The following is a 72,089-nucleotide window of genomic DNA, read 5'->3' on the forward strand; positions in this document are numbered from 1 at the left end:
ATCAATGACTTAATACTTGAGATGCACTTGCCATGACTGTGAATAAATGAAGGGGTTTCCAAAAGACAATGATTTCGCCATCACAGATCTTTTCCTCTGTAGTTTCACCGTAGAGACAAAGGTTCCATCATTTTGAAGACGAACACATAACCGGTGAAAAAATTGTTTAAAAAAAAAGGAAAAATGAATTTACCTTTGGAAAAAAAGTCGAATTGAGATCAACATTTTGTTGTTACTATAGTCTAGCTGCTTGGCTGTCGGGCTTTCTTTTGATATTATGCAACCGAAGGTGCACATAGAGGGCGCAGTGCGCCAGCTCTGAGGCACTGACGTTCATCCTTAACGTTTGTTCTGCAACCTTCCGAGCGCAGATCCGAGGTCTTACTACAGGATTAGTTGTTACATACAATGTTCGATACTTTCATAAGTAGAGTTGAGTCGAAAGGTTTTCATTCTTGATACACATATTGTGTTTCCATGGCGTGATTACAAAATCTCGTCCCATGTCACAGTTGAAATAATCCTATTTTATATTTAAATTTTACAGGAGGAATCGAATGTCGAAGAGAGAAAAGAGGTAGGTTTCACCGTCTTCAAAATAAAAACATGTATATGCTATAAGTAATGCTTCCTTGCAACTGAACTTCATGTATTTGTCGTTTTGGCGCCCTTTCAACAGCGCCAGATTGTAGGTACTATCGTTTTCACAGCGTCCCTTTAAAATGGCGCCTTAAACGACAAATTTTCCAGCACAACTTTTTATTCGTTTTGTCGTTTAAAAATACTTTTGATACCTTAATAAGAAATAAGGCAAACCACACGATTTTTTGAAATTTGAAAAGAAAGTAAAGAATTTGGGAAAAATGACTAACTTTGTCTTTCTACTTTTATGAGAAAGTAGTTTACTCTATTATGAATTGCTCTATGTTGAGCTCTTGAGATATAAATAGCAAAGTTCTCGTTCATATTCAATTTGTCCCCGTTCTTCCCTATTTGACTAGCATATTAACACTACCATTGCTATTCTAACGCAGCTTCGAGAGTCCGTTATAGAAGACATTAAAGATATATCAGAAACTGTGGAAACAGTAGACGAAGTCTCCCAAATGGCGAGTGCGCTTGTTGCTATGACGTCAGTACCGGAAGAGCTAACAGCAACTAGCCAGGTAAAGATGAGTGGATGTCAATTTGTGTTGCTCGAATTCGAAGTTGATCATTGTTCGTATGAATTCCAACCTTTACGTCAGTTTTGGGGAATAAATCTTGAAACCTTTGTTTTTTTTAGGTTGACACTGCTACAGCTGTTGAGCAATTATCAAATACTTTAGCCAGTTTGAAGAACGAATCGGAAGGTGACATCATAGCATCAGCAAATGGTAAGGGCAGTTACATTATGTAACACGATTTTTATTATTAAAAAAACCATCTGTTTTGCAAAATTTGTATACATAGTTTGCGCCACTGTGAAGAGTTAAACTTCCCGGCCAAAGGGTATTTGTTAGTCCTCAAAAAAGACCCACCTAGTCTGACTTCCTTAATATAAAAATGATTTACGAGTACATGACGTTTTTTTTTTTACTTCAGCGATTACCAAGGGTGTCAGCAATGTATTATCTGTTTCTATGGATTCTGAAGACGGGGAAGGCGTTGTAACAAAGACTCAGGTAATATCTTAAATTCCGTTGTATGTGTGTGCATGTCTGTGATTGTAAATGTTAGCAAGGCAGTTGTAGCTTTTGTTTTTGTGTCACGAGTAAATATAACATGAATCAATAATCGAAGTCTCATGCGATATATCGATGTCTTTCAGAAGGACCATGACAATAATATATGGGGGGGGGGGGTGACGACACATGTTTGCTAGGGCCATGGTTGTAATGAACTCGGACATTACAAATGTAAGTTTTGGCAAATCAAAAGACATTTCACTCACTTTCTCAGTGACATGTAAAAAAGGGTTTTGGTGTGGACATCATCTTATTAAATTTACTGAATGTTTGGCAATTAAATTGACTAATATGATAAACGAATCTTTACTCTTTCCAGAGTGCTGCTATAACAAAAAGTGTGGTACGAGCTGTCGAATCGATATCAGATGCAGTCCTGAGCAAGAGAGTTCCAGGACAACCGCCCGTCATATTTAATACGTCATCATTATCTGTGCAACTACAACGAGATGCACCTACAGACATTGCTGGATCATCGTTGGTTTCAGATGCAGGCACATTCCGTTTACCGTCCACATCTGGATTGTTCGGAGACAACGCCAATAACAGTTATGTAGATACCAAGGTATGTTTGAACGATTTCAAATGTTGATAGCTATGTTCCACACCTCATTGATTTATAATTATAATATCTTATTCTGATTTGCTACTCGTCTGAATCGTAAGTTTTATAATTGTGACGTGTAAAAGTGTATAATCTTCGTTTTTTCTCCCCGCCCTATTTTGCGACGGAGTTCACTGGTTGAAAGTAGCGTGGCGTCAATGTCTTTGGTGTAATGTTATGCATTTCATAATGTTTAGTTATGGGCGATACTTGGTCAGACTTCTCAGAACACTCCATCCAACCTTGATGGCGCACTACTTAGCTATCGAAGCAACTGAGTACTATACTAGTCGTGAAAATACAAGCATTAACGTCATAATACACATATGTAGAGTGCAGAAATTTTGGTTGTCCGGACGAAATGTGTTTCGTTCAAAGTTTTTAAACCGTTGAATCTTAATTTATTTTTGTGCTTGTAGTTTCTAGCATTTAGCGGGAACCCCTTTGATTGGGTCAATTCGTCAACCTACATCAGTTCGGATGTCATTTCTCTCTCATTCACATCCCAAGATGGGCAAGAAATCAACGGTAGGTGGATATGAAGGATAAACATGTTTGAACGTTGGAGCGAACAAAAAGATAAACACACGAGTATCATAGGTGAACGAAGAATAAAACCATGCAAACAAAAACAAACAAATATAACACACCGATTTCAGAAATGCGACTTGGATAGGCCAAGTGTGAAAGAGTTGATTTTGCCGTCGGTTTCCTCCAGGTCAATTTTCACCTCTTAGATGATCAACGAATTGCTTTTGATAAATAAAGTAGCTTATCAAAGCTGAGATTCGTATTTTTTAATATGACATTTGATGATAACACTAAAATTTCACCCGTCTATGTTAATACAGTGAGCTTGTGACGCGTATATTTTTGCCCTAACTGTTCATGTAGTGTTCTTTGACGAAACCTAGCTCTGACGTCGAAAAACAATTGCGTCTATCTTTTCAGTGAATGACCTGGAAGACGATATTCTGATTGATTTACCGAAATATGCCGGTTTGCCTTACTCAGAACCTGTCAACATGTCTAATTTGGATGCAGACACTGGATTGGTGGTCTACGGACTAGAGGTGAGCGAGTGACAGTTTCTGTAAAACTTCTTGATGTTAACCTATACTACAGAATGTGATAAATATGCCTAATTTCGTGTTGGCATGTGTCTGTGATTGTGGAAAATGATGTGCTTTCCCACGATATGAGAAGTCACTGTTATACAGTATCGTGTAATATTTACAGAACAACCTGGATTTAATTACATGTAGAAGCATACCATTGCAAGCATGTCTGTCAATAAGTTTGTTGAACTAACATCCTCGTCTACTCGACAAGCTAATGAAATATAACCGTGAAATTCCACTCCGACTTTCTTTTCAGTTGCCAATGGGAATGGCTGTTCATTTCCGAATCATACCAGACTATGCAAACGAGACTTGGAACGAGGTTAATTATACACTGTACGTCACGAAAGGTCAAGCTCCTACAACATCATTGTTCAACTATACAGGAACTCTCCCAAATGACCAATACTCAAACTACACCGATTTTGATGACGTCACCAAGGATGAACTGAGGAGTACATTTTTCGTACCAAGTACACTGATCGAGGAAGATGGGGACTACTTTATTGGCATTCTTGCTGAATCAGGTGAGTTGTGCCACACAAATTTAGAGACTTTATCCACTATGGCGTCCTCCTAGGCCCTTGACAGTGAAGTACCAAGATGGATTAGTTCTCTATTCACTTCAGAATTAATTGATTCTCGATAGACAAGTTATCAATCAAAATTACATGTGCGTACATAACATATAAGTAATTTTGTTATTGTTTTTGCGTTACACTGAACTCATCTCAACTTTTGTTTATTTAGACTGGAATTGTGTTATCCATCTTTATAAATAGACAAATAAATCGATGTGACAATTTAGTTTAAAACTGTTAATTCACAAATCACGTCAATTGTAACTTTTCGCAAGATATGCCGTCTCGCACCGCCCTCACCGGCGTTAGAGAGGTTGAGCGATGTGTGAGGGCGCCCCGTCACAACGTATCTTGCAGATTAACTTATGGCTGGCAAAGATGGAATTTCCAGACTTGGAACTGCTAAATTTCATATCTTCAGTCTTGTTTTGTAGCATATAGAAAACGACTGATCCTCAGTGTAGCGAGTACTTCCACCAAATAAAAATCAATGCTCACTGATTCTTTCTATTTATGATTTTGTAGGAACCTGGAACTTCAGTGTTCAGATCTTCACCTCCAGCTGTAGGTATTGGGATGAGAGCAGTGAACAATGGAAGGGGGACGGTTGTCGGGTAAGTATCAGTATTTTGTAAATGTAATCTGAGTGAAACTGGATATTTAGTGGTGACGTTCCCAGTTGGACAGAAAAAAGTAAAACCAGACTTCATTTCAAACTGTGTTTCCGTTACTCGACAAAATCCTGAATCCGTAATATATGTCAGCAATGTTGAACTGTTTCATTCGAGTACATGTGTATTGTCCTAACATTGTACGACATACAGAATAGATACCGTGTCGTTCATTGCGCATTTTACATTCTGATTTCTTTGAATTGAAGGTATTGGACAAGTCAAGTTCCGCCACAACGTACTGTGCATGCAACCATCTTACGTCATTTGGGTCAGACTTCTTCGTACCACCTAACACCATCGACTTTAGCACCGTATTTTCCAAATTCTCTGACCTGCACAACAACCTCTCTGTCTTCCTGACTGTGTTTCTCGTACTTGGTATCTATATCGTTGTCATGATATGGGCTAGACGTAAAGATAGGAGCGACGTGCTGAAGGTATGTACAAAATAACTAAAACGTCCAGTAGTGGACGGTTTGCTTGAGTATTAGTCAATGTCTGTAGGTACGCCGTGTCGGGGCGCCCTCACTCACCGACCAACTCCTTCTCAACATCTTACAGAATAATGCTCAAGACGTATTACATTTAAGAAAATGAAATTGGTAAACCCTTTATTTATTTCACTATCTTAAACATGCTAAATTGTCAATGTCACTGCTGTCATCTCTCATTTTGCTAGATTTATCGATAGCCATTTCATATAAGTAATTGGCATTTAAAAGTAGTATGAAAGAGTCACACATAATACCAAAATGAACGTTATAAGCTTGCCCACAGACAAGACTTGTCTGTGACTTAATACCGAATGAAAGTCATCTAATGGTATCATATCATATTCTTAGTCTGTCATATATGAATATTAACCACCAAGAAAACTTTTGAAGTTCTTCACTACGAATCTCTATAGTATTTTTGACTTTGGGAAAGGATCGTCTATACGTCATGACCATATTCTTCTTTTTTGGGGGGTTTTAGTGGGGTGTGACACCGTTACCAGACAATAAACCTGGAGAGAAATACCTATATCAAATAACTGTATGGACAGGAATGAGAACTGGTTCTGGGACCAAGTCCAATGTGTTCATTATTCTTCGAGGTGAGAAGGGAAAAACGACAGTCAGGGCTCTGGAGGATACGAAAAGACAGGTGTGTTTATATAACATTTCTGTTTACACATTTTATCTAATAGTTTTAGCATGTGGTCGTATCTTGTTGGCTTTCGGTATCCGTCAAAAATGTTTGTCTTGTCTTGTCTTGTCTTGTCTTGTCTTGTCTTGTCTTTCTGAGTCTATGTATTTCTGTCAACATGACTGACTGACTGACTGAATGTCCGTTTGTCTGTTTGTTTTAAACAATATCTGACTAGACGTCTATCTGCCTGCATGCCTACCTACCTTCCTACCTACCTATCTGCCTGTCTGTCTGTCTGTCTGTCTGTCTGTCTGTCTGTCTGTCTGTCTGTCTGTCTGTCTGTCTGTCTGTCTGTCTGTCTGTCTGTCTGTCTGTCTGTCTGTTTTTTACACCTGTATGTCGAAAGCATTAAATGTCTACCACGTCGGTCATCCTCCATTTTTGTTATGACTTCATATTTTTCACAGATATTTCATCGTGGTAGTGTCTGTACATTCGTCATGGCAGTACCTGAGTCCCTGGGTGATCTAGTCAGCCTACGTATTTGGCACAACAACTCTGGCAAAAATGAGTATGCGTCGTGGTATCTCAGTAAAGTGGCTGTTCTAGATTTGAATACGAGAGACTGGTAAGTATCTAATAGAAAAGAAGGCTTTTGTTGGCAAGAACCGAAACAGTCCGAACCGACTCGAACCAATAGTAGTGTAATGATTTCTTGAGTCATGCCACAGTATCGAAGTGGTACAAATTAACGGGTTGTCTAACTACGTCTTGGACCAGTTACACTCATGCTGACAGCATTGAGCAATGTAAATCTAGGTATTTCACTACTCTAGAAAATTTTGTGATTTTACAGTCTTCAGCTAGTTCTCAAAGACTAACTTTTACTACTTACCAGACTGGTACATTGTGTTCATATACAAGATGGAATTTTAGTCACTACTTATTTTTGAACTTTTGTTTCCCAACGAAATAAGTATTGAGCGTAAATTTCCAGGTTTACATTATAACGAATGCTTATTCTTTATTACCAGTTTCTACTTTCTTTGCGAGCGATGGTTGGCAGTTGAAGAAGACGACGGTCAAATACAACGTCTACTTCCGGTAGCCGATGAGTCTGACCTGACCAAATTCAACCAACTTTTCATGGCAAATGCCAAGAAAGACTTCACAGACGGCCACATATGGTTTTCTGTAGTTTCGCGTCCCCAACGCAGTCATTTCACGCGAGCTCAGAGGGTGTCGTGCTGTTTGTCTCTGCTATATACGTCTATGATAGCAAGTTGTATGTGGTACCGAACAGAAGGCACTAACGGCTACAACCAAGTGATTGAAGTGGGTAAGTTGAATATTGGTCATGGACGAAAATTCATGACATGGCGTATAAATATGTAAATTACGGCTCCAATTCTTCAATGCTATGTTGAAGTGTTGATTGTAACTTTATGTCTGTCATTCTGAACATGTTGACCCTGAACTTGACCTGTATGCATCTCCTCCTCAATTCGACATTGTGAAGAACCCACATAAACACCTTTTCGTCTTTTCCTTCATACATCCCAGGTCCATTTTCGTTCACACTGCACTCTCTTTACGTCGGTGTCGTGACCAGCCTGGTAATCTTCCCCGTCAACTTGGTTCTTATACAGTTGTTCAGGAAAAGTCGACCCAAGGAAACGCTAGTCCACAGTTCCACTGGACAAGGAACGTCGGTTATCCAGCAAGAGAAAACGCCCTTCGATGACGTAATTGGTGGCAGTACACCTGGTAGTAGGATTTCATCTTCTAATAATGGCAGAATATCTTGTGAGAGCAAAGTAACTAATGGCGACATAAATATCAAAATACGCAGTGCTGGACTGAATACAACGAACGTAGATTTTGAAACGGGTGAACTGCTATACAATGCACTGACGTTTGAGCAGGCAATGAAAAATGGGAAAGACCAACTAAATAGTCCTATGAAATCTCCGGAACTATTGTATGGCGAACTTCCGCCGGAAGGTAGTGTCGCAAGTGAAAAGAAAGATTTGGTGAATTCTGACGACTACCGTGATTTGGATGATTGTGAAAAGGGTGGTAAGAAGAATTCGGATAAAGCAAAAAAGAAGACAAAAACCAAAGCTCCTTTCATGCTTCCACATTGGTGTGTCTACATAGGGTGGTGTTTGGTCTTTCTTTCCTCAGCCACATCAGCGTTTTTTACTATTTTATACAGTATGGAGTGGGGAGGCGACAGGTCGAAAGATTGGCTGGTGTCCTTCTTGACGTCATTTATACAGAGTGTCTTTGTTGTACAACCACTGAAGGTAAGTGATGCTTTGGAACGCTTTGAAGGAAATATTATGCAAAAGACACAGACGGAACTGAGCAGCGCCCTCTTTAGTTGCTAGTAAATTACATCAACCAATCATGTGCTCACGCACGTAGCTCTGGTATCCGTTCTCTAGATAGCTGTCCATATACTTGTATACAATTCGACACCTGTTTCCAATTACCCATCAATCTAGCCAATACATATCAGACTACTTGTGATATGTGAATAGTTTCACCCGATGGTGCAGTTTTCGTCCTATTTAATCAGACACAGTATATGGCATCGGAAAAGAGCCATGTTAACGACATAACTTGTATTGCACTGTTTACGATTGGAAAAGAATATACCCTCACCTTCACACCACTTAAGTTTTGGTCTATAAAGTCTTTATTACTGTATCGTTTTCATTGTTGCACAGGTTATATGTATCGCAATGCTATTCGCCTGTATCATCAAAAGTCGTGACCCTGACATTGAGGTTTATGAAGTAACACTGAAGGATGACGAGGAATATCTACACTCCAAGGATGGAAATTCAGAAGACGGTATATTTCCTCACTTTGATATTTTGTAGCCTTCCTAACGTTCAATACTCCAATTTCATAATCAGAAATTCAATTTGTACAGTGTTATGGATGTTAAGAATGACTTTATACGTTTGAACTGATTATAAGGTCTAAGTACTTTGCAAAAAAATCCGTACAGACCGACCTATTTACCCGCCACAAAATGATGATTCAGAACAAAATGTTGATTATTTTCTGTAAATTCCCAATATATCTTAATCTTCGACCATAACTGGTCTGTTCGATTTCTTTAATTCCTGTCAGAATTTTGATTATATTTGTCTACATTTAGTAAAATCCACCAACATTGAGATTTTAGATACCTTCAAAATATATCTGATATGTTAGCTAGGGGTTAAAGGTTAGGACTATATCGTGACAAAATTTCAGTATTTACTCATATTTATCGTCATACCGATTTGTTCTGTAGATATCATCAAGTATGAGCCGCCGCCATTCATACCTCCAGACTCAGCAAAGTTAGAAGAAGCGCGCCAAAAAAGACAAAAGGAAGTCAAAATGTGGCAACTGACGAAGGAAATCATAGCTTACTGTCTCTTCCTACTTGTTGCTTGTATAATGGCTTTCAGTAACAGAGATAGTGAAGAGTATTATCTTCGCAAATCGGTCGATGATATTTTCTTCCAAAATGAGTACTTTGAAGGGGTAAGTACATTTGGCAAACTTCATGTTCATGTTCCAAAATCGTAGCGGGTCCCAAAATTACCTTACAGGTTAGCCTGGGCCTAAGCCTGGAAGACGATTTTTGAGTTGGAGGGAGAGGGATGGTGATGGTGGTGGAGGTGGTGAAGGCGATTGGTTGGGGATAGGTGATGAAGTTCGGTTCTTTCTTTGAAAAATTTGCACTACACTGTCACCAAGAATTGACCCAACCATGAATGACAATTGTAGGTTGTTTTGAAAGTATTGGTTTTTTTTTAAAAATGTAACATATTTCATCTTACTTCCTAGCATTTTAAAAAGTCTACACTCCCAGACCTCTCTCCAATATTGTGCCCCACCTCTAATGTTCACCAGTCGTGTCTCTCGAAAATCAACCCACACTGTATTTTCAACTATTACACGTATACGTAACATATCCCTATCTCGTGATTCTGTTCTGAATATTTCCCACGAGTCAATAGTGATCATGATAATCCGAAATACATAATTTATCGTATCGTATTTTAATCAATGAATATTCAGATTGAGGAAGGCTTCCCGGCGTTTAACGACTGGTTGTCCAACGCAGTTCTTCCAGGCCTCTATCCCAGCGACTGGTACAATGGTGATAATCTAGCAAAGTCTGATAAGAAATTTATCGGCGACTTGGCTTCATACAGGCTTGGTCCTCCTCGCTTGAGACAATTGAGAGTGAAATCAGGTACGTTAGAAATTCTTATGGACACGATGGAGTTAATTTTGCCCTTTGACATAATAGGTGGATGGTAGATTAAAGTAACACTTTCATTAGCTGCGCATGTCATTAGCTGCGCATGTGCCTTGCAAATAATTGCACTTTTCTGTAACGACTGGTATTTTAACTAGAAGCCCTGCAATGTAGTAAACCATAGCTAAATCTCGCTTTCATTGCCCAGCCTATGACCAAACTAATGACCTCGATGTTCTGTCATGTAAGTTGAAAGTTTAAGCAGAATTAAACCTTTTTCATTTCCAGGATTGTGCAGCGTGTTGTCGCCCTTTGAGTCGATCACACCGGGATGCTGTGCTGAATACTCGGCAGATAACGAGGACGAGTCGTCGTACAACGAGTTTTGGTCTCCGTACAACAGCACATTCAGTACTGATGAGGCTTGGATGTACAAGTCGTCAGATGAACTTGATGGACTGCCAATCTATGGTGTGACCAGATTATACATGGGTGGTGGTTATGTCACTGAACTTGGTAAGAGATCAACGAAACATTTTGAATTGACGATCGGAAATGAAACGTATGACTAGTATATATTAAACATCCCCTTTGACTGTGATCAGAAAGCGATTGTTACAGTTAAAATCAATACCAATGCGCCGACAAGACACGAGTGTACGCACACGCTCGCACACAGACGAGCGTGTGCGTATGCGTGCACATGTATATGCACAAACACACAAACACGCACATATTATGATTTCATTAAGTGGTATATCCGTACCAGGTGCAATATATACAAGGGGGTGACTTGATTTATTATAATTATTGAGCCGTAAGCCGAACTAACTATGATCATTATAATTATCTAAAACACCTCGGTTGGCATCCAAAATATGATAGTGTGATAGACAGGGTTGCAAATGAAAACCGTGGATGCGTAAATATAGTTGTTGTGTAATATTGTGAAGCCGACTGACCTTTATAGACAGCCTTTGTCTCATACACACAACCCTGAACCAAATTTTGATAAACCCTCTTTTTTGGTCTCATTTAGGTACTACCATAAGCCAAGGACAGGCCCGCTTGGACTATCTATGGGATTCATTGTGGTACGATCACCAAACACGAGCAGTATTTGTGGAATTCTCACTCTACAATGCTAATGCGAATTTATTTTGGTAAGTATAAAGGTGGCCCTGAAACGTGAATATAGTATATGGAGGCATAATGTACCGATTTCCAAATCTCAGCTTTGTTGTGCAATCACGTGCACGTTAATAGAAGTCGAGTGAATTTACTGATATGTTTTATGTTTTCCATTCCAAGATTAAGAGTGAAGATTAGCCAAACAACCGTCGGTATATAAACAAAGTTACTAAACTCACGCCCTCATTTTTATTCCTAGTTGCCTGTGGCTGTTTGAAAATACATGCTTTAACTGTCTAAAGAGGAAATAATTATAGTAATGACAATAATGAATAGACACTTATATAGCGCCATCTATCTGTTCATAGGGTGGATGCATATAGTGTTATCAAAAGAAAGTGAAGAATTCATGTTTGCTTCTTTTTGGTATATAGCAATGGGGATTTGAGAGTTTAAAAGTAAAGTTGGAGTTGATGATTTATTTTAGACTTGATGTCACGAGGTGTTTTTTGTCCAACATATACCCGGAAGATAAATTTGCTTACCATATTTGCTACGTAGTTTAAATTTGTAAAGATGAGAAGCGAGGACTAAATATACAAAAAGTGATAGCCTTTCTTTACGCCTCCCTCTTAACAGCATGGTATCCGTGTTGGTGGAATTCCCAGCCACAGGAGCATCTCTGGTTTATCAATCCATATCCATTCTTCGTCTATACCACCACATTGGCCCTGGAGGGTTTTGGACATTTTATTTGGTCTGTGAGCTCTTCTTTTTGGCATTCGTCATTTTCTTCATCGTCAGAGAAATACTTCGAATGAAACAACTCAAGTGTACTTACTTCAAGAGCTTTTGGAATTGGGCTGAGGTAAGCCTTTGCTGTTAGATTTTGGAAAAAATGATATATTCGATTTCAATCCACCACGGTGTCGCACGTTGTCACTTTTAAAGGCAAAGACCGATCAAGTTGCATTTTAATTTCTATTGCTAAAGTGGGGGCTAGTGATTAATAGCATTTGAAAAATCTAATTATCTGTGATATAGCTGTAAGCCCGGATTGAGCTCGTGATATTACAAGTTAATGTCGCCATTTTGTCTTGGGAAAGAGCGCATTTGAGCATAGCACGGAGGTATATGAGGTATAAATCCGTGGGTGTGGTTATCCCAGAGACATGGCCTGTTCCAGAGAATGCCTGTGCTGCAAACAATGTCATACCCTACAAATAAACTACTCAAGTTTCATGCTTATTATCAATTTATAGTGCTATTGCTGAAGTGACAGTTATGATGTCAGATTTGAATCATATTCCTGATGATTTTTGTTATATCTTTCTTTCCATTTTTTACAGATTATAAACATTGCGTTGTGTATAGCAGCTATTGTTCTGCATGTGTATCAAGTAATTTATTCCGAATTCAGCATGAAAGTGATCCACGAAGAAGGTAAACATATTTTAGTCAATAAATTGCATGGTATCCTGATCCCAAAAGCACATTTCCATCATTTCGCCGACAACATCCCAAAACCATATTTGTGTATTTCGAATGAATTTGTTCTCTGGCTTGAGAATGACCTCGCCTTATGTATCAAATACATATGGCTATGTAGTAGTACTTCTTTCTTTCAAAAGTAAGCTTAAATGAGTACATCGGATTGAATCTACGACTAGTTTGCACCTCAGCAGTTTTTTCAAGAAGTTTTAAAGAATTGCTGTCACACATTGGAATGTATCCATTTATTACCAGTCATAGTAAATGTAATGGAATGCCATGGATGCATTTGAAATTCTTTTATTTTAAAATAAGCCCTTTTTTGGTAAAATGGCTTCAACGCTGTGAAGGTGAAATTAAAATTGTGTTTTACACCAAAACGTATCATGCAATTTTGAATCTTTCTTTTTTTATTTCAGGTTCGAAGAAGTTTGTCGATTTCAATACAGCAGCCGCCTGGGATGAGCTCTTCGTGTACATTTTGTCTTTTATAGTGTTTGTTTCGCTAGTGAAATTCATACACATTCTTCGTTTCAACCGCCGTATGGCCCTCCTGGCTCGGACACTTAAACGAGCATCCTCCGATTTTGTGTACTATGGCATAGTTTTCTTCGTTTTCATATTTGCTTATGCCCAAGTCATGTACACAATAGTTGGAAAACACGTCGGCAGCTACAGAACTATTTTCTCTTCCGTCGAAACGTTGCTGTCTGCCTGGTTAGGAGTGTTCGACTACGAAGCCACGACGCAACAGAATCCGTTCCTCGGACCATTGATCTTTTTCACGTATACTCTACTGATGTATGCTGTTTTGACAACCATGTTTATCGCAATAATAATCTTTGCGTTTGCCAAAGTGAAACTAGAGAACGATGGGGAGAAAAATGAATATGAAATGGTGAGTTTTCTTTCACGAAATCTGAAGGACATTCTTGGAATACAAGAGAAGGAGAAAGATGACGACGGTGATGATGATGAAGATGGCGAAGAGGATGAGAGCAAAGAAACTAAAGAAGATGGTGAGTTGTTAAATGTAAAGATGAAAGAGATTTGGTTGTGGGAGTCTACTAACCAACTATCAGCCAACATCAAGGCTAATGATTCGAGGAATAAGAAGGGGGTGGGTCGAGAAGAGGGGCAAGAGTTTGACGTACTTGAGCGGTGAATCAAAATTTAAAAAAAAGAAACCAACCTGTTATAACATATGTATCATGTGTTGACGGTTTAAATGATCAGTTACTTGTAAGTGCTTAAGAATTTGAAAAGAAAGGGGCACGATAATTCAGGATAAAAAACCCTATGTGCATAACACAGTGAAGGTTGCCCGTTAATGACATGTCTCTACTGGGTTGGGATTAGTGCGTCAATGATGCATCAGATTCTCTGGTCTACAAACTGCAGAGGGCGTCACATATTAAGTTGAGTATGATGTAATCACTCGTAAGTTGTCACAGTTCTGTGATTTTTAAGACTTTATTTTTGTCTTCATACTTGAGTCTATTTGCATTATCTTGGCTGAAATGCATCTTTTATATATGTTCACACAAACGAATTAAATTAATAAATCAACTGCCTTCAACATGATTATTGTGTAGGTCAACGGAAATATGTGTTTTTTAAAAAGGGATTAAGCAATCGCCAACACGCTTTCGATTATTTTTCAATTTATACTATCTATACTATAAGTTTGATGTGTTGTTCGTTCATATATTCCACGTCACACCACACCACACCACATCACATCACATCATTATCACTAAAAACCCCTTTTCTCCGTCTTCTTCTTATAGACATAGCAACAGGGGTATCTTCCAAGACAACAATTTGCTGCGAAGATGAAATAAAGAAATCTTCGGTTTCACTCACCCCAAAAATTGAAGAGGAAAACAAAAATGCGAAAAAGTATATGATATCCCCTGATGAGCCGGAATCGGAACCAGAACCGGAAAAGGAGAAGATAGTAGTTCCAAAAAAGATCAAAGTAAAACAAATATTCACCATGAATGATTATACTGGTATGGAAGATCTGAAGGAACGTCTAGAGTTAATCGAAATCATTGTTGACCAGTTTGGAGAAAATAAACCTGAAAGGTAATAACTATTTACTGGAAGGGTGGAAAGTGCGAGTTCACATAGTTGGGCGAGTGAGAAGAGGGGTTTGAGAAGTCACGTCGAAAGTTGAGAGAGCGAGAGAGAGAGAGAGAGAGAGAGAGAGAGAGAGAGAGAGAGAGAGAGAGAGAGAGAGAGAGAGAGAGAGAGAGAGAGAGAGAGAGAGAGAACGTGAGATGTCTATTTGTTTGTATATACTTTACGTAGAGTTACTACCAACTTCTTACTAATGCATTTAATAACATATTCAACTGATTCAACTGTATTCAATTATTTTTTCTTCAATGTAGGGAATTATACACGGAACTTAAATTCGTCATCGATCCAAATAACATAGACGGTAGATTTGTAGTGGACACAACGAAATCAAATTCAAGAAACTCGGATGCGAACAACTCGGCAACTTTTAACCTAACACCAAGTCCAGAAGACATCTATTCATTTGCACGGGATGAGGACCAAGCTTTTACCGACATCAGAATTGGAAGGTGTCATTTCTGTCATACCAGAATGTCCAGCAAACACATCGAAGGGCACTTAATGCTTCGTTGTCCAACAATTCGACCGTATAGAGCTGAAATGTTCCGGAATTTGGTGGATGTTATGGGTGAAATTCAGTCACCTGCCGTACGTGATAAGGCGAGGAAGTGGTGGACCTTTTACAAGGACAATTCAAAATCTGTGAAATTAACTTACTATAACGAGAAGACGCAAACGCTGAGACTGAAAAAATCTAGTTTAGACTGGTTCAAAGTACCTCGGAAGGTTCAACGAGAAATAGGATTTGTAGTCGTAGACTATATCGATAGAACGATGTACAAAGCATGGGAACGCCTGGACTTGAAAGAAAGGCGAAAAAGCTTCCATTTAAACGACTTTGTTGTTGGAGAGTAAATGAGATAACTTTCTTTTATATTGTTACACTGAAAACTTGAAGTACAATTATGCAAATTTAATGTTTAAACGTCTACAATAAGCTAATTTATTAATTTTTTGTTGAAATTTTTATTACTCAAAACACGTATTTTATTTCAAGAATTTAAAGGGGATTTCTAAGTTGTGTATATTGATGTAAAGTCTTTTTTGTTATTTATACTGTACCTTTCTAACTGTAAAATTTGAAGTTGAATTTTTGTTGGTCGAATTTAAGAAACATTTTAAAAGGCAAACAACGTATTAGTTAATTTTGTGTACCATTCATCATCATGTTTTTATTGTGTTAGAGCGAACATAGCTGCAACTCAATAACTGTTCAGCATTTTTGGACATCAATATCAGCTAATTTCAGAAACCATGTAATATTCTTGTGCATTGACGGGGACACTGGCGTGTTCTGAAAACGTTACTTAGAGAAGTGTAGTTTTGATCGAACATATTTACGTACAACTCGTACATTGAAAACCATATCACGTGAAACAGAACGATGTTTGACTTTTCAAAAAGTATTTCATATCATACTACATTTCATCCAGATTGGTTACACTGTCAACTGTTTGGCATCGACACTTGAAGGTACTTGCAATTGGTATTTCACACAAAAAGGGAATGTGGTAATGTTCGTAATATTTGTGTGAGCCAGACGATACTTTGTAGCAAATATTTGTAAGATTTTTGCAAGCCAGGCGATAATTTGTAGCAATGTTAGTCAATATTTTTGTCGAGCCAGATGATCGACGAAGTCATTAGTAACATTTTGTGGAGTCAGCCAATGATTAGTAAGCAACGTCAGTCGACACTGCGACTCATTTTCACGTGACAGGGTTTTAATTGTAGCCTTATGTTGAATTACCGACCCAAAGTTGAAACAAATCTGGCATTCTTGTGATAACTGTCGAAATAAAGAAATCTGGCGTTTTAAACCCAATTCTCTTTGCTGGTATCTCCACGTTCTCCCTGTGTGTTGTTTCCTGAGACGTAAGTACAAATTGGATATTTACTCGCAACCAATATTTGGTACTCGCTAGTCTTATATCCAATATATATGTCAATATTAGCATGAAACCCGAGGTATTTTCAGAAATTACATACCAATTTACAAAGTGACTTGTACATTTATAAAGATAGTGCCTTGGGGGGGGGGGGGGTGCTGTTATAGTATATTTACGCTACATTCCAATTATGATGTTTTCCTCCAGGAGTCAAAAGTATCCCCCATATATACGATGGGGTAAAAACGGTACAAAATCAATTATGGCAATGTCAATGTCAACGTGTCATTCGTTATGGCTGACTTTATTGTGAACCTCAATTAATGTGGAATGATATGTATTGACATATCTTGAAATATTGTAATTGGTATGTCAATTTTAAAGAATTTTCTGAGAAAACTCGTGCATGCATCTATAACATTTATAGATTGTTTGCAAAAAACAAAACAAAACACATGATACTTTTATTACAATATCCAGAAGGAAATCATAATAAATATCATGGTTGATTAGTTTTGAATTAGTCATGTGCACTTGACAATGGATGTTGTACATGAATGCATGTTGCTGATTACCTCAGTACAATTAATCCTCAAAAGTCGATAACTGTTAACAGTAATTTCAACATGACGTCACGCAAGGCCTGTACACTGCAAGTTGTTTCATGCATCGTTCTGGAAAAAAAGAACTTCACAAATTCTCTTGTTCTAGCTTTTAAGTCAATACTTTAGGTAAACAATTCCTGTCAGTTTCATAGTTTTTCCCCACGTATGTTAAATTCTATAAAATTTCAATATGAAACCTATAGACACAGCCTCGGAGAGTAAACTACTTAAGTGTGTACGGAATACTTATCAAAAAATTGAATAGTTCTATTGCGTAATTATCGACCCAGTAACACCTGAGGCAGATGAAGCAAGATGATAAAGAATACTCCGAAGTGGTCATTATCAACACATGTCGCATTATTAGTATTCTGATGGAAATCCTGATTATGACGTCATTACAATTAGTTGTTCGAATCATGGAGGTGTCCTACCTAATACCTCCTTGTTCGAATCGATTTAGCTGAAGTAAATTAAATTTAAATAATTTAGTACTCTATCACACCCAGCTGATTCATCCCTACCCACGATGGGAGCCCGGGTGAGTCGGTTGAGACGTCGGTGTCACAGATACAACGTAAAAGTGTGTGCTCACGCGCTTTCGTGTGTGCATTTGTGTGTGTGTGTGTGTGTGTGTGTGTGTGTGTGTGTGTGTGTGTGTTTGTGTGTATGCCTCTCCGCGGGTGATGTTTGCGCACGTACATGCGTGCCCTCATGATTAATTTGTACTTCTTTATTCTTTCATTGTTTTAATCATCATAGCGAAGATAACGCTGAATGCGTTTTGGCTATTAACTCAAACTATATTCATATATACCAGCATGCCACACCCCAGACTGTATTTGATACAACTTCTGTGAAAAGAGTAATACCCTGGAAATTAGATTATGTGAAATGCATAGTTACTCATATTCACTGTGATCTGTAAGTTTGTTAATTTTGTAACGGTTTCAGCAAATTGATCCAGGATTTTATACAAAATCAAAACCACCGCATATGTTTTGGATACAATAAAATCCAGTTATATAGGACTATGCTATGAACGCTACACGGAATGTCTGGGGTTCATGCCATGCATGGTATGTGCTACTTGACTATTCTCAACCTTGCTGTCGTTGTCACTGGTCTGTTCTCATTGAAGTTATTGTTGTGAGAAAACGGGAGACTTGCTAGATTTCGCTACAATGCTTGAGTAAACTGGAACGGTAATTTAGAATTTTAATGCAATGTGATGGAAATGAATAAAAAGAATTTTTACAGTTTGCAAGTGTCAGTTGACCGCTGTGCCAATACTGTGTACAGAGCGCATAGCAATTGCGTTATTTGAAAAGTTACAACACTTCTAATTAGTGGCTGCCAGGCACCACCATTTATTTTTCTAAACATGCAAATAAATTGTTACGATAATGACGTATTATAATTGATTTTGCGCTTGTGTAAGGTGAAAATTTGACACGAACCATTGGACCGCACAGACGGGTCAGAAACGCAAAGTACGTTTCGTCAATACTACACTACACCGTACGCTGCATTTGTTGTCTCAAATTCACTGGACGGTACATGTAACATTTGCATCTGTAAAGACAAAAGTAGGCCTACTCTAAATTTCACATTGTAATTGTAGGGTTGCGCTAACTATAATCTCCTTGCACAATTGTCTCCGACAGGAAGCAGTAAGGCGTCTTATTACAAGTGATGATGTAAGGGCTGCTTCCGTAAATCGATACGAAATCCTAATGTAGACCCCTGTTTCATTAGTTTCGACTGCGCAACACGAATTTGAATACCAATGGCGGCACGAGTTGTATCTACAGCCTTTGAAACGACAAACGAGAAAAGAAATAGTAGACAGGTTATGGAATTCTTCAAACATTTCTATGTCCAGAATGAACAATACAGTCATACAACCGATGAAACATAATTACGTCGGCCTTTATGAATAAATAAAAACGTTGACGAATTGTATTGATTAAATAAGTCGATACTATTATTCTAAGGTCACGTGATTTAAAAAGAAGAAGAAGAAGAAGAAGACATTTTCTCTTTCTGTGCATGAAAACTCTGTTATCGCACCTCTTTTGACTGATACTTGCAACTATGCACTTCTTTGATACTATCGTCATTCAGACTTTAATTAACTAGTTTAATTTTAAAAAATGAACTGTTCTCATGTGCAAGAAAATGGGGTATTTTCACATACAACGAATCGATCTATGCAAATGAGTTGACGTTCTTTGCTTTCAAACCGACCTGTGTCTGTTATAGTCACCTGTAGGTGGAGTCAAATTTGTTACCTATGTTTAAATGGAGTGACGGTTTTTGTTAACCTCCCCCGTGCATTATTAACAACTCCATAGTTGCCAGTAAACGGGTGACGCATGCGTCACTAAACATAGGAGGGTGACTGTTTGCGATAAGCCGAGAATACACCTCAGGGCTGAAACATCGAGAAACTTTCAACAAATTGTAAAAGAAAATATTTAACGCCGCGGAATAGTACAGCGAATTGAGGCCCTTGTGACCTATAAAAGGTAGCTCGCCAATAAGGAAAACCTCATCAATATTAGATCAGTTACGGACAGCATTCTGGTATTGTACTGGCTTTATATTCGTCCTGGTAACAGGTTGTCAATACTAGACAGAATTACATATTAATGACTTTATAAATCCGTCCTTGTGTACTGTCTATTGGCTGGACTCTTGAAACACATTGTTTCCACGCAATCAATATACACGAAAAGCTCTAGATTCGCTGACACCTGATAAGTCGGAAAAAATCTCCCCTACACAGTCTCATCCTATACTGAACTGTTCAATGAATGAGAAGAAGGTGGGAGCATTTTGAAATGTACTGTTTGCGATTTTAAGTTTCTGTTTTGTATTACGCATGCCAGAATAGAAACCGTTATGAAGTTTTGCTGTCTCAGAATACCATAATGGTGACGATAGTGATGTTACAAACCAATACAAGATGAAGCACATAAGAAGAAGCCCTGTCGCTACTCAGGGCGTCCGACAGGTGAGGCGTTAAACTCTGTTGTAATAGAAATTACCATCCATGCGTTAAATATGTTTTAAAAAACCATTTCATCGCTTTTGTACTTATTTCTTGATGAATAGTGGTCTTAACGGTCTCCGCTCATGATACAACTGTAATGCGACTTTCACATTGGCAAAAAAAAAAACCCACACATACACAAAAAAATAAAGCGATGAAAATAATGTCGACTAAGGCAGCAAAAGGTGAAATGTGTGGTATTTTGTGAAGATGAGAAATAATTTAATGATAGTTTGTAGAACATGGGACAAGAGCCGGGACAGTTTGGTTGGCTCATTTTAAGTCTCATGAAACAGGACATGACAGCCATGTTTAAACATGATAAAGATGTGTTGATGTACCATTAGTTAATGTAGAAAGTGACTGTTAGTCCAATAATTAAATTATACTGGGTCACTAAATTATACTGAATTTGAAACACTTTATACGCTAAGAGGATTATTTAAGGTTGAAGCACTCACACTAAGGCATCTCCTTGTAAAAAAAAAACAATTGAAAATTCCAAACCCTCAATTCAACACATCTTGAAGTAGTCAGACTCCGGGGGTTTAGTGCCATTGTGTCTTTCAACGGTATTGAATCGGTCAGGTGATTTGAAGACCAAATTTAGAACACAACTTGACACAAGCTTAAATTATGTCTTATTTCTGTTTGATTCGTCGACCACTCCATGTGCCCATACCGTTGTAAACCAGTGATACACGATAGATTAATTTAAGTAAAACATGCCACTTTCTTTGATGGTAAAATGCTTCATTTTTTGTAACCTTTTTGTGATTGGACATCGAAACTCAATATCTTACAATGTAACTAACACGTATTGGTTAGTGTCATCAAGGAACGCAGTGTGACATTTTCTTTGTAAGTCGCGGCCAACAGGATTTCCCCCTTGTCTTTCACAATATTAATTAAAGAAGCAGTGTCTAACTTCGGTCCAATTGTAAACGAAGAACACTTTAAAAACAAGAAATAGTCCACATGGTGTGACAGAGGAGCCTGAATATGCTCAAAGACGCTTTGAAACCCATACTGCTACGGTGTTTTTCGAATACATTGATAACCAGATATTGCGTCATATGCCATCTTATTATCTGTATTCTTGGTGAGAGCTTTATAGGTTTAGACATACTTTGACATTTTCAGCTGAAGTTGAAAGAATAGTTTGTAACCACCAAAGGCCACATTTAAAAAAAAGAAGAAAGAAAGTGGTCTTTTAACCCAATCCCTCATAATGGTTATTACACTTTTTAAAAATACAATATTTTAAATCCTATTCTTCAAGACTTGCTGGCATTTGTCCATCGTTGTATTTGTCTCACTCTTTATACAATTAAAATCATGTCATCTGAAACAGAGCATCGTCAACATTAGTCCGAATTGCTACATTTCACCGTCTGACTTGATAGGATATCTTATCAACATTGCTACATTGTATTTACCTTTTGATACAATTATCTAAACAGATTGTAACATTGTAACAATGTCATCACGATTTGGCAAATATCTGCTACAGCTAAGATAATAGTACTTCACACAAAGAAAATGTATCAATGATCAGACGATAATAACTAGCAATGTTGATAATAATTTTGTCTGGCTTGACGACACTCTGTTTCAGGAGGCATGGTCTTATTTGTACTACAGTCTGAAAAATACCTTTCATAAATCCCATCCTTGTAAATTTATTATTTTATTATTAGCTGTGTCCTTCCCAGTTTAAACCATATCACTCCAAAAAAATCAATCGCGGCCTTCACAACTTCCACCGCCTCCCCACGAATTAATGGTTTCCTTCATATGAGAGTGTTCAACATTTTCGAGTGTTAATCACAAATTTCGATATGTTTTTTTTGATCGCGCACTTCAAACTGTGCACGGTATATTTTGAAATCTTAATAGTGACCCTCTCATTTTTGATGTCACCCACTAACACTACAATTTTTCATACGTAGACAATTTGTGATCAAGCCATTCAATAATGTTACCCTGCTATCAGCCTTCAAAACGTTCATCACTCTATTCAAAATGTTAATCTTGGCATTCATGATTTGAAATCTGTCCTTCATAGTGTCATGGTGTTTTTCTTGTATTATAATATCATGTCCTTGACAGTTTCATCGTGTCGTAGTACGTGGTTTTGATTGTAACTTTTCACTCGTTTTGGCACTCACGTCTTACTATTGAAAAATCACCCTGAGACGAGACTGCTGGGTTATTTTCCACGTAATTTCATACTTAATTGCAAAAGTGACTTTGAAAAGTAAGATAAGCCGCAATTTTTTGTTGCGCATCTAATGTAGGCGCAACCCTTTGCTTTTATATCGATATTGTCAAAAAACATTCGGAAGAAATTTTTTCGACGATCACGGACAGATTGATCTTTTGAATTCCATCATATGCGCATTGCAGATGTATAGAGTAATATTACCTAGAGGTTAGCCTTCTAGGAGACAAAGGGACAAAATACCTCGAAGAACCAAATATGCATATGTCACATCATCTTACGTCCGTTAATTTATTCTTGTTTCATTCTGGGTAAAATTACCTTATATATATATATATATATATATATATATATATATATATATATATATATATATATATATATATATATATATATATATATATATATATATATATATATATATATATATATATATATATATATATATATATATATCCTTCCATAACTAAAATAATTCGTTTCTATTTATTCTTTCGACAGGTAAACGGAATGCTGTTAGTGTTACTGATTGTATTAGATGTTTTCAAGATAGCAGGTGAGTAAATCTGATGATTTCACGGGTTCGATTTGAACTTGGCTTGTTTATAGTATGCTAATTATAGTTTAAACTATGCGTAATACTGATCACGTGCTACATCACAGTACAATAACTGGCCCACAACTCTCTCTGATTTGTATGCTTCGATGCGCTTTCAAGTATAACTTCCTTTACCAACCATACTTCTAAAGATTCAAAATTACATTTTTACAGGTAATAAAAGTACAATAAATAATTTGTCATTCACGAAACTGAATGCCGAAAAAAATGAAACTGAATGTCTTGGACGTAATCACCAACTTGGGGAGTCAGTCTGTACAGAGAGTTTCAACAGTCATGTAAATTCCTTTTCCTATATCCATTCAGAAAAATCAGTGATATCTGATATTGGTATTCAGAAACCCATGGCAGTTCAAAGATTCGCAAATGCAAAATAAGTGTGTACGCTGCTGGGATTTGCTCAAATTCAAGACGCATATCTTTGACAGTACAAATGAGAGAGAGAGAGAGAGAGAGAGAGAGAGAGAGAGAGAGAGAGAGAGAGAGAGAGAGAGAGAGAGAGAGAGAGAGAGAGAGAGAGAGAGAGAGAGAGAGAGAGAGAGAGAGAGAGAGAGATGTGGGTAATGTATTGCACTGTGACCTGCAGCTAGAGCCATACCTTAGATTGCATATTAGCATATACAACAAAGCATTTCGACACGAAATGTATTTCTATAATGACGACGCAATTGTAGTCTCTTTTGTGGGCGGGATAGGGGTGAGGGGCATGGAGGCAGTGTTTTATATATTTTAAAAAAGACATGTACACGTATACCTGTAGCATTTTGCTTTCTACAACCAGTATAGGCTATTGGCAAAACTCAAATCCGGTATATAAATCGATGTATGAACGATTCGATTACATTTGCTATGAATACACTTAAATTTACGGGAATTACATATTGTGTAATTAACTCAGTTGTCGCTGTTTTAAGAGTCTAAGAATGCATGCCAATGGTACCATTTTACTTACGGAGCCTGCATAAAATTAACATCTTGGCGTTACGTTTGAGCCAAAATACATATACGAATATAGTAAATCGAATTCATGTTTTGCGTCCAGTGACAGTTATGACATTGTAATATATCTCATATAAGGAAAGTGCGACAGGCTTGGTAATCTGAATGGTTATCGGTGTAATAACTACAAAGTTTCCAATGTATATATAACACCATTTTGACTTGAGATTTTGACTGTCATAACACCAACAAGTTCATTTCAACGTGCCCAGGCTTGCGAGAAGACAAGAAAAAATCCCTTGGAAATGCAAACGATTTCTGGACGTTTCCAAAATCCTACACGTACCTCACTTGTACAACGCGTGTTCAATCGCTATAAACTATCTGAGCGTTCTCGAACATCAAAACTTGGAACATTATATAAATGGTTCTTTTATCTCAACTAGTATCACGAAGGCTATATAGTCAGTACTAACATAGCAGTTTAGTTACATACAAGGCAATTAGTACTCCCTTGAATAGAAAATATGGAAATATTTCCGACCTTTTCTAAGCTACAACACGTGTATTAATCCACCAGGACTCTTCGGTTATACGAAATATGAGTCAAAACGTTGCAAATCATCATCATTTGCTAAAATATACGTGATTATAACCCTAACACAAAAATCGTTGTAGGGAAATTAACTGTTCCAGAAACTGTAGGGAAAAACATTCTTTGCTGACATATGTTGGGGTTTGTATTTAGAGTAATTCGTTTATTGTTTGCAGCCAATTGTCCCCACATTGTTTTCTTTTGCCGTAGGCCATTGAAAATAACATTTTTTTTTCAATATTTTACTTCACATTGCCATAGAAGATTAGTATTAGGTGTAGATAATTAAAATTTCCTCTATTCTCGGCAACTGATTGAAAGTACTTCTCAACGAACTGCAAGAAACCCCCGAGTGACGAGATTAATGTATTTACATTAATATCAAGGGTCTGAATTTCATGACGATCGCGCTCCTGATATTTATATTCATTGTACGTGTTTCACAATGGATTTCGACAAATTCCTAGCGACGATGGCTACCTACGCCAATGGCTTAACCTGCATGACGTAGATTCAAATACTTCGTATCCAAGCCAGATCGAATCATGTACGTCATGTCATGTCGACCGAGAAATTTGCATGAAGGGTGACGTAACGTTGCCATGGCGTATTTACGACTACGAGTCGGCCGATTACACATGAAACGCGAGTCTAGCCGAAAACAGTCCAAACTCTTGCCCTCTAATATATGCTAAAGGCTATTTATTTTTATTTTCGCGGATTGCAATGTAAGATACCATGGTAACCAAAAAACATCCAGCAAATTTACCCAACCTTCCAGCAATCTCACATTAGAGAAACTGACACTCCGCCCTTGTAAAGTTTTGTGTGTGGACATAGACGAGGTTTAATCGATTTTGTCTTGGACTATAGATATTGACATTTTTGTATTATCAATGAAAATAACATTAAAGGCATATGCGTTAACATTAAGCAAGCCAAAGTTGCACGCAAAGACATGTAGAAGTAGCCGCATGTAAGAAGTTAGATGTCAAAATTGTCTTTTGAAATATTATATCTCTCATGTTGTCGAAACATCAAACGTTTTGTTGATCGTTAATTACTTATTAATTAAAAGCGGGTTCGTAAATTGGTTGATTGTAAAATTAGTAATGAATAATTAAGTGAGTAAAATAATGTGTTTTTAAAAAAAAAAATAAAAACACACGAATATATAAATGTATTTAAAGGTGCATATGCTAGTGACACGCTTACATTTTAATTTAGTAAAGAGTGATAAAAATACACCAAAAGGTTATAGAAAATAAACTATCAATTTTAGATGACACAGTCATTTTGTGTGTTTTAGTTTTTATCTGACCGAGATATTCTCATTTTTACAGATTCTTCTTCTTCTTCTTCCGATTATGATGACTATTCGAGTAGTTTGGGTTGTATGTCATGGCAGTTTACTTGTGATGACGGCAGCTGCATCTCGTCATCGTGGTACTGTGACGGTCGTGACGACTGCAATGATGGTACGGACGAGCCACCAAACTGTGGTAAGTCAAAACCTTCTCTCACCAGTCCCATACTATTCACTAAGAAAGCAATGTACACCGCATTGAAGGTCACAGTTCGCTGGATGCAACCACACATTTAGAAATACCAAGGAGAAACTGCGCATGCTACACTTTATGATAGTAAGATTCAAAGAATACAGTTTCTTGCTACATGTTGTCTACATAAAAGGAACGAATGTGCCACCATGCAGACATCAAAACATTGGCGCCCGCTTGTTTGTGTTTAGTTGCAGGACGGTTGACTAAATGTAGGAAGATATTGCGATTGTGCTATCATAAAGAGTAAAATGCAGTTTCTTATTGTTGTGGGTGTATTGAAGCCAGTGTCCGGGGGGGGGGGGGGATACGGGGAGGGTCCGCACGAAAGGGGTAGGTTTTTATGCTGGTTGGTATCAGAAAGGGTATACTTTTCATGAGGGTGGTGGTATGAGTAAGGGTTGGGTGAATCAAAACTAGCGTTAATTAACAGATACTATGCATTCAACACTGGAAGCGTTTTAACCTGGTGTATCTACCTTCAAGCCTTCCATACTCTCATCTCTCATGCCACACTAGATCTAGGGCTAGCTTACCCTGGGAGCCCTGGCTTTTACTAATTAAAATGCATCTTGGTATCAGAAAGGGTATACGTTTTGCATAAAATTGGTATCACAACACATTGGGTTTCAATGTTTGTGAGGAGCCTCCGCGTAATGTTGCCCATGGAGTTACCCCCCCCCCCTCCCCCGGGAGCCAGTGAACAGTAACCTCAGTGCGCTGTACATGTGTATGTGTAGACTCAGACCAGTGCAGAAAATAGAGTGGTCTGAGGTTTAGAGAGTCAGCTAGGACCAGGTAGCACAATCATCTTCCTTTACATCTCTCTGCAGCGGTGTCTTGCATGTACATAAACAAAATACATTTAATAGATACAAAACTAGTCGAACATTCAATTATTTTATTCTCATTTGGTAAAGATAAGACAAAGATAATGTAAAATGATATATTTAGTCTTATTGTGAGATATAGTTGTGTAGAAAACACACTCATTGTTTTCGAAAACAAAATTTAAAGAAAAAAACTTCGGAATTTAAAGAACTTTCAATTGGATTTATGATAGAATTGATTGCAATTACTAAAATTCATGTACTTAAGTTATTGGTCAAGTTTGTTAAAAACATTACATGACATAAAATGTAATAGAAATATCGTAAAGTAGCAGAGGCAAGAGGATGATTAATTTTTGTGTGGATGGTCAATGTAGCGAAAAACTTGGAGTATCCAACCCACATGTGTGGGTTACCAGCAATCGTCTTCCCTCGAAAGTAACCACATTTCCAAGGTATCTCCCTCTTTCACATTTACCAATAATGCCCCCCCAAAATATCTGGTTCTGGTCAGGGTAAACTTTCTAAGTGGTGCGACGACGCGAATTTTTTTTTCCTAATTTTTTTTTTGCAAATTAGTAAATACACATTTTTTTGACACTTTACATACTCTGTTCTATAATATTTATCTCTTGAAAAACTTCCTTTTTCTTCCAAGCAGTTTAGGCTATGTTTTAAGCAGTCTTGGCATGTAGGGTCGATTTCAGCTGCCATACATGCCAAGACTGATTGTTTTCCTGATATCAGGAATAAATAAGGAACGGGAAAGCAAAAATTATCCGAAAAAAAAGGATCGACGCGAGGGTATTCAGGGCACGCGCGCGCTGACCAGAACCAGATATATATATTTTTTTGGCCTAATGCTATGCTAACGAGAAGGCTTTACACTTCTAGGTTCGTCGAGTTCTTTATCATCATCGTCGTCGTCGTCGTCGTCATCATCATCATCAGGGATAGTTCAAAGTAGTGATGGTGCTCTAAGCTTTTCATCCTCGAACGCACATTTAGATAGTAGTAGTAGTGGTGGTGGTTGCCTGTCGGGAGAATATACGTGTGCGAATGGTGACTGCATCACGGGATCATGGTTTTGTGACGGTAGTGAAGACTGCGATGATGGTACAGACGAACCTTCGTTCTGTGGTAAGCCTAAATATGCCATATTCAAATCGATTATTTCTGACAATAAATTAATTAAACGTGCGTAATCACATACAAAATTGACTGCAAGATATAGTAGGCTATTGATAGTTTTTACAGACAAGCGTTTTTCCATCTTTCTAGATTCTTTGAGTTCCTCTTTCGCATTAAGCAGTGATGGTGTTCCTAGTTTTCAATCGTCCCAGGGACAAGGAGAAAGTAGCAGTACTGGTTGTCTGTCGGGAGAATATACTTGTGCGAATGGTGACTGCATCACGGGATCATGGTTTTGTGACGGTAGTGAAGACTGCAGTGATGGTACAGACGAACCTTCGTTCTGTGGTAAGCCTAAATATGCCATATTCAAATCGATTATTTCTGACAATAAATTAATTAAACGTGCGTAATCACATACAAAATTGACTGCAAGATATAGTAGGCTATTGGTAGTTTTTACAGACAAGCGTTTTTCCATCTTTCTAGATTCTTCGAGTTCCTCTTTCGCATTAAGCAGTGATGGTGTTCCGAGTTTTCAATCTTCCCAAGGACAAGGAGAAAGTAGCAGTACTGGTTGTCTGTCGGGAGAATATACTTGTGCGAATGGTGACTGCATCACGGGATCATGGTTTTGTGACGGTAGTGAAGACTGCAGTGATGGTACAGACGAACCTTCGATCTGTGGTAAATATGCTATGTTCAATTAATTTATTTCTGACATTGATTCAATATGCGTAATCACATTCAAAATTGACAGCACGATACTACGTAGGTTTTGTATAATAATGTTTATTATAATTAAGCCAAGCATTTCGTTTATGCTGAGAAATGACCGTCCATACTTTCTACTCAAAGCTATCTCTTATTAACAAGTACATGGGCGAAATAAATGATTCAGAATAAATCTTGAAGAAATGTCACCAAATGACGAACGGCGTTGACAATTTTCTGGGTTTTTTTCTTACTCTCCAAGGTTCTTCCAGTTCATTTGCTCGGAGCTCCGACGGTGGTCTTCACGGCAGTAGTATAGGTAACCTAATTTTATATTCAAACTTGTACGTCTCGATCGTGATTATGAAAAAATTAGGTTCAGTATTGGGATAACTTTTAGTCTTTTAGATTGTATACTAAATTAGAAATGAAAGACTCTACGCGTCCTACTCATGGAGATACAATGTTGTGAGATTATCGAATAATCGCATGTTGTCATGATTATTGAGAAATGGTATATATCATGTTGATCACTGTGTGACTGCTGTCATACCGAGAGACAGATAGTAAAATCTGCCGTTCCTTTCATTGGAAACTAGTCCTTTCTCAATAGAGTATATGACCATTATGTACAACTAACCTCCCATAAAGCTCGAAGAAAATGTTGAACTTTAGCATATACATGTACAAGCAATTAAGATAATCTGTCATAACCTACTGGGCCAACACTGGTGTCTGTCTGTCCGTCCGTCTCTCTGTGTCCACACAATTTCTCAAAACCTACTGCATCTATTCTAATGAAAAACTAATTAGGTTTTAGTAAATATAAATGAATAATAATAATGAATCATTTGCACAATGAACGATTACCTGTAATTAATCAATATCTTAAGAACGCAAGCTTCAGATTACACATGATTTTGTACATTGACAATATCAAAACATATTCTGTTCTATAAAGGCTGTTAATGTAGCTGTTAGGTTGTAATGAACAATTTGTATAATTAATGTTTTTACGGTAACATGAATCATATTTTCAATTCATTGCATTAAGAGAAGTTGTGCAATTAAGATATTCATTGCAGATAGTTAGGAACTAGACAAACTAAGGAACATTACATTTTCCACAGTTCCTCTCTCTGATCTGTTTATCTGTTTCATGAATTCATTTAAATTACCGACAAAAGTTATTGTTTCATTTTCCTAGATTATTCGAGTTCCTCTTCCGCATTAAGCAGTGATGGTGTTCCGAGTTTTCAATCGTCCCAAGGACAAGGAGAAAGTAGCAGTACTGGTTGTCTGTCGGGAGAATATACTTGTGCGAATGGTGACTGCATCACGGGATCATGGTTTTGTGACGGTAGTGAAGACTGCAGTGATGGTACAGACGAACCTTCGATCTGTGGTAAGCCTAAACATGCTATGTTCAATTAGATTTTAGATTATTTCTTACATTGATGACACATACGTAACCACCTTCAAAACCGACAGCAAACTAAAGTAGACTATTGGTATCATAATGTTTATTATAATTAAGCCAAACTGTTATTTTATGCTGAGAAATGACCGTCCATACTTCCCACTAAAAGCTATCGCTAATTAACATTGTGGATGCTTAATGTAGTTCATATACGAACTATACTCTCAAATTCATTGACATAAAAGTAATTCAGGTATTCATGGCAGATATTCAGAAAGTTGGACATGAAACGTAAATGAAGTTACCGTTCGTAGAAAGACAACTACATGGGCGAAATAAATGATTCAGAGTAAATTGAAGAAATGTCACCAAATAACGAACAGGGTTGATAATTTTGTTTTTTTTCTCTTACTCTCCAAGGTTCTTCAAGTTCATTTTCTTGGGGCTCCGACGGTGGTCATCACGGCAGTAGTATAGGTAACCTAATTTTTTATTCAAATTTGTACATCTCGTGATTAGAAAGAAAAATTAGATTTAGTATTGGGATAACTCTCAGCCTTTTAGATTGTATACTACATTAGTAATGAAAGACTCTATGAGTATAGTGCAACCTACTCATGGAGATACAATGTTGTGAGACTATAGCATAATCTCATGTTGTCATGATTATTGAGTCATGATATCATGTTGATCACTGTGTGACTGCTGTCATACCGACCAACAGATAGTAAAATCTGCCGTTCCTTTCATTGGAAACTAGTCCTTTCTCAATAGAGTATATGACCATTATGTACAGCTAACCTCCCATAAAGCTCGAAGAAAATGTTGAACTTTAGCATATATTGGGGGTTAAGATAATCTGTCATAACCTACTAGAACAACACCAGTGGAAAATGAAATCCGCTAGTCCTGACTCATGTTTTTCTCATCACCATTAGGTAAAACAGTGCTGGTTATGTATGATCATGTATCAGTACATCACTACATTAAGTATCTATTACGTCAATCATATGTTAACACAATGAACCTATCTATTATTTGCACATCATTTCTCCTAACAAATGACATACATACATACATACATACATACATACATACATACATACATACATACATACATACATACATACACACACACACACACACACATACATACATACATACATACATACATACATACATACATACATACATACATACATACATACACATACATACATACATACATAGATACATACATACATACATACATACATACATACATACATACATACATACATACATGTATATACGTTTTGTGTATTTAGTTTGTTGTACATCGTAATTCACAATCGAGCCATTGCGACATTTAACATACTTAACTGCAACTGTGCGATAATGCTAGCGTCAGTTCAACAGTTTGTTAAAACACCCAACTTTTTATATGTGATTCCCTGTACGTACGCACGGTATATTCGAGACAGTACTCTGGATAAAGTACGTAATTATATACTGCGCTTCACTGTACATGCAACCCCCGATACCGATTCATGTTTGATCTCGACATTTATGTTCGAGATAAATATAAATGAACACTTTACTATACACTATTGGGTATTTACCGGTAGAGTCCTAATCTCAAATGATCACTTTTGGATGTGAATCATGATTTGTAAGCGAACAATACACACACAGCACCTTTTCAGTGATGACTGTGTATTCATAGCCCGCACATTCGTAACGTTTAATTATCTTTCTCCGTAAAATTATGTTTTTCATCGTTCACCCAGTCGTAGATTTCAGATAACAAACAACAATTTTAAATCTATTTGAATGAGTGACCTGCAAGTTAACCTGACGAATGCAATCGCTCAAAACTGACAAAATGTGTCATTTCTGTATGTTTAATGTCACACTCGTCCCTATATCTAGTTCGATCAAAAATTACTTGAGTAGTACAACCGTATTTTAACCCATGTAATTAACATGTTGTCTTTTGCTTTAATAACGTAACACAGAGCACATCAAACTATAAACAATTATATAAAATAAAATAAATGTGTATTCATTTAACTTCAAATATAAATCGGCCATAAAGAATGACAAATTTCAGCACTCTATGCAAAACCTTTACAACAAATCTCTACAGGGAGTCACTTTTCATCATATTCAAATTGTGAGCCATTTGAAGAAACTTGCGGGGACGGAGATTGCATTCCGTGGTGGTGGGCGTGTGATGGCGCCAGTGACTGTTCAGATGGCAGTGATGAAACTCGTAGCCACTGTGACGGAACCGGTAAGATTTAGGTTAAGCAAAACACAGCACTTTAAATTTTACAAAATGTCATTGGTTACAAGAAAAGATGATCCTTTTGAGTATTTTCGCATCCTGATGTATTCTGAGAGCTTCAACTGTAACAGAAGATGTTTATGATCCAAGTTATGGAATTAAACCAGCAAAATGTCATTATGTGTGTATTATGTACTCTGAAATTCCAAGGTGTGAACGTTGGTCAGATACTCCTATTCGTGTTCATATTTGTGCGATTTTGACTTTTGTGTGTCTATTAAAACAGCTAAATTCCTTCACGCCTTTATAAACTGACTTTGTGAACGTTGTTGACTAAAAAGTCTTAAACTTTTCACATACTTCTTGAAACTGTATCGGCAAAGACGTCAAGCACGAATACGTTATCATTCTAACGAAGACAAGATATATTTTCGATGATCTTAAATAGTCCGATATAAAGTTTGGGACACTCTGTAGTTATCATTAAAAATTACAGAAATATTTTTTTCATCAACAATTCTCGAACAACACAATATCTCTGGGTGTGATATGTAATTACTCGGTGGTAAAACAAATAACAGTTTCTCCCTCTCTCCCTTCTCTCCCCTCCCTCTCTGTGTCTCTCTCTGCCTGTCTCTATCATTGTCTCTGTCTCTGTCTCTGTCTCTGTCTGTCTCTCTACCCCCTCTGTCTCTGTCTCTGTCTCTCTCTCTGTCTCTCTCTCTCTGTCTCTCTCTGTCTCTCTCTCTCTCTCTCTCTCTCTCTCTCTCTCTCTCTCTCTCTCTCTCTCTCTCTCACTCACTCACTCACTCACAATAGTGTTGTATGGTAGCTGTGATGAGATCGTTATTCCCACCTGCGATAACGTCCTTCCATACAAGTATGCTGCATTCAAAAACCAAATAGCGGAAGACCAAAAAACGGCCAGTTATATGATCGGAAATGTAACCACAGGCCCTTTGCACGGATGCTCGGATTATCTGTACTTGTTTCTATGCTCGCTAATAGCCCCAAACTGCTCCGATGTCCACAAAGCTATCATGCCATGTTATTCTCTATGTGTCGAGGTATCGTCTACTTGTGACTTGGATTCGCTCGGAAACGGAACGATAGACTGTTACGATTTTCCCGACACAGATTGCATTGATGCAGTCACAGGTGAGTCGGGTTCATGTAGTTATTAACCTAGACAGTTAAAGAGTTGTTGTTCTCAGAATATGTATAGCTGTATTTTCGTGTACAACTTTGAATTATTTTCGTAAATTGAATGTAGAGACTGTATGTGTATCAGCTGTACTGTTCCAGTTTGTTGTGCTTTGTCATTTAAAAAAAAAAGAGTGTTTCTTTGTTTGTGATAGATCCTGTGGCAATCTGGATTGTTTGTATATACACCTACAAGTGCTAGTATGTTTATTAGTCACTAAGGGAGACAAGATTGACTAGCTTTGTTATTTCTTGACCCCTTTTGTCATGTATTCAGTATATGTATCTGTTTTTAATGTCAATTTTATTATATAGGTGAATAAACATTATTATTAAATGTAGTCTTAATATGTGGGTTCTGTTAGGTTTTCGTAAGTAGTTATAGCAAATAATGTTTATATTTATTTTGATGTTTATATTTTGTTGAAATAAATTATTTGTTGATGTTCAACTGTTCTCTGTACTCTTCTTTATTTTATTTCATAAAAATATAACATGTTAATTACTGGGGTTAAAAATTATGGATCGAATTATTATGAATCGATACCATGGTTGCATGTACAGTGCAGCGTAGTCGCGTTATGTGCCATAACCGAGCTACTGTCCCAAACATACCATGCATGTACGGGAATCTTTCAGCGTGTAAGCTGCTTTTTTTCCACAACAACCGACATTCGTATTATCGTACCGTTAACTAGTTAAGCATTTAATGTGATGTCGCAATGGCTCAAGAGAGTCGCTAACAAACTTGCAAACCTCGGAGTAGCCCAAGGCGCTTGAAGTTGACAGTCAAATCGCTATAAATAGACATGATATGATCATGAAATGATGGTTGGTTTTCGCAATGAAATCAAGGAAACATGTATGTTATATAGTGTGCCATAAAGAATGGTAAATTGACCGACAGCGTTGTGCAATAAATTAAATATATAACAAAATAACTCTTCCAGAAACTGAATATTATATATTAAATAAAATACTTATGGAATATGTCATTTACAGCAAGAAAAAAAAAAGCTTCACGATTCCTGATGATTCATCAACATATCAAGTTGGTTAGAATAGTTTTAATTTTAATTGTAGAAAACAAACTAAATATTCAATATGTATGTACACAAATGTATATTCAATATATGTATTGTGTGTATGTCTGCCCGCCTTCCCGCCTGTCTGGCTGTCTGTCTGTCTGTCTGTCTGTCTGTCTGTCTGTCTGTCTGTTTGTCCGTCCGTCCGTCCGTCTGTCTGTCTGTCTGTGTGTGTGTGTGTGTGTGTGTGTGTGTCTGTCTGTCTGTCTGTCTGTCTGTCTGTCTATCTGTCTGTCTGCCTGCATACATGTATATCTATATAAGTTGCCTGGAGAAATAAGGTGCAAATAATAGATAAACTTATTGATTCTTACATGACTTTTCTCACTCAGGATTCATGGAAAATGAGTCAGAACTGGCGGATTTTATTTGCCACTGCTGACTCGTTCTGGTCTAGTACGTGTTCACAGAATATGTTAAGCCCTGCGTATGCAGTTCAAATTCATTCGATTTTTGTAAAGGGGATGGGTTGTTAGCTGTAGGTACACGTCATAGACTGCATTGGGTAAGAACCCATTGTACAATTTCCCAAAGCATTTTGCTAAAAGTCGGTCGGTCATTTATGACTACCATTTTTCAAACACTGTGTACAATCATGATATTCCAAATTTTCCGTTTGTCAAACAACTCTAAGCAAATTAACTTCAGGAGCAATGCAAACACAGATAGTAACCTCTATTGTGAATTTATATTTTGCATATATGTAAATCGCCTTGAACATATAGAACATATATGACCTCTAACACGTGGCTGGCCGTGATGATGTCTATGGATGGGAGTACCAGACGATCAGGTATTCAAATTAAATGTTTTCTGTATTTTCTCTACGTTAGCATTTCCCGTGTCAACTGAAGCAGTTTCGACAGTGCCAGGCGAATGTGGTGGAAGTTACTTCATTGATGAAAACACGGGTTCAGAAACAATTACGTCACCGAATTATCCAAACAATTACTACAATGACATTGAGTGCCTATGGAACATATCTACATACGCTGGGGACAAACTAGTTATGCATTTTGATGCTTTTGAGACCGAGAAGGGCTATGACTTTGTTTATATCGGAAATGGCATTTTCCAAAACTTGACAGACGCCTTCCTAACTCATTCTGGATCCAGTATCCCGGATGATGCCCTTTCTTCCAATCACGAACTATGGGTTGTTTTTGAGAGCGATTTTTCGTTTAAGGAGCCAGGATTCTCTCTCACTCTTCAGTATGTGTCCGGTACTGTGGTGACGACACAAGAACCCCCACCAACGGCCTACGAAGTTGAGATATGGTAAGATCTGAGGCCACTATAGTGGTCTGTTATTCGAACAGAAGTTCCGTCACATTCAGCAACGATTCTCAAGCAGATTTCTGATATTATCATGTCAAATTCAGTGTTTACCCAACAACTTGAAACTTAGATGCAATGCAAATAACTCTTTTCAGAACACCAGAAATGGTCTGAGCATCAATAAACATTCTTCAAATGAAAATTAATTATCATAAAACATTTGTTCTAACAAACCTTGAAAAGTGTTACCTGAAGTTTTCCACTGCACTCTTCAGTCTTTGTCAACAGACTGCCCCCTCTATTCCGCAAGGTCACCCGTCCTGAATAGTAGGTCAACCTTTTGACAAGGACTGCCGTGTGCAGTCGAATATTTCAGGTAACAATTTTCAGGTTTGTGCATGGAACAAAGTTTGATTAGATAATATTGACATTCGTAATATCTGTATGCATCTAGTATCCTAATATGTGTCAACCGCAAACCCTGGAGAGTGAACTCTAGGGCCTAAGGTGATAGGCATATATTAGTTTGGAATTCTGAATAGTTATGACATGAAATAAGTAAGACGGATTTCTTGCCTCTTAGTGGTTATGTCACAACTCTTTTTTCAGGTGTACATCTAACTGTGATGGTATCATTAGTCCAGAGCAGTCATTGGTAGCCATAGTCGACTGTGCTAACTGTGCTAAGGGACAGTACATACAGTATTCATGGACCTTGTATTACATTCCATCTACCCTGGGACTTGGGGCATACTACGAAGAAAGCATGGCAGGAGGTTTTACAGCAACGGGTAAGAAAAAATTAGTAGGTTTTTGTCACACTTTGACCACAGTATTGTATTGTATTGTATTGTATTGTATTGTATTGTATTGTATTGTATTGTATACTGTGCTGTGTTGTGTTGTGTTGTGTTGTGTTGTGTTGTGTTGTGTTGTGTTGTGTCGTGTCGTGTCGTGTTGTGCTGTACTGTACTGTACTGTACTGTACTGTACTGTACTGTATGGTATGGTATGGTATGGTATGGTATGGTATGGTATGGTATGGTATGGTATGGTATTGCATTCCATTGCATCGTATCGTGTCGTGTCATGTTGTCTTGAGGTAATAAATAGTATCTTTTTCATGAATCGCTTCAATTTCTCTTAATTATTTCTCTATCTATCTCTCTCCATATTAAGGCACGTCATCTGAGTTTATTTATATCAACGCTGGAGAATTAGAAAACGGTTACACATACAAACTGAAGGCCAACCTGACAATGACCGATGGATATGGTATTGACACGTGGGGGTTCGTCACTAATTCGCCACCAACGAGTGGAAACTGCAGTGTAGCACCCCAGTCAGGTGAGTGTTATTCAAACAGTCTATTGACAGTCTACCCGACTTATACGACTCGAGAAGACTCGACCTGTATTGACGTGTTTTTCGAAGTGTACCATGTTTGACAATGCCCACTTCGATGTGGTCTTTAAGAAAAGTATATAAAAAATACTCGAAAATACAGTTTCTTTATCTGTCTATTTTTAGGTTATGCCATTGATAGTGAATTTGTTGTGACGTGCGAGAATTGGGTGGATAGCCACACCCCACTACGATATTCATTTTTTTCGAAGCCTAAAGGATCTGACTTGATGTCCCTACTGTCCAGTGGTAGTAGTTCTACGTCCCCAGATTTCTTGCTGTCAATGGGTGACGAAGGCTATGACTATGAAGTTGACGTCATTATTGAAATATACGATTCTTACGGGTCCAAGGCCACGGAAACAGTAACTGTGACGGTGAGTATAATCATCTGGTGTTTGTTATACTTTCTTTGGTTCAGCCTGAAGAACACCGGGCTCAATTTTTAGTATTAGCAATGTTGCATATCATTAACTTCCAATGTGGCTTAGCTCCTTCTTTTCGTTTGATAAACAAAGCAGGCTAGGGTATAAAACAGTTATTTGGGGCAAAGTGACAGTTCAAATTCGCTATATAACGTACTATTTTTTCATCGAGTTGAATTGTGCTGTATGTGAGATACATAACACACAGGGAGTTCAGTCAGAACAGTAAGAAACTCAACAGATCCTCAATGAATCATATATACTGGCGCAATCTGTTTTCTTGTTAATAAATCGTCACGATCATGTTAGCGCGCCCCTATCCCGTTTCAAAGTCGTCTGTTTAAACCGCCATGTTCTAGCCACCACCCCCTCCCCGTTACTGTGACAAATACACAATACAGAGTACCATATTGTCTTGTTTACAGGTTGAACCTCCGGCCCTCCAGGGTGCAAGTCTCACTGAATCCCTGAAAAATCTCACGTCTGGTGGAAACAGCAGGTTAGACTCGTTGATCACAGGAGGTGACACCGATGCAGCCGTTTCCTTGGTCTTAACAGTAGCTTCTGTGTTGAACACTGATACAAATACGGTGAGGGAAATTGTCTATATACATACTCATCAAATCTGAATTGTTTACATTTTGTAAAAAAAAAATCTGTGTTATTCTCATACTAACGAATATTTGAAATGTTCACTTTTAACTATGCGACAAAAAATGTATAAACATGATAATTTTTATATGAAAAGTTGAATATTTGATTTTCGACTGTTGTTTAGACTTCAGTAGGCCTACTACGAACTTTGCGATAACTTTCGTTCGTGACATTTGGTGACACTTCCCGCAAAATTTCGTGGATGACATTTTTTATCCGAAAATATAATCAGAATATTGTGTTTCATCAACATTGGAGTAAATGTTTTTAAAGTGCTTAAACTTATCAAGGTTAAGAGATTGAAAAGATAGTCATATTTCCTTGCTCGGCATGAGTGCGTGAGACTCATAAAATCATGACATATCTATTGTTTTTTTACAGACTACTGAAACAACTGAAGAGGTGGAAGCACGAAAAGAAGTAAGATACTCATCTTTTTACTTTCTCAATTTACTTCTATCTTTCTCAGAATTACAAGTATGTAGAAATTGCCTTTATTATGAAAGGTCATGTTAACCCCCTCCCCCGTTAAAAAGTGTCCGGGTTAAATCGAATCTGCCGTTGTTATGTAAGGTTAGTCTTTGGCGCTCTAACCTAACCCCCCCCCCCACAACCTGTACGTGACTTAACTAAAAGACAACTGACTTAAATCTGTGTACCTGATCAGCAAACAAATAAATTCCAATCTATCTTGCTGGCGAAAACACCGCATATTGTCACCTTTCAAATTTGTAATTCTGTCTACAGGTACGTCAGTCCATCATATCTAACCTAAAAACCATATCGGAATCTGTTGGATCCGTTGATGAAGTTTCACAGATGGCCAGCGCCCTCATGGCGATGACGTCAGTGCCAGACGAATTGACGGAAGACAGTCAGGTATGTGTGTGTTGAGTGACATAATCAATGATAAATTAACTTGAGATTATTTTAGTCACTATATCTTGTTAAATGTAGTTAGTTTATGTAAAACAGTTTATTTAGTGGTCTCATGCAGAAAAATCTTTGCAATGATATACAAGTAGAGCGCATGAAATCAAGTACTAGTAATTGACTTTTGGGTGAAAACTTGGAAAAACCCAGCAAGTGTTATGCAAGCTGCCGACAAATTAACATTGCATATCGCAAAGTTGATAAAACAAAGTACATTGTACTTGACAAATGTGCAGTAAGCCGAAACATAACATATCAAATTTGTGATGACTAAAATTGACGAGAATGTATTAAACCAAGTGCATTACTTCATGGAATTGTCGATCTTAAAAACAGTCAAAGACTACCTCTCCAGGGGGCGGGGAATTATAGAGCATATTGTTGATGTATTTAAAATTTAATAGTTTTGGGTGAACAGAAGAGTTGATCAAAGGAACTTCGTTTACATGTGAATTCTTTACACGTTGACATTATATTCACTCTGACTTACAGAGGGACTCAGCTCTTGCTATGGAATCACTGTCCGGATCACTGTTAACGATGAGCAATGCGACAGAGGATGCAATTATGTCATCGGCAACTGGTAAGAATAAAACTATTACATGTATTGAGGAAATTTTACGAGGTATTTTCGGAATTTGACCGTTTAGTGTTGCTCGACCGTTTATTATTGATTCGACCGGGGGGTGTAATACACCTTAAAATAACCTTTCTGTGAATGATTCCTTGTTATAAAAACACAATAGTATATAGGGATGTCATTTCTAATAATTGTCTATGGAATACTATTTCTGTAAATAAATAAATAAATAAATAAATAAATAAATAAATAAATAAATAAATAAATAAATATACTATTGTTCGTACTAATCCCCTTTATATTTCATAACCCCCTCCGTATTTTATTTCAGCTATTACCAAGGCAATTGGTAATGTTTTGTCTCAGTCCATTACAACAACGAGTGATGACAGTAACAGTGGATCAGCAGCATCAACGGCTTCAGCGTCAACGGTATGTTAGTTTTAATTTCATCCACATTAAAAAATATATAAACATTACATTCCATTATTCCCTGGTAAATTCACTACGCTTGCAATTGAAAGTAGAATCAGTGCTTGAAGGAACAACAATCAAACGTATTGTTGATTCTGTTTAAACTTTAAATCTCATTCGTTCAGGCTGTCCGTTAAAATATTACTGAGGACATGAAAATACAACTGAAAAAGGATCAGTATTTGTAAAATAAGCTGAAATACCTATTAGCTGTTGATGTAAATGTGTTAATCAGTGAGTAACCGGTATAAATGATTAGAATGTTTCTATGATACTGATATAGGGTTGATAACTTTATGATTATGCTTTATCAAGTACAAAAAACATTTCCAATAGAAAGTACAGGTAGTTCCAGCTAGATTGGCTTTAGGCTAATGGTGGCCATTTTGCTTTTCAGAGTTCAACCGTAGTGAAAAGTACAGTTACTACGGTAAATTCGGTCTCCAAGGCGATTCTGAGTAAACGTGTACCAGGCCAACCACCTGTAGTACTCAACACTTCATCATTAACAGTGGAACTACAAAGGGACGTACCGTCCGATATAGGAGGAGGGTCGTTCAGTTCGGGGTCTGGTAATTTCATGTTGCCGTCGGCGTCACAACTATTTGGCCGTAAAGCAACAGACAGCTTCGTGGACACCCAGGTATGTAACGAATCCCAAAACGTTGACGACAAATAACATGGGAGGGAAAGTTTGAAGTTTGTAACTCATTGCGTACTCGGTTCGAGCATAGTAAAGAATTTGTAAATAGCTTCATCAATTTTAGTTAATGATAATTTACGTTCTCTGATTTCATTTCTTGTGTCTGACTTTTCATTTTGAATTTTATTTCAGTTTATGGCATTTAGCGGGAATCCATTCAACTGGGACAACTCTTCGAATCACATCAGTTCGGCTGTTGTATCATTGGCGTTTACTGCAAGTAACGGCAATGAGATGGATGGTAAGGAACACCTTTCAGGCATTCTACTTGACTTCATATATCAAGTAGAGTAAACGGTAGATACAACAGTTTTGACAGTCATTTGCGTCTTATGACGATCTGGACCATAAGTCGATTAAACTGTACTGAAAAGTTATCTCATTGTTATATCACATTGCCGTCCAAGTTTCTGCCACAATGCATGTAACCACAGATAAGTCTTGTCTGTGATATAACACTAGCCCACAGCTTGGCATATAGTGTTATATCCGCGATATCCTGACTACGATGACTGGCTACGATACCTCGCGTCCTTTAAATGCGATGTGTATGGGCCGGGGGGGGGGGGGAGTCTGCTGTCACAAATCATGATTCTACGAAATAGGCTAGCAATACGAAACGACCAAGAGCAAATTGTCACTTCCGAGGTTCAATGTCATTGTTGCATTGGCTATGCAAAATTGATAATTACAGCTAGAAATACCCCGTGAACATATGATAAAAATATTGAGACTGAAGAAGCTTTCTGTATGCCAATATCCAAACAACAAACACCTGTATTGCAAGAATCTTATAACAAACCATAATTTCTCTCGATTACCTAATCAGTTTCTGGACTTGACGATGCCATTGAGATTGAAGTACCCGTAACCGTTACCCTTCCCGACATCGAGTGGGTCAATACGTCATCAGTAGAACCTGGCGATGAACTGTATTTCTTCAAAATATCGGTATGTACACTTTTTATATATTATGTGAAGCACCCGCCTCATGACAACGCCTTTTTCAACGAATATCACTATTCATAAAGTGTACATTTTTACATAATTATTTGCATTTTCTAATACCTTGATATGATTTCTATATAGGTTCCAACCGCGCACAGCGCCATCCACTTTCGACTCTTTCCAAATGAGTCATGGGAGCAGGTCAACTATACGATATACTTTGAAAAAGGTCAACAGCCTACCCTTTCAACGTTTAATTATTCAAAAGGCTTACCTAATGTGGACTATGAAAATGATACCGATTTGACCTCTGAGGTCAAAGAGGAGTTAAAGAATACATTCTTTGTACCAAGTGACAGAGTCACAGAAGCTGGCGATTATTACATCGGAGTTTTATTTGAAGAAGGTAACTAGAACCTTTGCAATAGTTTTATGGCTAAAATTTACCTCATGGTCAATATGGTTTATGTAGTTTTTCTAAGTATTGTTAACGTTAGAAATTCATATCTAGTGTATTTTACAAGCACCAATAAAAGTGCTCTCTCCAGAGAAAAGATATGAAATATACCCAAGACATTTTGCGTTAGAACATATGCAAATTTGCGCGGATTTTTTGCCGTTTTCGTCGTTGTTTATGTGATGGAACCAATAAACCATATGGAACATAAAATTTGAAAATCTGAGCATTGAATTTAACAGATGTATTCAGTGTATGTTTAGAAGTGAAATGTCGAACCAACTCTCCGAAATGATGGAAAAAATGATATTAACTCAAAAACAAACAACGATATTGTATTCATGGCGATTCATGTTTCATACTTCATTTGCAGGTACTTTGAATATATCAGTGCAAATTTTCACAACCGGGTGTAGATACTGGGACGAGGCTACAGAGACGTACAAAGGTGACGGTTGTACAGTAAGTATTCTGTAGTATACTAGTATATTATCATGAAATTACATTGCAAATGTAAAAGTCGTAAATATACGTTATTTCCAAACTTGCACATCAAATAAATGATATCTTTATTGTCTCAACCATGTTACACAGATAGCACACGTGCAATACGATTTTGAAATGCAAATCTACATTACATTTTATGAAACCGTTGCAAAATTCACAACGTTTTATATTGAAGTATCCAATAATTCACCATTTACAGACTGCAGCGAAGACGAGTTCAGCATCCACGTTATGTAAATGCACACATCTGACGTCGTTTGCGTCTGATTTCGTCGTTGCGCCAAACACCATCGATTTTAGTACTGTATTCAGCAAGTTCTCCGACCTTGGTCAAAATGCCTCGGTGTTTTCAACAATCCTTGTTATACTGGTGCTGTATATAGCAGCTGTGATTTGGGCGAGGAGAGAAGATAAGAAAGACTTTGAAAAGGTAAGCGAAGTATTAGTATCGTTATCACAGGCTATCGGTGATAAAAGTTGATGGCAGCATTGCTCTACGACACAACACATACATGTACCTTAACGGTGGGTTGACTACTATTTAGGCACTGCCAACCTTACACACGAACACACACATGTATATGTGCATTCTTCAAGTAAAATGTGCAGGGCATGTTACTACGTATGCAGGAATAACACATGCTGTATTAGTCCATGTTGGCGGGATTTCAAGGCAAAGTCCTTTTTAAGTTGTAGGATCGAACCAGACTCGAGTGTTTTGACAACAAATGGACGCTCAGTATTATTACACTTTGAATAGTAAACAGTTATTGTCCCAAGCCTGGTCCTCGCATATTACACCTATCTGTCCCGAACAATTTCAGCATCTTTGCTTGAGCATTAGTAAAAAACCAACCCTTTACTGATTGTAACAACTTGTTTCACATTTGTGTTTCTCCTTTACAGTGGGGAGTCTCTCCTCTCCCTGACAACAGGCCGGGACATAAATACCTCTACCAGATTACTGTGTACACCGGGATGAAGTCCGGAGCCGGTACTAGGTCAAAGGTCTTTGTTATTCTACACGGGAAAAATGGAGAAACGTTCGTTCGACGATTGAAAGATAAGAAAAGAAAGGTAAATCATCTATAGTTACGATTCATGTGATGTGCCATTACTTCGTGAACTGTGAAACTCTTGTTATTATGGCATTATCTATCGTCTGTCTGTCTGTCTGTCTGTCTGTCTGTCTGTCTGTCTGTCTGTCTGTCTGTCTGTCTGTCAAGTTATGATCGTATTCGAAGATCACAATACAAATTACCCTGTGCTATTTTTACTTTAGAATACCATTCATTTCGTAGAATGATCATATTTAGTTTCTCTTCTCTTTCTTTTTGCATAGATTTTCAAGCGAGGCAGTATATGTACTTTCTTGATGGCAGTACAGAAACCTCTGGGTGACTTGGTCAGTATTCGTGTCTGGCATGATAATCGTGGGAGAGGTCAAAGTGCATCGTGGTATCTGAGCAAAATAGTTGTCCATGATATACAGACAAGAGACGCGTAAGTAGAACAAGAAAAACAACAACAAGCTTAGATAGCTAATGTTAGAACTTGAAGTAATAATTTATACTAACTGTAAATGAAGTAATTATCGAAGCAGCTAGTTTGAGGAAAAGACTCTTTATCTATCTTTATGGGCGTTGTCAACATTTGATAGGTCTGTGGAATATTAAAGTTCTTGCCCGATTCTGATCTTTGAATTCACAGTCTCTATTGTCGCCACTTTAGATAAACCTTTAATGTACAACCCGTTTATTTTCTTCTTTCAGTTATTACTTTTTATGTGAACGGTGGCTTGCCGTTGAAAAGGATGACGGTGAAATAAATCGAATGCTGCCACTCGCCACTGACAAAGATATCGTTACCTTCAATCACCTCTTCACATCAAAAGCAAGAAAGGACTTGACGGATGGACACATTTGGTTTTCTGTACTCTCACGTCCTTCTCGGAGTAATTTTACAAGAGTTCAGAGAATCACGTGTTGTTTGTCGTTGCTGTATACTACTATGATTGCAAACTGTATGTGGTTTAAAGGGGACGATGAAGCTACAACTAGTCAAGTGATACAAATTGGTAAGTAAAAAAATAATAGATCATCTTGAGATATCGAGGTTCTGTTTCCATTTCGTTCCGTGTGTAATAATAGATGCCTTTATATTAAGTCAGTGACATGACTTTCGTGAATGAAACACGCCTTCGTGTGGCCAATTTGAATGCCTGGCTTCTATTACCTTTTTTTGTGTGTCTATTTGTTGTATGGTGGCTGGTATAAAAGGACAGTTCTGAATTCTGATCGGTAAATTTGTATCAGGATAGCGAAAAGAAAAAAGAAACGTATCTTCAAGTTTTTTAATTGCATCTTTTGAAAATGTGTGACAGTGTAATGTTTGCGACTTTAACATTCATTAATTTGTTGTTTGAAGAACACAGTATATGAAAGTAAACACCACATTACACGTTTCTTCACAATATTTTACAAAAAACCCTTTGATGTGGGCTGTCATATAGTGTATTGTAGTGCCTTCTTTTAGTCATAGCAGAACCTTCACTAACAAAAGTTCCTAATAACTAATTTATAATTAGGTGCATTCAAAGAAATTCTGAATATTTAGTTTCAAGTACTTTTAAAACACAAACTTGTATTTTTTTTTCTATTTTCAGGCCCGATTTCTATTGCGTTGCAGTCTATTTCCGTTGGAGTCATGGGTAGTTTGATTGTATTTCCCGTCAACTTGTTACTCATTCAAATTTTCCGAAAAAGTCGGCCTAAAGTTGTCGCACCGCTAGAGAAGACTAAAGAACAATCTCCAAAACCCAGTGATGAAACTACTTCCGAGGCTGACCTAGAACAAAAATATGATGACATTCTACGAAATGTTGAAGAAGGAGACGCATTTTACGAGAGAGCAATGACGAGAATGTCAAGTCGACCATCTCCAAATAGCATCGCAACCAGAGGTGATATTGATATTCGAGTTGAGGGCAGTGAATATAGAGAAACCAGTCACGGAAGTCTTAGCATAGATTCCGAAACTGGAGAGCAGCTGAGAAAAGAAAAGGAAAAATTGACTAATACTGACTCAACAAAGACATTATCGGGAACTGATAACATTCCGTCAACTACAAAAGACGAAAACGGAACCAAGAAAAAGAAAAAGTCGTCATCATCTTCCTGGCCACATTGGTGTATTTATATTGGCTACGTTATCGCATTTCTGTCGTCAGCTGGTTCAGCCTTCTTTACAGTTTTGTACAGTCTAGAATGGGGACATGAGAAATCAGTTGAATGGCTTGTGTCGTTCCTTATGTCATTCTTCCAGAGTCTGCTAGTTATACAACCGATGAAGGTATGTTAAGTTAACACTATGAAAGTTAACAATTCCATATTTAGGTAGTGGTAATCGTTATGTCTTCATGTTTGCTTTGATATAAACAAAAAAACCACACACACTAAAAATTGATCACGCAATCAATTCATGTTCTTTTAAATCTCGTCCAACAATGCTTGAATAGTATTTGATATTGTTTACAGGTGCTGTGTATTGCTGTATTGTTGGCTCTCATATTTAAAAAATATGAGTCAGACATTGAAGTCTATGATACAAAACTCAAACCCGACGAAGAGTACATACACTCAGAATCTCCCTTTGAAGGTAATAGTTACATGTTCATTCTTAACATTAAAAAAACCCTTGAATGATTCGTCTTTTAAAAATGTTCCTTCGTAGTGTCATATGTATTATAACTGTTACAGTATTTATTGAGATCTGTGTCGAGCCATACAACCTCTTTCAGGCCGGTGAAATGACTGTAATAAGCAAACACTTATTAGCAAGTATATCCACTTACTTTATTCAATGTGTTTTGTAAACACTTCGTAGAGATTTTGAAATCAGTGCACGTGGACTATTAGTTTAAGTGAATCATAAGAAATAGTTGTTGATAGAACTGAAACTGGAGTCATTTTACTCAAACACAATCAAGGGTACGTAGTAATCCAGGACACAAAACGCCTCGAATCTTTGACAACTTTCGCACCTGAGCTGGACTTTTGAAGAAGTTACGTCAGACATTGACATTTATTCGATATTATTGTTTCTGTACAATCACAGAAGAAGTCAAGTACAAGCCACCTGTCTTCGCGCCACCAGATCCAAAGAAGGTGGAAGCGGCTCGTATTCTCCGAGAAAAGGAAGTAAAGATGTGGAAGCTAATAAAGGAAATTATCGTGTATATGTTGTATATGTTGGTGTTATGCATTATTGCCTACAGCCAAAGAAATAAAAATGCGATTCATTTAAACGACTCAATTGATAACCAATTCTTCGGCAACGTGTATTACAATAATGTAAGTATAAATAAGATTATCAAGAATCCATATTATCATGCTTGAAAGTAGTTGGCTACCCAGAAATGAAAGTCTTCAAGATTTTGCAGTTACTTACTTTAAGAAAAACTCAACATTTTCTTAGTTCAAAGGGGCGAAGTATAATGAGTGGCCACCATGCAATTATACTTCTGACTAGACAACAAATGATCTAACAATGTGTTAATTTCGTACTTCAAAACCTCAGACCATCAAACAGTCTGAGTTCAAACTGTCCACAAATATTCTATGGACAAATGGTGGATTGACGATTTCCCTGAGAAAGATATGTGAACAACTAAAACTTGTGTAAACAGTATAAAGAGAAATAAGAACAAGCTTCCCAAAATGGTAAAGTTAAGGATGAATGCAGCTACTTTCATTTTCAAAGAAATTGCTCTTCAATGAGATTGTTCCTTTATTATAGTTACTGTATTCAAATGTGATTCATTTACATAGAAGATTGTACATCGATATGCAAATTGTTAGGTCATACCACCCTTTTCTTCTGCCATAATTTACAGTTGATAGAATCTGTTCGTTTATTTACAGATTGAAGGAGGTTTTGATTATTTTGGATCATGGGTAACCAACGTCCTTCTTCCAACGGCCTACCCATACGAATTGTACGATAGTTATAATTTGAGCAGCTCCGAGAAGAAATTCGTCTCCGATGTGGCTTCCTTTCGCGTTGGTCCACTTCGTATTCGGCATTTGAGAGTCAGACCAGGTAAGATTAGGTCAACATGTTATTCGGCATTTATAGGTAATATTCGTATTCGGCATTTGAGAGCCGTACTGTTTGACTATAATTAAGTATCATCCATCGGGCTATCATAAGTACACGTAATTCATTGTGTATTTCGATGAGTTAGTTGGTTAGCTTGACTCCGGTATAAGGAAGACTCAATTATAGGATAGGAGGGAGTTTAGTTACTGGTAAATCTAACCTCCTCATGGTGTTTTCAAATTGCCACACTCTATAAATTTGTCATTTGATTTAGACTATCTTCAAATTGGAATGTGGGAAACAAAGAGTACTTTACTTCAAGTGTTACCATAACAAATGAGGAAGATTAAATCACAGTCTGAATTGGAGTCAGAAAAAATAAAAGACACAAACGTGGGCGAGGTAGAGGAATTTATTTTGAACGACTTCGTATGGCCAAAATAATGGCACTGTTCAAAAGCTGTAGATGTCCGTACGCACATCACATGATTGTTTATATATTTAATGATATTCGAATTCATTAATCATTCTGTACTATTATTCCGTAGATAAGTGCCAAATAGTTCCTTATAAGAATTTGTCGTTAGTGGTTCCGACTTGTAATGCCGAGTATTCGAGTTCGACTGAAGAGGAGCGTTCATATAATGAATACTGGTATTCTGTCAATAAGAGCAGTGATGAAGATAGCATATGGCGATACCATACAGCAAGTGAATTAGATGGTGTACCAATATATGGTGTCAGCAGACTGTTCTATGGTGGTGGCTATGTTGCCGATCTAGGTAAGCAGTTGTGATCAGTGCCAAGATTGTTATATTTATAAGCAGAACATTTTGACAAAAAATTCGGACAAATTGAACGTATGCAATTAACACGTATGCGCCATACCATGCTGTGATACGTAGGTAAGAAGCGTTCAATGCAAATGGTATATGATTTGCAACCCTACTTGTAATCTACTGATTAATGAGTTAAAATCTGTTTTATAAGATACATTAACATGGTGATAAGACTTGTAACTTCAACATATATATATCTACGGGTTGAGTTTCCCTTTATCTCTGGTTACAATGCTATAGCACTGAAGGTTTGTCGAATGTCCGGTAACTGTGTGTAAAAGGCAAAACAACAAAAAGGAGTAACAATTGCAATCCTTTGAAAATGAAAATGAAAAGTTTCATTTGTCTTATTTTTCCAAACAGGTAAAACAATGGCGAGCGCGGAACCCATGTGGAACTATCTGTGGACGTCGAAATGGTTTGACCGTTTCACCAGGGCCGTGTTTGTAGAATTTGCCCTATACAACGTTAATACGAATCTTTTCAGGTACGCCTTATGCTTTCTATTTTTTTTCTCTCATCCCTATCGATGCCACGCATCGATAAGCGTACATTATTTATCGAAAATGACCTAGTTTGACTTCATAAATTAAGAAATTCTCCATGCAGTATTTATTTGTTTACGCTATCTGTAGATTTACTATTTACATTTAATTATAATACTTGATTGCACATGCGCACGGACGCGCACACGCAATTTGCGTTTAGTAATTCCCTTACCAATCCGAGGGAACTAAACATTCAGAAAAGTACGAATTGTCACCAAAAATGGTCATTGTATTGCTCTTGGTCTTCACTTTCGTGAAAAAAGAGCAACATGGAGGACCCACACTTAAGCCCACACAAAATAAACCAACAAAAACAACGAAGATAGTTATCCAAAATTACAAATCATCCACATTAATGTTTTCTTTAAATCTTCATTTTCCACAGTATGGTGACACTACTGATGGAATTTCCAGCTACCGGGGGAGCGTTGGCCTTCAAAAGAATATCCATACTTAACTTGTACAGCTACGTTGGACCCATGATGATTGTCAATCTGACCTGCGAACTGATCTTTGCTGGCTTCGTAGTATTCTTCATAGTCCGAGCAATCACACAGATAAAAGAGACGGGGAAGACATACTTCAAAAGTTTTTGGAACTGTCTTGAGGTTGGTTTCGTTGAGACGCATTACCTTTTACCTTATTCCACTCTGATAGATTGTGCAGTGGTGGTTTGATTTGTGAAGTCATTGTATGCAAATGATGCATGTTTTGTGATAGGATGTTGTCTAGGAGCTAGGAGATTTCTTCCTGTTCGATGAATCTGATTTTTGTACATCACGACATGCTGAATAAGAAACTCAATACACAATTGATAGCATTTTGTAGCCAATTTTGAAATCTAGAAATCATACTTTACCTCACTGGATTTATGTTTGAAATCTAAATAAACTAAAAGACCTAAAACATAATGACCCTGCAGTTTGTTATCAATTTATACGAGTCTCTTTCATAGAATATTGAATATAAAAAAGTCATCCCAAACACACACCCGTATATATATTATCTGAGCCATATTTGGTAAGGTAAATATATATATATATATATATATATATATATATATATATATATATATATATATATATATATATATATATATATATATATATATATGGATTATTCATAAGTATATATGTTATAACACCATCATTGAATATTATAGTAACTTATAAATAATAAAACGTTTTATATTTTTAAACAGGTCGTAAAGATTTTCTTGGCATTTTCAGGGATTGTGATGCATATTTACAAAAATGTGTATACGAACTTTGCCTTAGATAACCTGTCATCAAGCAGTAAGTATACAAAATATAAGAGAAATGTACAAGTATCGAAAATATCAGAATAACACAAACGATAGTACCATTGGCTGACAGTCGCAGAAATACGTTATCAAAGTCTGACGTTAATTTTTGTAAAGCAGTTCTTAAAAACGTGAAAATATGACTTTTTGCATTTTTCTTTTTATCTCTATATCTTAGGAGTTTTAAACTTATAATAATTAAATAAAAATGTGGTTTCGGTTACACTCAATTTTAGAATAGGTGGGGTAGGTAGGTTGTTATTTTATTATACTATACTTTTTTCATGTGCGAGTGTCTAGTTCAGGTTTTCCATTGTTTTCCAAATGGTCTCTGTTATTTAGTTCTTATACAGCCATTACAGATAGGAAGAACAGTTTTATATTGGCTTTTTAAGATGATGCCAGTTTCCGCATTCACTTTTTCTGGCGACACTTTTCGCAATTTTATTATTATTCTCTAATACCTAAAATATAGTTTAGGGTAAGGTAATCGGAACCAAACATATTTTTCTAGGCCTTGATATTAACATTATTTAATAAAAACATTATCATCCAGGGCATCGCCTATAATATATTAAACTTAAACCACGTTTTCTCCATTTGTTTTTATTTCAGCCTCCAGCCAGTTCATCAACTTACAACAGATTGCAGCAGTAGACGAAACCTTCATTTACATTCTCTCTTCTGTTGTTTTTATTTCGTCTCTAAAATTCGTGCATATTCTTCGATTTAATGTTCGCATATCTTTGATGGCGAAGACCATACGTCGTGCTATGAGTGAATTAGGCAGCTTCAGCATCATCTTCTTCGTGATAATATTCGCCTTTTGTCAATTGTTCTATCTCATTATCGGAAATGGTGTTGAAGATTACAGATCAGTTATCAACTCCGTCGAAACGCTGATGTCTGTATGGCTAGGAGTGTTCGACTACGAAGCAACTGTCCAAACACAACCCATTGTTGCTCCTATCATTTTCTTTATTTTTAGTTTCTTCATGATCATTCTACTGACGACTGTCTTCATAGCTATAATTATTGTCGCCTTTGAGAAAGTACGACTTGAAAACTTGGGTGCTAAGAACGAATACGAACTGGTGGATTTTATTAAGAGTAACTTAAAAGATTTGATCAGTTGCCAAGGTGAAGATGAAGAGTCAGACGACGAGGATTGGGATGATGACAAAGACTGGACAAAGGGTAAAGGTATGTATGGTGATACAACAAAAATATCTATTTGTGTAGTGTTGATGTTAAATTGTGTGTGTGTGTGTGGTACGTGTGTATCTGTCTGTCTGTCTGTCTGTCTGTCTGACTGCCTGCCTGCCTGCCTGCACACGCACGCACGCATTGCATGCCTGTATGCAGTTTTTGTGGATAATCTTACACTACTGACTTGACAATAATATATTTATTGACTGTTTTCGTTGCTGCCATAGGTAACCGAAATAAACAGCCTGCCTCAATCCCGGAGGAGTTATGTGATATCGATGCACTAACAGACAGAGTAGAATGGTTAGATAACTACATTCACAGGTTATTGAAGAAATATGGAGTTGACCTTAGAAAAAAGTAAGTAAGCTTACTAGTAGTTAACTTTGTCGTAAAAAGGATAGTGGTTTACGACGCTACCTCGTTAATGATAAATAGGACCAATTGGTTTCAACCATACATGTGGAGTGTATCAGTACAGTTATAGAGTTTCAGTCGTGGTTCACCATGTACCAAATCAACAATCACATAAAATTAAAGCAAAAAGTCACCATTCTTTGAATATTCTAACCAATTATTCAGAATTACATAAAAAGAAGACAAACAAATTAGTATAAAAGGTAATGCAAATATTGGATTTTTTCATGTTTGGAGAGTTAAACTTTACAAACTTAGATATTATCTTGTATATCTTAGTCATCTCCCTTTTGCCACGTTTTTTCATTATGATAATTTTACCTTTCACAACGGTGAAAAGTACACTATGGCAGCTTTTTCTTCACTTTCTGACTTAAATTACAACTAGTAGCTCTTACTGCTGTAGTAATCTTTTCACTGGTGAGAATTAGATGTAAAGTCAGATACAAACATGCACAAATTGATAGATTGATAAATTGATGGAAAATACATTGATCTGTAGATCGATCACACGTAGGAGTAACTCTCAGTCTAATCTCAAGAAATGTTGTATCATTCTTGTGTGCAAACTGCCAATTCCTTCTTTCACAGTAACACCAAGAAACAAAGAAGAGTCACGTTTGCTCCGAACCTCTCCAAGGACGACCCTTACTTCAGTATCCTGTCCGGACGATGTCACATGTGTCGTGTCATTTTGAAGCCAGAGATGGTCGAAAGGCACATGATATTCATATGTCCTAAACTGACAAAAGAACGGAAAGCAATGCTACGGAAAATGATTGAAGTCATCGGTGACATTGACGATGTAATGATACGGTCGCGTGCACGGTCATGGTGGAAGTTTTACAGAGAGAACTCTAAGACAATTCAGTTAACCACAGCTAATGCAGTGACTCAGACTTTTTCCGTACAAAAACAATCAATGGTATTCTATAGTTTACCTGATCATGTTGAGCAAGCTCTGTCTGATGTCATCACTAATTTCTTACAAGAAGCATTGATGCAGAAATGGAAAGGATTAAGAGGGAGACGACAGAGCTTTAATCTTCAAGATATGATATCCAAGGGATGGAAATTTTAAAAACGGAGCGCCCTCAAGTGGCTATTATTTAATGACGTCATTTAAAGAACATGTACGTAACAGATTTTATGCTTGCGGCTCGATATTGGCATCTGCATAAAACATAGCGCCCTCAAGTGGCGATTATCAAACGTTGTCCTGTGATGTATATACACTTTAAGACATTTATCCCTACAACTGTATGTCAGCAGCTGCCTAAATAACGCAAAAAGAGGTGTCAGCAGATTCCCCCTACACACAATTTGACTTGCAACTGAAATTATATATTTACAAATATTCACCTAGTTTACATTCAAATTTAGATTCACGGCACCAAATAAGTTTGTAAATCCCAGTGCACAATAAATTAGATGATTAAAATTGAAGCAACACTTTAGCACGCTGTGTCTGGAATATGCATCTATACAAATGAGTCTGCATGTGTATTGGCTGTTAGAATCCAACTTTAGTTCATTAATAGTATTTTAGACATCACGAAGTAAGTATGCTCGGTCCTCTCTTCCTAGTATTATGAATCTAGCTCCAAGAGCATTTTGACAGGAAGAATGACCAATGTTTAAATTTAACTAAGATATCACTTGTTTCACTTAGCATTTCTATTGCTCATAAGATCCTGGATATATATACATTACACGCTTTCTTTTGACTGTAAATAATTTTGAGATTTGAATTTTTCCTAAATGTAATAAATATATATGTAAGTGACCAGTGATCGTCTTGTCAATTATATTGATGTCACATGTAGAGTTCTCTCCTGAAATTGTTAATTGACTATTTTCAATGGTAGCGAAAGTAGTAAAACTATCATATTAGCATTTGAAGAGCAAGCTATCACCAAGTGGAAACTCCCGGTAACCAATCCTTCCATTCCTATATATGTCACCAATCCTACCTGAAAATGATCCACCATATCGTCGTAAAACCATAGACCTCCTGTACAAGACAACTACACGGCAACTATCCAAGATACATAGCCCCCTACGTCAGCGGAAAATTACGTTGCGCTGGTTGTCGAGAGTGTGTCCACACTATCCATACACATCATCTGCTATGTTAAACGTTATTACTAGCTTCAGCTACGTCGTGATCAATACTGAATAATGCACAGCGGGATCAGGAACCTTGTTGCGAGCAAGTAATCAATCAAACGAACAAACAAACAGAGAGACGCCAAAGTGAATGGCCTACTTTCATTTACTTTGTCTAGATTGTTGCATCTTTGGAAGCTTACTGAATAAATTATAAAAATACATAAAAATAAACATATACAAACAAACACATACATACATACATACATACATACATACATACATAAGTACGTACATACATACATACATGTATATAGATAGATATACATGTGTTTGTTGTATTTTCATTTATTCATGCATTTTTCTTTGCTTGTGTATCTTTATTTATTTATTTATCTATCTATCTATCTATCTATCTATCTATCTATCTATCTATCTATCTATCTATCTATCTATCTATCTATTTATTTATTTATTTATTTATTTATTTATGTATTTATTTATGTGGTTGGTTGGTTGTTTGTTTGTTTTTTTGTATCTATCGAGGTTCCTTGGCGCCATTATATACATGTTGTCATTTCCTACAATATAGTATGGTCGTATAGAATGGATATGAATAGGAAAATAAAACCAATCGTCTAGAATGTTGCATCTTTGGAAGCTTACTGTATATGGTATAATCAAAACATACACATACATCCACTTCACATGTAGTTTAAAATTGACTATCGCATAGTAGCAGTTATGTAGATTTGAATCACTTTGGCGTCTCACTTGACGACACAATTTAATTTTGGTTGTCTCGACAGCTTGAGGAACAACAAGAGCGTGAAGAAATATTATAAAGAACGAAATGTCGATGTCATGATGAAGAAGTTTACATCTCATGCGACGGACAACCTTAAAGCAGTGAAGGCATTGGATTCGGACGACCCGTTTGGTGCAATGACGTCGATTGACAAATGGCTGATTGGAGCATGTTGTCTCTGTTTTACAAAGATAAGCACGTCTTCCGTTGAAAAGCACTTGATCCTTCATTGCCCAACGATCCGAAGAAAGAGAGCTGAAATGATGATGCGTATGTCAGAAGCTGCTTGGAAAGTAAGACATCCCCTGATCACGGAGAGAATGAATATGTGGTGGAAGTTTTATCGAAACAATGCTAAGACCATACAGCTGATGTACAATCACCCCGTCACTAAGAAACTTTTAGTTAATAAAGACACAATGAAATGGTTCGATCTACCATTGGCAATGAGGAAAGCCCTTTCAGTTGTCTTACAAAACTATCTCCATGAAGCCTTGTACCAACCCTGGTACAATTTGAAAGTCAGGGAGAGCTACTTTAATTTACAGGACTTTATTATCAAACCTGTATAAACATCGTGATTATAGTTTTCTTCAGAATCTTCTATTTTTTTAAATCTTAAGATATCTAAAACGTCAAAATAATCCATTTTTATATGACATGTATATTATTCATGTTATTGGCTGGGCATGGGGGCTGATTTAGTTTAGAGAGAGGCGGGAAAAAAAGGTATAGAACGATCGAGTGTATCGGAGAATGACAGGAGAGAGAAGAGGAATACCTCCTGCAACATGTAGTCTAGATTGATATAAGATACTGGCATGAGATTGTAAGCTGTTTAATGAGAAGAATGGCGAACATGACGTCCATTCGTACGCTCATCTCTTCATGTTTACTATTAATAGCAACTCGTTATTGCGCTATAACAAAGACTTATTTATGAATTTATGTCATATTACTAAAACAGTACTTATACTATATATATCATAATAGTAAAACTGTGTTGATGAAACCATCCTTTTAAATATTGTGTGTTCTTACTTAACTCACTAACTTACAACTACACACATTGTCTGAATGTTACTATAGGTTTCATGTTTTCGTAATCGGCACTACGTGTGTTTGCAAAGATTATAAAGCCTAATAAAGATTATACACATATATTGAACCCGTAAGATATCAAGTTATTATGCGTATATATATAAATATATAAGTGTCTTGCTGGAGAGAACTTCTATATTTGGCGAGGGAATATTTACTTTCCAGGCGACATTTTGGGACTAATTCAGATTTTTTTGTTCAGTAGCATGCTTTTATTAGCATTTATTATACATAGATTCTCAGTTAAACAGAGATTGCAACGTTTCGTCTCATTTGTGTAAGCAGCCGCTTGCATGATGATCTAGTATCCCGCTCAATTTTATATGGTTGGTTCCGTTCTTTCAAATTCCAAACTTGTTTGGATAGCTCTGTGCTGTACTGGAGCCTCTTATGAGTAGATGTATCATGGGAGATAGTGGACACAGATTAAATAAAAGGTTTTTATTATTACTCCTAAAGTATTCTATTCTACAACATGGAGTAGTAGTGGATGTTAACAAAGCTTGACTTGTGTATGGTCTGTTCTCGGGTGTACTGACATTTGAAATGATGACAACAACCGTTATGGGCCAAAATAACCAACGGCCTGAATATGCCACTATTTTGTACTATCTATCTATTTGTACTTTAATGTCTATTTACTGTACGCATCATTCTGTACCTATCCTAACTAATCGCCCCTCCATGTATACAACATATTTCAAGACGAAAAATGTACGTGTGGAAGTGACTCCGTTTTCCCAACATTACCTGTAATTGGTACGAACACAATGAACTGATGAATGACCTCAGCCATGATTCGTCAATCTTTATATGTCTGTCGCCATGTCTTCTGATTATATAAGGTATGTATTTCCAACAATAAATTCGTCAGTTTGCGTCTTTCTTTTCTATTGAAGTTGACGCGTGTACTTATTTTTCCCCTGGTGTCTGTGTGATAATGGGAATATGGTAATATGTCATTACAAACGTTATTTTAAGGAAAAACTATAAATCGTGGATCTATCAATTTAAAACTGAGACATTGGTAAACGTTTTAAAGACATCATATTCTATTTGAAATATCGAGATATCAAGCTTTCAAACTAGAGCAAAGATAAAATCCTTAGCAGTTGTAGTTGATGGCAGGGGTGCTATATTTAGTACTTAGTGACAATAACTGACCATAGAAATGTTGCAAGGATCAAAAATCACATTGAATATTGATTTCACGTTCACTAGTTCACTGTCATGTGCAAATGTTGTGTGGCATAATCTATTACATCATTAAAAAATAAGCAAAATATGTTGTATACTATAGACTGTTGAACGCACATGAGCATAGCGCCACCAAGTTTTCCAAATACGAATGTTTTATGTAAATTAGGCAGGGGATTGTCACAAACGTATCACCAGCATTGTTATGCTTCATTCGTTTAAGTTTGAGCACGACACAAATCGAACTAACATTGTCACATTTCATCGTGTGGCTTGACAAAATCTTACTATATTTTCTTTTTGCGACATACCATAGTCTTATGAATACGAGCTCTCATACCATTTCATCACAAAGTACTATATGATAGCACTTTGAGGTAATATGAAAGAGCGCCACCATGCATCGAACAAACAGTTGTTTGCATAACAAAAATAAAATTTCAGATGTAAACAAATATCACAATTGTGATGGGATTTGCCAACCACGAGTTGAATTATTGGCAGAGTTGATAAGCAATTTAACGGTGAAGTAATGCTTCAGGACGCCTTTCAAATCTCACAATTAAGATATCAGTAACCAAGTGTATGAATGACAATCTCCTTCCTAATTTGCATTAAAAACTTTCGTATTCGGAACTATTGGTGGTGCTATTCCAATTTGCTTTCAACAACGACATATATATTTTGCTTACTCTTTCTTTGGTGCATGGCGCCAATAGATTACATCACACAAAATTAGCATATTACGGAGTACATGAAGTCAAAATCAATATTCATTTCAATTTGTTGCTGACAAAACGTGTTCACAATTTTGTCATGAGGAAAAGGGTTAACAAATTTACTGTTATAATATATAGTTATAAGAAAAAAACTGTAACCATAATTTCTGAGTTTTGTTGAGTCAAATTATATGAATAGTTTGATTTGCTCGCCACAAACATTGCGAAATAGTTGCGCAACTATTTTCTTACTTGGACCCCCAACAAACATTCCTTTCATGTTGCCGGTCGATATTCCTAATTGTATTGATGACTTGGCGGAAATCGATGACTTGCCTTCCTTTTAAATTGAGAATGAAAAGCGCCCCATATACCATGATCCCGTTAGCTTATCGATTTCTTAAACGTTTAGTAGATGTTTAACAAATAATGTAAAGGATTCTGCACAAATGCGAGTACAAGTAGGTACCCAAGGATTTCTAAAGAAAAAATAGACACAAAACTAACGGAGGATGTGCATTCTTGATAAGATCATAAAATAAGACATTTTAAGGCCGTTGACATTGGAATTGTGACTAGCGAAAGTGTCATGGCGACAGAGAAATAAAACTTTGCTGGAAGTAACTCTAACTGGCACGATCAATTAAGATCTATTGTTTTAAGTAGAAGGGTCGGCATTGATATTTGCATACCGGGAAATCAATAGTCAATGTCAGAATCCTAAACTCCACGGTAGACTAGGAGGCACGCTTACTTAAATTTGAAAGCTTTCAGCAATATTGTAAATGTGCTGACAGAGTTCTAGAAAGTTTGCCATACTGTGAGTGGATTATCTTCTATGGTTTTGATTGAACGGAATGTATTTTCATCCTCGGAGATAACAAAGATGTCTCCTTTATCCTGAATTTACGAGAAGGTGAGTGAAAAGGTGTTCATGATTATTTATGTTCAAATTTGCTGATGTCACCTGTTGTGAATTACCTTTAGCTATACAATTAGCTCACGCCATCTTGTCTTATACATGTAGATGTGTGTACATGTTACCTTCTACTAAGTAAATACCTTCTAGACAATAAAATATAGTTTTCTCCGTCCTGATAGGCTGCACTAAATTGTAACTTTGTAAAAACTAAATCGTTACCCGAAGTACAATTGAGATTATGCATGTTCGGAGTTCACAGCTTGTTCGGAGTTTATAGTTATATTTTGTCACGTGGTCACAATTAAACCGTTCCTGGGTACAAAATCTCGATAAATGAGAGTATACTCTGTGTGAAAGTGATGCAACTAAACAAGGCTTGAAAGATGCCTCGACACGACTTGCACATCTCGTTTTGGCTTTGAATTTAGTATGTTCAACTATATCATGTCTTGTATTTACAATCAAAACCTAGTCACTGAACGTCGCCTGGTTCGACAAAAATCTTAATAACATTTCTACAATTCACCGTCTGGTTTGACGAAAATCTTGATAAAAATATTACAACATTTTCTGTGCATGTGATTTAGATATCTTAGCAGTTTGTTGTTATACGTTAAATTAGTACACGATGGTCTGCTACGGCAACGGCATTTAACAATGAGAATATGTAGCGACGTCACAGGTAGATTTATATAGAACCAGACGAAGATTATACCTTGTAGCAAACGACAGTAATAAAGATTTTTATCTAGTTAGACGATGAAATATAGCAATAATAGTAAAATATTTGTTAAGTCAGATATTGAAATGTAGCAATGTTTAAGAGATATTTGCCAAGAAGCAAGACGATGAAATGTAGCAATGTTAGTAAGACATTTGTTAAAATGTAGCAATGTTGTTACTAACAAACTAAAATGGCTATAGAATGTCAATTAGGCCGCACGATGTATTTAACGTCTCACACGACTTTTTTTGTTACACAATTACATACAACAAAATACAGACACTGATATCGCACAAGCATATGATAAATTGTCTGTCACTGTGAAAACAAATCAACATCATTGTCTGATGAAACAAGGAAGATTCAGACACAAGCCTTTTTATTTGTGTTCAAAGTGAGATACAATGTAACGTCAGTACCTGTATTTTGTTGGTGTAGTTCGTAATAAAAATGTATTGTGTGAGATGTAAAAAAAAACATCATACCGCCTAGTCGAGACTCTATAGTCTTTCTGGTTTGGCAGTAAGATATTTTTGAGTCAGACGATGAAATGTGGTTCTGTCAAGCCAGATGATGAAATGTAGCAGTGTTAATAAAATGTTTGCCACTCTACATGATGAAATGTAGCAGTGTTAGTAAGATATTTATCAAGTCAGACGATGAACTGTGGCAGTATTTACTAAGGTTTTTATCGTCAGTTAGACGATGAAATGTAGCAAAGTTAGAAAGATATTTGTCAATCCAGATGATAAAATGTACCAATGTCAGTAAGATATTTGCCAATCCAGATGATAAAATGTACCAATGTCAGTAAGATATTTGCCAATCCAGATGATAAAATGTACCAATGTCAGTAAGATATTTGTCAATCCAGATGATAAAATGTACCAATGTCAGTAAGATATTTGCCAATCCAGATGATAAAATGTACCAATGTCAGTAAGATATTTGTCAATCCAGATGATAAAATGTATCAATGTCAGTAAGATATTTGCCAATCCAGATGATAAAATGTACCAATGTCAGTAAGATATTTGCCAATCCAGATAATGAAATGTAGCAAAGTTAGAAAGATATTTTCAATCCAGATAATGAAATGTAGCAATGTTAGTAAGATATTTTCAATCCAGATAACGAAGTGTAGCAATGTTGGTAAGGTATGTTTAAGTCACTGGCAGACGATGAAATATAGCAATGTTAGTGAGATATTTGTCAAATTGAATCCAGACCATGAAATGTGGCAATATTAGTGAGGTATTCGTTGAACCAGGTGCTCAATTTTAGGTGAAATGAGTTCAATCGTACGATAAGTCTTCTTTATATAACTAAATCAGCTAAGTTGATAACTATAGATCAAACCAACCGATTCAAAGCGCAAACGACCTTGGTATCGGACCGCACGCCTTGTGACAGTCGGTAGGGTGTGGAGTGAACGGACCATCCATAATCTATGTTAGAGAGGATAGGATAGACATTTAACTTTAAATTTCAATCACTATTTTGGATTACACTTTTCTAAATGTCGAGAGTTCACCTATAGTATTTATACTGTTCATCCTCTCACTTGTTCATGGATGGTTGAAAACCTTTCTTATACTAAGTGAATAACAAAATACTACCCTTTAACGATGTCGCATATTGGTCCAAATACAATACTGTTATTATTATTACTACAGGCATTAGTTTATTGGGTTTACAATGATACGTATTGTACAGCGCGCCCCATGTTAGTGTTTACTGACTCTGGTTGATACAACCACGCAGAAACCAATGAGAAACTGCACATGCTAGAAGACTGAAGCATTTTGTCTCTAAATGAAATGAACTAATGCACAATACATGCAGACATCAAATGTAGACATCAAAACAGTGGCACCCGCGTGTCTCTGTTTACTGGCACTACGTTTAAATGGTTTAGTTTATTTAGAGAAACTGCAGCAAGAAATTTCGACCTTGCTATCTTAAAGTGTAGAATGTGTAGTTTCGTATTGGTTTCTCCGTTTTGTTGTATCAAACTGAGCCAGTGAACGCTAACATGAAACGGGCTGTATATTTTCTTTGAGCACGATATCATTATTTTAGAACATTTTTAATATAATACCTATAGATGGTTTGACGATGAACCTCTAAGATAATGGAATTTTACACATATAAATTATGGCAATGTCAGTGGGAATTTTTGTCGGGTCAGGCAATGTTAGTAATTTGTGTCGATGCAGACAATACAATGTTGTAGTGTCAGAGAGACTTTTGCAGAGTAAGACGACGCCATTGTCGGGTGAAATAGTTTTAATTGCATCATTATACTACGTAAAGAGGAAGCCATTTCGATTAATCGTGCTAAAGAATGAGTATTGTCATCTGACGTTGCGATCAACTCATTCCTTCGATCTTTCTTTAGTCTAGATGAATACGTGTTTTTTTGGTGATGAACTCGACGTATGACAGTGCACGGTGAAAAGGCAAACCGCAAATTTACCAAGGAGATGTTCAGTTGATTTTATATACATTTCACTCAAATCTTTAAGATTTGAAACACACCAAATCTTGGCTCCGTGAGAAGACTTACACAAGTATATTGATTAGTTTAATTATTTACGTCCTGTTGCTGACACTCAACGTACTTAAGATTGATTGCCCGATCTATTGTATGAACTGGATTACATAGTAACTGTTCAAGAAAATCGTGTCTCTCCTTTTCGAATTGAACTCAAATTATATAGCTAACAAAACCATAATGACGTACTCTATGAAAACGGGTTTATGGTATGTAAATCTCAATATGATTCCTATCTCAAAGTTGATCTTTAAGGGGGACATGACTTCTGCCTAAGCCAATTATAACCAAGTCGAATCAATTTACCCAAATCGATACTGAGCCCAAGACGATATAATAAAAGCATGGCATTGACGTGAATCGGCAATATTCAAGTCCTTGATCAAATAAATTTTGAAATTCTATGTATATTTGTTTTACTCCCATCCTATATTGCTCAATTTTGAATTAATGACAAATGTTCTATTTTATTTACTGTGGAAATGAGATGGGTTTAGGGGAATCAATAATGTAACACGATGTTTCTTTGGTTATAGTAACCTTCATGAACCAAAAATACAGACACTGGTAGTACACACATATGAAATGACACATTTCTTCTTGTACTTTGGATAAGTGTCTGTGATGTTTCACTCCTTAGAAATGAACTAACATATATTGTGTTTATTCATGGTATAATCAGTGTCCGTATCTAGTCTATTAAAGTCAAAACAAATTTCTGGTTGGAGACATAAGAAAAATATTGTTCTTTATAATTGATTCGTCCGTCGTAATAACATGCCCCAAATAGAACGATATCCCGGCAAATATATAACGGTGTGTTTGCATACAACATGGCATTAATTACTAAACACGGGCTCTCTATTCTAAAAGTCACTTAATTAGAATCCATACATTGATATTTCTTATGAATAATACTAGTAACCCCGAGTTAGCAGGTAACCGTCGATATGTTTGATAATGGAAGTTTGTAATGTGTAGCAGAGATATATCTTTACATAATAAAGCCACAGTAATATATGAACTGTGCTAATGTTTATAAACCATCAATACGGTATTTTACTTCTCTTCTCTCAGATGACCTGGTTACCAGTAATAACATTGCTAATTGGTATAAGTACGTTTGTTGATGGATCTACAGGTAAGTATCCCATAGTATTTTGAGATGCGAAAGTTTGTAATACATTTACCAATAATTTATTTTACTGTTATTGTTACTTTTAAGAAGAACATTGTAAACGCAATGTAGATTTCAGATAGTTTTTGTTTTTGTTTTTCAAAATGTTGAAGAACTTTTACTCTAACTTGCAGCCTCTCTAGATCGAAATACCAATTATCCATGAGAAAAGAAAAGTCACTGTGTGCATATTTCTGGTAGAAAGCATCACAGCCAATATTTTACAGACGTGAGCAATGTATATGTCTGTTGGTTCGTTCAACCGTGTTAGTGTCTTGCCTTTATGGCCACATTTGTATTTAGTATTTCAGTATAAGTTTGTATATATTCATTTCCTTAAAGACCGATACTGTAACACTAAATTGTAAAACCCTGAGAGATAAATAGTAATATGATAACGAATATTTTGCCTGACTTTAAATACAGTTATCGACTACGCCGATGAATGGTCAGGATGTTCAGCCTACGAATACGACTGTGATGGTGATGACTGTATATTTTCTTTGGTGTTCTGTGACGACTCTGATACAGCTTGCAGTACAGACACGTCTTCGATAGAAGACTGCTCGGCAGGTAATTATATAGCTATATATCAGCACAATATATAATTATGGCCAACCAACCTTGTACGTATTCATTATATTGTTATCTCGGTTACCCCCTCGTCACCCTCCACTTGACTCTTCCTAACGAATTCCTTGATCTGTCTCTTACTTATAGAAAAGAAACTGGTAGCCCCCGATACGTGGGATGCCTGTGAGGGCGAGGAGTACACCTTTGGCAGTACAGGTGACTTTGTAACTTCAGCTGTATTCTGTGCTGCTAGTCAATGCAGTAGTAATACATTTACAGAATTGGAGGAGACAGATTGTACTGAAGGTAATAAATGTAATAATATCTAATCTTAATGCATTTCTGTACGTCAGTTGTGGACAGCTATATGTGTGTAAGCATTACGATTGTAATAATGTACTATCAAACAAGCAAAATACAAACACTGATGGTACATTTAGACACACACGCAGATAATGCACAGTTTTATCTTGTCTAATCTGTCTGTGCATATGTGGCCATGGTGATGATTAGTTGTTTCGCGATAGGATAAAATACATCATTCAAATATGAGTGCGTGCGACCAATTTCTATTTTGTCTATGCAAGTCACGATAAACAATGTTGTGGGAGGAATGAAAAAAACATCATGCTGTACTAAATCATTCTCAACCTATCTCGTTTTGCACAGTAACAATATCAACAAATGGCGTCGACACTGTTATGCTCCTGAAAACATTATGAAAGTGTCAAATATTTGTTATAGGTAATAATAAATTTGACGACGTCAATATGTAGTAATACGAAAAACTATGGCCGATTTTCAAGTAGTTAGTTTAACCAATCTTGGCGTTGTTTTCTTTCAGCAATCTGTGCCTACTATGACTTTCAATGTGGAGATGGTAGTTGTATTATGGCTATGAAGTACTGTGATGGCACCGTTGATTGCGGTGACAGCGCAGATGAACCTTCAAGTTGCTCATCAGGTAGGTGATTAACCAAAATACCATGTTCGAACTTATTGTTGTTGTTGTTGTTGTTGTTGTTGTTGTTGTTGTTGTTGTTGTTGTTGTTGTTTGGTTTTATAAATAGATTTTGTTTCACCAGTAACATTGTATTTTGACTATTCTCTGTTCCACCGGGGATGAAAGGACCACATTTAAATGTCATAACTGAAAATAAATTAAAATTACTATGAACTATCTATACTGTGAGTTGAGCTTACTAATAGATGATTGACCAAATAACCTCGATAGAACACATAGCTGAGTGTATCACAAGCATCCCTTTTTTAATCACTAACTCAATACAGATGATTTAAATGGTGAGAAAATTAAACTATTTTATTGCTTGACATGAATCGTTTCCTCTGAATTCCAGACTTGTACGCCAACTGCGATGGCATATCTACCTCTTGTGCGGATGTCCTACAATATGCGGACGCCGCATATCCAAATCCTTTGGTTCTCACTCAAACGGAGGCCGAAGTCTATCTAGATGAAGCAAAGAAGGCATCATATTTCAACACTTCGGATGACACTTCGTTTTTCGTCTGCAGTTTGGTATCACCGTATTGCTTCACGGATTCGTCCAGTCAACAGCAAGTGTACCATCCCTGTCGTGCTGTATGTGAACGAGTGCTACTACAGAGCAATGAATCAAGTGGTGCATACAACGTCTCAACCCTAGACTGTTCTGTCTACGAGTATGACGACTGTGTCAACTATGATTCAAGTAATTATGATATCACTTCCTATATTCATTATTAGCAATGACATTTTCAGCTCATATAGTTAGTTTAGAGAAAGCAAATCCCAAAATTTTGCAGGTATTTAATTTCATCAATATCATTAGGGGACAAGTCCTCCGACGTTTACTGCCTCTTGTCTGGTACACCCCTGAAGATACCAAGGAGACTTTCTCGGAAATTTGGGATTAGCTTTAGAAAGATTCATTGACTGTCATAGAAACTGATTTTTTTTTACAAACAAGAACCCATGGTACATGCTCGCTACATTCATATTCCAGTAGTATGTAAAGTACTATGTACTGGTTGATTCATTTTAATGCCCAGTATGTAACATCTGGTGATGATAGATATACAACATCAGGCGGTATACCACTGAATTTTGAGAATCCATCATCAAATTCTGAGAAAGGCATAATACTTACAGTTAGCTAAAAACATGTATTGATATTTATTGATACCTATGAACTTGTTTCAGGTTGCGGGGAAACTGTTGAGCTTTCTGCCGACGACAAATACACTGTGTATTCTCCAAGTTATCCCAGTCAATACGAAAGTGATGAATATTGTACTTGGTATGTGTCTACATCTTCTGAAAACTACCTGGCCATCCTGTTTAGAAACCTCGACCTAGACACCAATGACGAGATAAGAATAGGAGAAGGAATAAATCGCTTTGATTCCACCTCTGAGTTGGTTACTGCATCGAACTCCAATTCCCCGGTAGATCAAAACACAGCCGTACAGGAAATGTGGATAGAGTGGGACAGTCACTCTCAAAGTATAGGAGGAGACTGGCAGGTGATAGTTCATGGTAAGCTGTGATTATGTACATAATGCTTAATTCATTTTCATTTTGAAAATATCACATATACACCTCACACATACACGTTAATCTTTTCAACAAAAATATTTCAACAGTTTTGAAAATATATCAGTGGATGTGCCATCAATATATGAGCTAAATATCGCTTGTGATGTGATGTGCCGTTGGGATTGGCGTTAGAGGTATCGAGTTCTTTAGAGAATAATCGCTATATTGTCAAAGTGATCAGGAAGCACAATCAAGTGAGACGTAATTAACATATTGTCATATTGTGAATTTACAAGCTTTTTTTTTTACCTTTGACTGTTTCCATTTTCATTCCTTAAACCCTAATACTTTCATTTCAGCTCTTGAATGTGGTGGATATTACACCCTCGCAGATGCAAGTATAACAACATTCAATTCTCCGGAATTTCCCGGGAGAAATAATGCTGACTGTGAGTGGCACCTGATTACGGAAGAAGCAGACAGACACATCGTTTTAACATTTCAAAACTTTAGTTCCTGGCCAGAAGATATACTTTATGTTGGTGAAGGGTTCTCTTTTGACACGTCAAACCAAACCTTCAATCATTCAAGCAACGATACTCTACCATTAGATTGGACTTCAAATGGCAATCAGATCTGGATACGTTGGACTACGTCATCACTGTCTGACCCTACCACTGGATGGCAGTTCACTGTTGAAGGTAAGTGATTAACAGAATCATTATAAATGCACGTATATTTGCATAATGTAATAATAAGAGGTATTGAAAATTCAAGTACTTTTAGTTCAAGTTAGGACAAGATACCGCGTGGTTTTTTTTTGCTGTATGTGAAAAGAATCAGCCCGTATACTGAGCCCGAGAGCTCCACCACGATTTCCGAGGAAGAAAAAGGATTTGGACAGGAAATTGTTATCAAGGCAAAACGACTCCTCGGTGCATTGCGAATGGCAATATGTAAAAGTATACTGCAGACATCATGCAGCTCGTCGCCGTCCGGTATGATCGAGGAGTACTGAGAAACAATTTCATTTATGTGGATGAGCCCTCACTGGCCTTGTTGCATGATGTCTGAGGGCACTCCATCATGGCACACCTTCCTCCAGACTATACGAGGCGACACAGAGTAAGAGTACATGAGAGAATTCATGGCCTAACACTTTTGTATTGAGCGTCCCGATTGCAACCCTGAAAACATGTGTGGGACATACTTGGCACGAAAGTGGACAGGTTCTGATAACGAATTTGGGGGCAACATCACTATTGATGACATTTGGAAGTTGATTACCGTGCGTTAGGGCATGACATATGTCACACAAAAGCACAAGTTTGGCGCACTTGGCACTGAAATGCCGGGATCTGTCCATACACAAATTCTTTTTAGAGCCATCTTTGCCTTCACAAAGGATTGGCTTATCTTTGGTGTTTATACCATTTGTTTTAAAATAATCTTATTAGGTTTACCGAAACTTATATGTAGACAATGAACACTATATATCAATTCAAGGACAGGCTAAACCTTTTTATTCAATATACTATAAAACTGCCTTGGATGAGCGACAGGCCCTGATTGATTTTTCTGCAATATGTAACCCGTTTGTCTTATGTTCAATTTGCAGTCGTTGAATGTGGAGGAAGATTTTACTTTGATCCTCAAGACAAGATCACGGACTTCACATCTAAAAACTACCCTTCGGATTATGGCACCAATTTAGATTGTATTTGGTACATATTTACTGAAGAGACGGCTTTTATAAAAACACATTTTACCGACTTTGAAACTGAGAGTGGCAATGATGTGGTTACACTCGGTGCTGGTGACGACCCAACCAATGTAACCACTGAGATCGAAACTGCCTCCGGTAACGATGGACCAGCGGATTGGTTGTCTCCTGGCAATAAAATCTGGGTCCAGTTTACGACTGACGGTAGTACAGTGTTTGCAGGATTTTCCCTACAAGTTCGGTATATACCTGAACCTATAGTGTGTGCCTACTATGAGTTTCAATGTGGTGATGGTGAATGTATTATGGCAATAAATTACTGTGATGGTGTAGTGGACTGTGTGGACAGTGCAGATGAACCTTCGGGCTGCTCATCAGGTGGGTGGACTTATCTTGTTTCCCATTGTCACATTAGTTTGTTATTCAATAACATTAGTTAAAAGATATCAGGTGATCTTTTGAATTTTATAACATAGTAAACAAGATGACGTTTTAGGTGCCAAATGATTCACTATGGTGACCAACATTAACATGCATTCCTGCAGAATCTACCTGTCATATTTGTGAATTCATTTGATGGCTCTGGCCCAAACATCATCAGGATCAGAATACATCACTCTGAGAAACTAAAACACAAGCATTCAAAAATACAAACAGCTCAATGCCAAATAATACAACACAGTAATATAATAGTAAATAAAATAGACAGTGTAACCAGCTACAATTAGTAGTATTGAGAACAGTCATTAACATTGTTGGCTTTAGCTGATTAACAATGAAATGTATAATACTCCCAAGTGAAATTCCCGCTGTTGAACATCGATTTGGCAGTTGGAAGAGTGTTTCAGATTATTATATATCCTTATAGATGCAATGCAGATTTTTCGTAAATCGAAGTTATTCTGGGACAGACTTCTCATATTCTCACAGGTATCAAGTTACGCTGAAACTCAATTGGTTAACTGTAAACATTAAAACCCATGGCTCTGGTAGAATACAGCAGTTGTAAATATACTTTGGCGTTACAATTAAAGGGCTTAAACTAAAAGTTCCATGTAAACTGTCTTACAATTCTCATATCAAATTTGATTATTTCAGACCTGTACCAGACTTGTGAATCCATAGCAGCCTGTGCGGATGTCTTACCTTACCAAGACGCAGCCTATCCGAATACAATGTTTAAAACGCAAAACAGGGCTGGAAGATTTCTAGATAATGCAAAGCAGGCGTCATACTTTAACACTTCAGAAGACACGTCGTTTTTTGTCTGCAGTTTGGTATCACCATATTGTCTCGAGGAAAACAGTCAGATAGAGACCAAACATCCGTGTCGTTCTCTGTGTGAACGAGTCAAGCTTCACGGCAACGAAACATCTGGTGACAGATACAACGTGTCATCTATGAATTGTAGTGTGTTTGATTACGAAGGTTGTGTCAACTTTAATTCAGGTAAGTTTGACAAAGTATGGTTATATGAAATACTAATATGTTCTTTGCTGTTAATTAACATATTGCATTCACGTGTCTCTACCTACATATATATCATGACACGTTCCAGTTTGTGATTTGTGTGTTTTCAAAAATACATGTTAAGTGTTGATGCATATACTGTCTTTTAATAAATGTATACATTCTAGTTTTAGTGATTTATTCTTTACATGGATACAACTGAGTCTGTCATGGCAGACTACACATGAAATGAACTGTAAAAACACAGCTGGATCTATCCTAGTGTATCAATAATTAAGGTGTTCGCTAACACACAAATTCAATATAGGTTATATATATATTTGTTTCTTCGTGGTTTTGGGTCGGAGGCTTTGTTGAAAATATGTGATGGGTTTCATACACCACCTTTCATTTTACGTTTTTTAGATTGTGGTGGGCCAGTTGAGTTATCTGCAGATGACAAATTTCACATGTATTCCCTACGTCATCCCAATCCATACGAAGGCGATGAGTATTGCGCTTGGTATTTGTCTACATCTTCTGAGAACTATCTGGCCGTCCTGTTCAGCAATATGAGTTTAGATACCAACGATCATGTAAAAATAGGAGAAGGTACAAACCCATTTGATTCGACAACTGAGTTAATTGTCGTGTCTGAGAGTAGTACACAAGATAACCAAACCACATCCATACACGAAATGTGGATTGAATGGGACAGTCATCATCAAAGTATCGGAGGAGATTGGCAGATTGTCGTTCACGGTAAATATATCTTCTTTTGTGTGCATATATACCTAGATTAACATACATTTGATTATTTAAGGTTTTACATAAAATATCCCCAAATCGAGACGATGTGGTGATATCAAAACTATTCTTTTCAACTAGAAATTCGCATACGTTTCCTCCATTAAAAGTGGTTACTTATCTTTCCAAATGCAGTGGAATTGATTGCACCATGCGCGTTAGTAGGCTTAATAGTGAGACTAGTGGTACAATATAATGAATTCAACACCCATCAGACGAACACGACATCTCGTAGTTTGTCATCAAGTTCATATGCTGTGTCCAAATTAACACAACAACTATTTACATGACTTATCTCTTGTACTAGCTCTTGAATGTGGCGGGTATTACACCATCGAGGATAACACGATAAGAACTTTCAATTCTCCGGAATTCCCTGGAAGAAATAACACTGACTGTGAATGGCATTTAACTGCGGCAGAACAAGACAGACATATCGTTTTAAGATTTCAAAACTTCAGTTCATGGCCAGAAGATATACTTTACGTTGGTGAAGGGTTCTCTTCTGATACGTCGAGTCAAATCTTCAATCATTCAAGCAACGATACTCTTCCATACGATTGGACTTCAGAGGGCAATCAGATCTGGATACGTTGGATTACGTCATCACTGTCTGACCCTACCACTGGATGGCAGTTCACTGTTGAAGGTAACCCATGAAATGAAAACTGATAATGATACAGATCTTTGTATCTATAAATTGCACCATAGATCTTGGAGCTCCTCCAAGATGTATGCTTGCACAGAACAAGTGAAAAGTAACATTTTACTGTTTCAAATCATCACAAGAAGACTTCTGAAGCTGTCAAATGTATCGGTTCAGGCTTTATAAAACTTTAGTAAACAATCAACCGTGAAACAGATGTATTGAGAAACAGAAACGA

At 36.9% G+C, this 72,089-nt stretch overlaps 1 protein-coding gene across 1 annotated transcript; it reads left to right on the top strand.

Moving 5' to 3' along the window:
• Nucleotides 1–23,483: 23,483 nt before the first annotated feature.
• Nucleotides 23,484–53,881, top strand: LOC144444656 (polycystin-1-like protein 2). Its single transcript, XM_078134160.1, is given in 35 exon segments — nt 23,484–23,554; nt 26,219–26,312; nt 28,543–28,678; nt 30,252–30,449; nt 30,885–30,941; nt 33,742–33,891; nt 35,855–36,299; nt 36,909–37,090; nt 37,479–37,646; nt 37,830–38,080; nt 38,554–38,718; nt 39,164–39,202; nt 39,530–39,661; nt 40,208–40,298; nt 40,627–40,727; nt 41,167–41,412; nt 41,605–41,713; nt 42,302–42,423; nt 42,562–42,826; nt 43,251–43,339; nt 43,584–43,814; nt 44,291–44,461; nt 44,727–44,887; nt 45,157–45,461; nt 46,050–46,735; nt 46,921–47,047; nt 47,504–47,736; nt 48,307–48,484; nt 49,033–49,266; nt 49,687–49,810; nt 50,257–50,479; nt 51,073–51,166; nt 51,790–52,371; nt 52,611–52,759; nt 53,402–53,881. Coding segments are annotated over 35 exon segments (7,089 nt in total).
• Nucleotides 53,882–72,089: the final 18,208 nt, after the last annotated feature.

The sequence above is a fragment of the Glandiceps talaboti genome, chromosome 2, assembly GCF_964340395.1.
Source record: "Glandiceps talaboti chromosome 2, keGlaTala1.1, whole genome shotgun sequence".
NCBI lineage: Eukaryota > Metazoa > Hemichordata > Enteropneusta > Spengelidae > Glandiceps > Glandiceps talaboti.